General features: G+C 35.0%; 9 protein-coding genes, 1 long non-coding RNA gene and 1 pseudogene across 19 annotated transcripts; 5 read left to right on the forward strand and 6 right to left on the reverse strand.

Moving 5' to 3' along the window:
- Positions 1-5,590: 5,590 nt before the first annotated feature.
- LOC116016108 lies at positions 5,591-9,877 on the reverse strand (annotated as a pseudogene).
- Positions 9,878-9,971: 94 nt separating this feature from the next.
- LOC116015486 lies at positions 9,972-11,791 on the reverse strand. The gene is made up of 4 exons (XR_004097628.1): positions 11,522-11,791; positions 10,603-10,818; positions 10,168-10,440; positions 9,972-10,078 (listed from the first exon to the last, which is right to left on the reverse strand). It is a non-coding gene; the product is annotated as an uncharacterized LOC116015486 (long non-coding RNA).
- Positions 11,792-17,584: 5,793 nt separating this feature from the next.
- Positions 17,585-19,881, forward strand: LOC116015407 (chaperone protein DnaJ). Its single transcript, XM_031255461.1, has 6 exons — positions 17,585-17,738; positions 18,079-18,171; positions 18,292-18,322; positions 19,236-19,262; positions 19,358-19,490; positions 19,586-19,881. The coding sequence occupies exons 1-6, from the start codon at positions 17,673-17,675 to the stop codon at positions 19,638-19,640; spliced, it is 405 nt and encodes a 134-aa protein (XP_031111321.1). The 5' UTR covers positions 17,585-17,672; the 3' UTR covers positions 19,641-19,881.
- A 363-nt stretch (positions 19,882-20,244) lies between these two features.
- On the reverse strand, positions 20,245-25,173 carry LOC116016947 (probable sugar phosphate/phosphate translocator At3g17430). Of its 8 annotated transcripts, none has more exons than XM_031257422.1 (11): positions 25,014-25,172; positions 24,826-24,874; positions 24,183-24,315; positions 23,801-23,908; positions 22,973-23,004; positions 22,838-22,888; positions 21,913-21,974; positions 21,550-21,811; positions 20,937-21,202; positions 20,730-20,824; positions 20,350-20,523 (listed from the first exon to the last, which is right to left on the reverse strand). In XM_031257422.1, the coding sequence occupies exons 3-11, from the start codon at positions 24,267-24,269 to the stop codon at positions 20,350-20,352; spliced, it is 1,137 nt and encodes a 378-aa protein (XP_031113282.1). In that variant the 5' UTR covers positions 24,270-24,315; positions 24,826-24,874; positions 25,014-25,172. The 8 variants fall into 8 exon arrangements, with proteins under 8 accessions (XP_031113278.1, XP_031113282.1, XP_031113281.1 ...); XM_031257421.1 differs by having other exon boundaries at positions 24,183-24,318; XM_031257419.1 differs by having other exon boundaries at positions 24,183-24,361.
- Positions 25,174-26,236: 1,063 nt separating this feature from the next.
- Positions 26,237-30,909, reverse strand: LOC116014984 (pto-interacting protein 1-like). The gene is made up of 8 exons (XM_031254960.1): positions 30,799-30,909; positions 29,359-29,464; positions 28,770-29,020; positions 28,573-28,699; positions 27,841-28,114; positions 27,512-27,644; positions 27,350-27,436; positions 26,237-26,910 (listed from the first exon to the last, which is right to left on the reverse strand). The coding sequence occupies exons 2-8, from the start codon at positions 29,441-29,443 to the stop codon at positions 26,773-26,775; spliced, it is 1,095 nt and encodes a 364-aa protein (XP_031110820.1). The 5' UTR covers positions 29,444-29,464; positions 30,799-30,909; the 3' UTR covers positions 26,237-26,772.
- Positions 30,910-36,048: 5,139 nt separating this feature from the next.
- LOC116015092 (squamosa promoter-binding-like protein 12) lies at positions 36,049-41,431 on the forward strand. Of its 3 annotated transcripts, none has more exons than XM_031255093.1 (11): positions 36,049-36,228; positions 36,328-37,254; positions 37,536-37,717; positions 37,879-38,480; positions 38,761-38,835; positions 38,972-39,079; positions 39,177-39,297; positions 39,443-39,584; positions 39,778-39,928; positions 40,068-40,712; positions 40,808-41,431. In XM_031255093.1, exons 2-11 carry the CDS (start codon positions 36,644-36,646, stop codon positions 41,243-41,245), a joined length of 3,075 nt encoding a protein of 1,024 aa, XP_031110953.1. In that variant the 5' UTR covers positions 36,049-36,228; positions 36,328-36,643; the 3' UTR covers positions 41,246-41,431. The 3 variants fall into 3 exon arrangements, with proteins under 3 accessions (XP_031110953.1, XP_031110956.1, XP_031110954.1); XM_031255096.1 differs by having other exon boundaries at positions 36,336-37,254; XM_031255094.1 differs by having other exon boundaries at positions 36,340-37,254.
- A 2,200-nt stretch (positions 41,432-43,631) lies between these two features.
- Positions 43,632-45,604, forward strand: LOC116014700 (tetraketide alpha-pyrone reductase 2-like). The gene is made up of 5 exons (XM_031254642.1): positions 43,632-43,737; positions 44,150-44,508; positions 44,830-44,995; positions 45,101-45,290; positions 45,463-45,604. The coding sequence occupies exons 1-5, from the start codon at positions 43,632-43,634 to the stop codon at positions 45,602-45,604; spliced, it is 963 nt and encodes a 320-aa protein (XP_031110502.1).
- A 961-nt stretch (positions 45,605-46,565) lies between these two features.
- Positions 46,566-48,061, forward strand: LOC116015593 (autophagy-related protein 8i). The gene is made up of 5 exons (XM_031255702.1): positions 46,566-46,702; positions 46,801-46,856; positions 47,380-47,432; positions 47,635-47,753; positions 47,865-48,061. Exons 1-5 carry the CDS (start codon positions 46,657-46,659, stop codon positions 47,966-47,968), a joined length of 378 nt encoding a protein of 125 aa, XP_031111562.1. The 5' UTR covers positions 46,566-46,656; the 3' UTR covers positions 47,969-48,061.
- Positions 48,062-48,358: 297 nt separating this feature from the next.
- LOC116015594 (E3 ubiquitin-protein ligase ZNF598) lies at positions 48,359-52,756 on the reverse strand. Its single transcript, XM_031255703.1, has 7 exons — positions 52,513-52,756; positions 51,939-52,241; positions 51,219-51,427; positions 51,071-51,119; positions 50,890-50,979; positions 50,691-50,753; positions 48,359-50,404 (listed from the first exon to the last, which is right to left on the reverse strand). The coding sequence occupies exons 1-7, from the start codon at positions 52,678-52,680 to the stop codon at positions 48,701-48,703; spliced, it is 2,586 nt and encodes an 861-aa protein (XP_031111563.1). The 5' UTR covers positions 52,681-52,756; the 3' UTR covers positions 48,359-48,700.
- A 2,914-nt stretch (positions 52,757-55,670) lies between these two features.
- On the forward strand, positions 55,671-57,929 carry LOC116016632 (probable protein phosphatase 2C 49). The gene is made up of 4 exons (XM_031256988.1): positions 55,671-55,991; positions 56,362-56,535; positions 56,617-56,852; positions 57,100-57,929. The coding sequence occupies exons 1-4, from the start codon at positions 55,923-55,925 to the stop codon at positions 57,668-57,670; spliced, it is 1,050 nt and encodes a 349-aa protein (XP_031112848.1). The 5' UTR covers positions 55,671-55,922; the 3' UTR covers positions 57,671-57,929.
- Positions 57,930-57,962: 33 nt separating this feature from the next.
- Positions 57,963-60,261, reverse strand: LOC116016633. Its single transcript, XM_031256989.1, has 7 exons — positions 59,922-60,261; positions 59,698-59,797; positions 59,285-59,380; positions 59,128-59,180; positions 58,685-58,733; positions 58,293-58,340; positions 57,963-58,201 (listed from the first exon to the last, which is right to left on the reverse strand). Exons 1-7 carry the CDS (start codon positions 60,176-60,178, stop codon positions 58,112-58,114), a joined length of 693 nt encoding a protein of 230 aa, XP_031112849.1. The 5' UTR covers positions 60,179-60,261; the 3' UTR covers positions 57,963-58,111.
- Positions 60,262-67,023: the final 6,762 nt, after the last annotated feature.

The following is a 67,023-nucleotide window of genomic DNA, read 5'->3' on the forward strand; positions in this document are numbered from 1 at the left end:
TACCCAATTCAAACAAAAAATATACCGAAAGAACACTAACAAAAACAATGAACGTAAAAAGAGAAAACTAATATATGGGAAACAGTTTCAAAGAATACACACAAATATAATGAAACAAAAAGAACTCCAAGACATTCAGGAATACGTTCAAAATAAAACAGAATGAAAAAGAAATCAAAAGCAAAAATAAACCATAAATGCAGGGAAAACATAAATATAGCAATCGGAAAATGCTATAAATTAAAACAAACAAGCTAACTAAATATTTCATAAATACTCGTTAGAAATTAAAAACACATTGGGGGGAAAACACAAAAATATAACGAAACGAAAAGATCTCCTAGACATTGAGGAACACTAAAAAAATACACAAATATAACAAAACAAAAAGAACTCCACAAAATTCAAGAACACATTGAATAAAAATATACAACGGACAAAAACTACACAATATCTAAAAATTCTATAAATTAAGACAAACAAATTAAATGTTTCGAAAATACTCTTCAGAAAATAAAAACACATTGTTAAAAAACACACAAATATAATGAAATGAAAAGAACTCCAAGACATTCATTCCGGAACACATTCAAAGAAAACACACAAATATAACGAAAAAAAACTTCAAGAAATTCAAGAACACATTGAATGAAAAACATAACAGACAAAAAGGACAAGACACCGAATTAATAAATTATAAAATGATCTATGAAAATACGCAATTCAAACACATGGAAACAAAAAACGCATTAGGGGGAAAAACACACAAATATAACGAAACGAAAAGAACTTCAAGACATTCATTCCGAAACACATTCAAAGAATACACACAAATATAACGAAAAAAAACTTCAAGAATTTCAAGAACACATTGAATGGAAAACACAAAAGACAAAAAGGACAAGGGATCGAATTACTAAATTATAAAATGATCTCTGAAAATACGCAATTCAAACACATGAAAACAAAAAACGTATTAGGGGGAAATACACAAATATAACGAAACGGAAAGAAACACATTCAGGAACACATTCAAAGAATTTCAAAACGAAGTGAAAATTAACCAAACCTACACAAGAATACTTGAAAAATGCAATAATTATACGAAAACAGACTAACAATGTCGAAAATAATACTTAGAAAATAAAACAACTCACTATTCCTAATAGAAATAGAAATACCTTTAATAGTTATTTACTGAATTTCAAAACGAACTTAAGAACTACCAAATTCAAACAAAAAAAATATATCGAAAGAACGCTAACAAAAACAATGAACAATAAAAAAGAAAATTAATATATGGGAAAAACACAAACAAATATAACGAAACGAAAACAACTCCAAGGCATTCAGGAACACACACAAATATAACGAAACAAAATAAAACTCCAAGACATTCAGGAATACATTCAAAGAAAACAAAATGAACAAAATCAAAAGCAAAAATATAACGAAGCGAAAACAACACATAAATGCAAGGAAAACATAAAGTGTAAAAACCAAAAACTACATGATACACTCAAAAAATGCTATAAATTAAAAAAAAATTTATAATACTCCTTAGAAAATAAAAACACACAAATATAACGAAACGAAAAAAAAAAAACTCCAAGACATACAAGAACACATTAAAACAACACACAAATATAACGAAGCAAAAAGAATTCCAAAAACACAATGGACAAGAAAAGGCACAAATATATCAAAACAAAAATAACCCAAAAAATTCACGAAAAACATAAAGAGAAAGAACCAAAAACTACACAAGAACACTTGAATAATGCTATAAAATTATAGCAAACAGACTAAATACTTCAAAAATATAATAACTTAGAAAATTAAAGAATTAACTATTCCTAATAAAAATACCTTTAAAATTATAAAATGATAATTGGGAAAACACACCATTCAAACTAAAAATATGCAAAACGAAAGCTAACCAAAAAAAAAATAATAATAATAATAACCAGTAAAAAAGGGGTAATTAATGCACAAAAAAAATAAAAAATACACAAATATAACGTAACAAAAAAAACACCAAGATATTAAGGAACACATTCAAACAAAAACACAACGGACAAATATAATGAAACGAAAATAATCGAAAACAACACAAGAACAATTGAAAAATGCAATAAATTAAGGAAAACAGACTAACAATGTCGAAAATAATACTTAGAAAATAAAATAATTCATTATTCCTAATTTAAATACCTTTATGAATTTCAAAACGAACTTTAAAACTACCCAACTCAAACAAAAAATATACTGAAAGAATGCTAACAAAAACAATGTGCGGTAAAAAGAGAAAAACAAAAACATGAGAAAAACACACAAATATACCGAAACGAAAAGAACTCAGAGACAGTCAGGAAAGCATTTAAAGAATACACACAAATATAACAAAACAAAAAGAACTCCAAGAACATTCATGAATACATTCAAAGAAAAACAAAGAGAACAAAATCAAAAGCAAAATTATAATGACGCGATAATAACCCATAAATGCAGAGAAAACATAAAGAGAAAAAACCTAAAACTACACATAGCACTCAATAAATGCTACAAATTAAAACAAACTAACAGAATATTTCAAAAAAAAACACCTCTTTAAGTAGCCTATTCCACTGCCCCTTCTTCCCAGCACAAAACAAAACAAACACATAAAAAATAATAACTTATAAAGGGAGATTTACCTGCTTACTCTATTCCTTCTCGACCTTTCCTTATTCTAGATAATGCTTGATGTGAATCCTCGAGATAGGAATTCTCTGTTCTAGCCAATACAATTAGATAAATGAAATTGAAATCCCTAATAAGCTAATGGAGTATTCTCTTTATATTGGAAGTGTGGAGAGCAACATGTTGAAAAGTATTTACAAAGCTGATGTGATACCTATTGGTTGAGTGCTCAAGATAGCGCTGTTACGTGGTGGTTGTAAATGTGATGGTTGTTTTGAATGATGGTAGATCTAACTGTTTACACTAACAGTGTTCAACCTCCTTGCCTAGATGTTAAATCTATGTGGAAAGAGTGATCGAGAAAAAGTCTATAATACTTGAATTTTCATGCTAGTAAAACTGAAAGCATGCACTATAACCCCATCGCGAAGTATTATAACAAAATAAACAAATTTATAAGAGAAAACAAATATAGAAGTTACTGTGTATAGGCAAGCAATCTCTTGGGTAATTAATCAATTATTTTACCCGTCGGAAGGTTGCTAATTTTTTTCTTATAGGCAAGCAATCTCTTATGGCTTCATCTTTCAATGAGTCCACTTTACCTTTCACTTAACAACCACACAAGAGAGAGCAACTCACAATAGAACAACCCACACAAAACTATTAAGAAAAATTAAGGAATAAATACTAAATTATAAAATTTTCTTTGGAAATACACAATTCAAACTAAAAATATGCAAAAAGAAAGCAAACAAAGAAATGACCAGTAAAAAATGGGTAATTAATGCATGCAAAAAAAAATACATAAATATAACGAAACAAAAAGAACTCCAAGATATTCAGGAACACATTCAAACAAAAACGCAACGAACAAATATAACCAAATGAAAATAAAGCAAAACTACACAAAAACACTTTAAAATGCAATAAATTAAGGAAAACAGACTAACAACGAAGAAAATAATCCTTAGAAAATAAAGGAATTCACTATGCCTAATAGAAATACCTTTAAAAGTTATTTACTGAATTTCAAAACAATCTTTAGAGAACCACCCAATTCAAACAAAAAATATACCAAAAAATCGCTAACAAAAACAATGAAAAGGGAAAATAATTAATACATTAATACATAGAAAAAAAAAACACAAATATAACGAAACGAAAAAAACTCAGGACATTCAAGAACACATTCAAAGAATACACATAAATATAACGAAACAAAAAGAACTCCAAGGCATTCAGGACACATTCAAAGAAAAACAAAACGAACAAAATCAAAAGCACAAATATATTGAAGCAAAAATAACCCAGAAAAAAACATAAAGAAAAAATACCAAAAACTACACAATAGCACTAAAAATACTATGAATTAAAACAAAGAAACTAAATATTTCATAAATACTCCTTAGAAAATAAAAACACATTGGGAAAAAACACACAAATATAACGAAACGAAAAGAACTCCAAGACATTCAGAAATACATTCAAAGAATACACACAAATATAACGAAACAAAAAGAACACCAAAAAATTCAGGAGCACATTCAAAGAAAAATAGAATGAACAAAATCCAAAGCACAAATATAACGAAGCGAAAATAACTCATAAATGCAGGGAAAACATAAAGAGAAAAAAAAAACCAAAAACTACACAATAACACTCGAAAATTCTAATATAAATTAAGACAAGCAAACTAAATGTTTTGAAAATACTCTTTAGAAAATAAAAACACTAACTCCAAGACATTCATTCAGGAACACATTCAAAGAATATGCACAAATATAACGAAACAAATAGAACACAAAGAAATTCATGAACACATTGAATGGAAAACACAACGGACAAAAAGAAAAGGCACAAAAGTACTAAATTATAAAATGATCTTTGAAAATACGCAATTCAAACTAAAAATATGCCAAAAGAATGCTAATAAGAAAATATGATCGGTAAAAAGAGAAATTATTGCATGGAAAACACAAAAATACAAAAATATAACGAAGTGAAAGAACTCCAAGACATTCAGGAACACATTCAAAGCAAAACAAAAGAACTCCAAGACATTCAGGAACACATTCAAAGCAAAACACCATTGCTCCAAGACATTCAGGAACACATTCAAAGCAAAACACCATTGACAAATATAAAGAAACAAAATTACCCAAAACAACACAAGACAAAGTACTGAATTATATAACGATCTTCGAAACTACACAATTCAAACAAAAAAATGCCGAAATAACACTAACAAAAACACAATGAACGGTAAAAAGAGAAAATTAATGCATCGAAAAAAAAAAACAAAAAACACACAAATATAACAAAATAAAAAGAACTCTGAGACATTCAGGAACACATTCAAAGAAAACGCAACAGACAAAATCAAAAGGTACAAAAATAACGAAGCGAAAATAATCGAAAAATGCAAGAAAACATTAGGAAATACACAATTCAAACTAAAAATATGCCAAAAGAACTCTAGCAAACAAAACGAACGGTAAAATGGGAAAATTAATGCATGGAAAAAAATAACAAAAAACACATGAATATAATGAAACGAAAAGTACTCAAAGACACTCAGAAACACATTAAAAGAAAAACGTAATGGACAAAAACAAAAGGCACAAATATGACGAAGTGAAAATAACACCAAATGCAGGGAAAACAGAGAGAAAGAACCAAAAACTACACAACACTTGAAAAAAAAAAACTAAATACGTCTAAAATATTTCTTTAAAAAAATCACAATTCCTAATAAAAATACCTTTAAAAGGTATTTAAAAAATATAAGTGTCTGAAATGTTCATGTTGTGATTATTATTTTCAATAACAACCAATGGTAATTAATAGAGCAACGAAACATAGAATCTGGCCCTATACAATAAACATATAAGATTATTGCCATGATCTTACCGAAGAGAAGTTCCAATTCATTATCAAAAAGAATTAATGAGAGAAGGACATTTACCTGGTATATTCTTATCAGTTTAACTGTTTAATTCTTCAAGCTCTCTATTTTCTACCTCCCACTTAGCTTTCACTTCAACCTGATCAATTATGTAAACATCATATACAAATATACAATCAATAAGTTCCAATTCATTATCAAAGAGAATTAATGAGAGAAGGACATTTACCTGGTATATTCTTATCAGTTTAACTGTTTAATTCTTCAAGCTCTCTATTTTCTACCTCCCACTTAGCTTTCACTTCAACCTGATCAATTATGTAAACATCATATACAAATATACAATAAATTGGATTAAAGAAAACACCTCTTTAAGTGACCTATTCCACTACCCCTTCTTCCCAGCCCAAAACAAAACAAACACAGAAAAAATCAGAGCATGGTAGTATATTTTTTCAAGTATTTCTTTGTTTAGATCCTGGGCCTGCACATCAGATGATGTATCAGAACAAAAGAAATAATGCATCAAGAAGGAATTACTGTTGCATCAAGGTAATAGAGCAATCAAACATAAAATCTAACCCTATACAGTAAACACCATTAATGACAGAAGGTGATTTACCTCAACTTTCTTGTGAACTTATAAATGTCTTCTGCATACTCCACAACTGCCAACTCATTGTACACATCTCCAGCATCAATATCTTCAATCTTTTCCTTTGGTATTTAATGTTCAGTCCACAAACAGCCTATGCAAAACCAATAAAAGTCCAAAGAAAACTCTAATTTTCAATCAACAGGAACAAAAGAAGGGTAAAGAAATAATATTCGAATCAAGTTTAACACGCCACTAAAAGTTAAGCCTAAATCTGAACTAGGAGGATTGTTGGCCTTGATCTGCATTAAAGCATTGATGAAAGGCTTTGACAAAAGCTTGGACATGACAGGTTCAATGCAAAGATTAATGATCAAAACTCAAACCACTGCAGCAAAGCTTTGCATCAATGGAAGCCAAGCATATGAAGAAGGCGTTATGAATAATTCTGTTGATGGCATAATTGTGCTGTTATATCAGTGTTCAACTTGTGCTACTACTCATGAGAATATGGTCAATGAGCAATTCAGAATTGAAAACAAATCATTTTCTTGATTTTAAATAAAAGACCAAACTATGGTGCATCACTTTTAGGATGGTGAAGACATTTCTGGTAAGTTAAACAGTTTGAACCTGGCCATGAGGGCGACGCTGCTTCCTTGCCCAAGTATGATGGGGCTGATAGCCTCCCATAGCTATCTCGGTGTCTTTTGAGCCGGCCATAGATCCTCCCATAGCTATCTCGGTGTCTTTTGAGCCGGCCATAGATCGTTGGTTGATGTTAGCAGATCCCACTATGACATACTCGTCGTCCACTATCATTCCTTTGGCACCCACTATGACATACTCGTCGTCCACTATCATTCCTTTGGCATGCACATATATCATGACGTCGTCCACTATCATTCCTTTGGCATGCACATATATCATGAAGCGCTGAAACTTGAGTGATTCCGAAACCTGATTGTATGCCAACACTGGAACTTGACAGAACAAAAACGAATTGCAATTGAAACAAGGCTCTTATTAGAACATCATGAGGTGTACTAGGAAAACTATATGCAACACAAGGTAAGAAATTTATGTTGAAATTACATTATCTTTACCGCTAATGGACTGGCTTACTGAACTTGGAACATCTTCCCGATTGCCAAGGCAATAGAAATTTAGATAGTCCGAAGGATGTTCATCTAGCTGCATGGACTTAATCTCTTGTGCAATGACCTGATACATCATATGCATTGTTTGGCTCTGCCAAAATGCAAACAAAATCAAGTAATGGTCCACGTTTCTGAGCAGAAAGCAAGTCACCAGCCATCATAAAAAAGGGGAATCATATTACCTGCCAAAAGAGAATTTCTTGCATGGTAGCTGTCTTGGGGTCTCCCTCTGGCCACATTGGCATAACAACATATATGGCAAACCTTTCGTTGGCTGGCTCTAATTTTACTCACAACTTTCATTGCCAACTCCATCGGGATCAGATGATCAGCTCCTAGAGTATTATGTACAAAGAAAATAAAGAGTCAAGTGCACTGCATACATATCTCTGGGCAAAAATTTTCAACATTATTGAGAATGAGAGATAAAACTAAGCAAATACTGTGTACGTGCTAAAAAGGTTGCATAGAAAGAAATGCAATTTCACCTGAATCTTCGTATGATGGCCAAGCATATGATGACCCAAGAAAATACTGGTTTTCAATATATATGAAATTCTGAGCTGATCTTATTGCCTGGATATATGCTGTCTCAATGCTTTTGTCAACCGCCAGATTTTTTCCACAAATAAGGTTCTGCAGTAATTAGGAGCCAAATATACTTAAATACAAGATAATATTTTGTCCACCCTACTGGTTATAGGTTGCCATGTTTGAAAACTCAAAATGGATTTAGATCAGATATAAAATATGGAGTTTTTATACATCACCTGTTTCTCAGCAATGTCAATTCTTTTCGGAAAACCCTTCACAGAACCTGAATCGATGGAACAAAAAATCTGCAAGAAAAAAGATGTATGGCTAAAAAGATTAGAAGGATCTCAAAGGTTCCACCAACCAAATTCACACAATCACCGGAAATAATCAACCTGAACATGCCAATGTTTTGATTGGTCATTCTCATTCACGTAGAGTTTAGGATCATCCTCCGGAATGGACGTGAATTCCTTTCCAATAGAAAAGGCTGGGCTGAGTATCCATGATATTCGTTCAACTTTGATCATTGCATCATCATTCCATTTAGACCTAGCCTTTTTCAGAAAAGCAAATTCTCTCCACCTGGTTGCTCTCCTCCAGCGTTGAGCAAAGTTTATAAGCACGTCATATGCAGCAGGCCCGTCAATTCTACAGTGTAAGTCATGCCATGGCTGCCTTGGAACTTTGGTCCCTGCCTAATATCAGCAACATAGAGAAAGGAAAACTTTGGTCCCTGCCTAATATCAGCAACATAGAGAAAGGAAAAAATTGGTCCCTGCCTAATATCAGCAACATAGAGAAAGGAAAAAATAAAAGATTGACAAAGGAGGACAAGAAAAAAATTAAAAGAAAGAAGGAAGAAACATATGCAGAAAGACTCATTTATCATTTAAATAAGTAGCTAATACAGTGTTGTAGTAAATGGAAAATAAAGAAAACCTGTTTAACTTAAAACTGATTAACTTCTACAACCTGTATGACTTAGTTCACCTTTCGGTGTGAGAGTCTATTTCCTTTCACAAGATAACAAGGTAATAACTGGAGGTAAGGTTCAATTGAGTCTAAAGGCGGACTTCAATTGCTCTGCATATGTTCATTGACTAATTTGAAGATAAAATGACAATAGATATCAAANGAGTAGAGAGTGCCTCTAAATCAAATAAAGATTTACATTTAAGACACAAGCTGAGACTTCAATTTTGCTAGAAAATGCTAATGACTAAAGATGTTTATCAAAGCAAGAAACTAGTACACACTAGAGTGCTCAAAAATGGCCTTACATAGGTGTAGAGTGAGTAGAGAGTGCCTCTAAATCAAATAAAGATTTACATTTAAGACACAAGCTGAGACTTCAATTTTGCTAGAAAATGCTAATGACTAAAGATGTTTATCAAAGCAAGAAACTAGTACACACTAGAGTGCTCAAAAATGGCCTTACATAGGTGTAGAGTGAGTAGAGAGTGCCTCTAAATCAAATAAAGATTTACATTTAAGACACAAGCTGAGACTTCAATTTTGCTAGAAAATGCTAATGACTAAAGATGTTTATCAAAGCAAGAAACTAGTACACACTAGAGTGCTCAAAAATGGCCTTACATAGGTGTAGAGTGAGTAGAGAGTGCCTCTAAATCAAATAAAGATTTACATTTAAGACACAAGCTGAGACTTCAATTTTGCTAGAAAATGCTAATGACTAAAGATGTTTATCAAAGCAAGAAACTAGTACACACTAGAGTGCTCAAAAATGGCCTTACATAGGTGTAGAGTGAGTAGAGAGTGCCTCTAAATCAAATAAAGATTTACATTTAAGACACAAGCTGAGACTTCAATTTTGCTAGAAAATGCTAATGACTAAAGATGTTTATCAAAGCAAGAAACTAGTACACACTAGAGTGCTCAAAAATGGCCTTACATAGGTGTAGAGTGAGTAGAGAGTGCCTCCATTGAACCCATCTGAGGTGTAGAGTGAGTAGAGAGTGCCTCCATTGAACCCATCTGGGACTAGTACACACTAGAGGAGTGCTCAAAAATGGCCTTACATAGGTGTTACACACTAGAGGAGTGCTCAAAAATGGCCTTACATAGGTGTAGAGTGAGTAGAGAGTGCCTCCATTGAACCCATCTGGGGATGTTTCCTTCACAATTACACAGGTACACCTTCCTATATCAACAAGCAAAGGCCTACACAGCAATGACCTGAGGAAACAAAAAACACCCAATTTGTACATTTCCCACACATACAGAAAACTTGTCAATCTAGCTACAAAAAGAAAGAATCTCCTGACCTATTAGGTAGAGTAGGCCAAGAAGAAGCCGGGGCAGTCTCTGAAACAGAGAATGAGCCTCAATCAACCTTGCTTCGAGCAGTGAGAGTTGCAGTTTAAGTCTTTCTGCGGAGGCTGTTATTTTCCTTCACCTATTCTTTAGTGTCAGGGCTGATTACAATCACAGCTTCAGGCTTGATTGGCTTCACAGTAGCTCTTCTCTGAGCAGGCGGCTTTCTAGGCACCTCCTTTTGCAGCAGCAAATCCATCAACATTCACAGCACCAATACATTTCTGCAGCAAATCAAGAGATTAAGGCAGGGGACAAGTTCTTTAGAACTTCAGATTTACAGCAACAAAGCATGATGATGGGGTGGGGGCATGGCATACAAATAATTAATAATGGGTCCTAAGCATCATTTAACACTACAGAATAGGGAAATTATAGCTACCAACCTTGTTCTTGTCAGCTGCTGCAGCTTGTGCATTAGCCAGTAGTTGTGCACAAAAACCCCTTGTGAGGTGGCAAGACACCTGAGGAAGCTGCTGCTTGCCTTCAGCCCCTCGAAGGGTAACCATATTGCCAATATCCCCAGTACCCGGCAGTTCCTTCCCTCTGCCGCAATGTTCTTTTGCTTTATTCCCCCAGCAACAACTCCCTCAACTGCAAATCTGCAATTCATTTACGTTAGGAGGCAAGAAAACACCCAAAAATTAATATTTCTGATCTACAAAGACAAATGTCTCTTATAAAATTTCATCTTAATTACTCCATCAAATAAATTGAAAGACTCTTTTTCATACATCAAATCAGAAACACTTAGTAAATCATGAAGACAAAAATCAAAAGAAATGCATTCCATTACGAATAACAAAAACCCAAAAAATCTGACTTTTTAACAAAGACTATTTATGTTCTGATCTATAAATTACTCCAAATCAAATAATTTTACAGACTAATTGGCTTTTAACACTCCTTGTTTTCATACATCAAACCAAAAATTGAAAGAATCGCATTCGATTAGGTAACAGACACCCAAAAAAAGGCTTTTAAACAGAATGTTTCTAATCTATAAGGGCAAGGGTCTCTTGTGCTTAATTACTCCAAATCAAATAAATTTACAAAAAATTAGACTTCTAACCATCGTAGTTTTCATACATCAACTCAGAAACACATTAGTAACTCATGAAAAGAAAGATTGAAAGAAACCCAATCAAGACACCAGTATGAAATAAATCAAACAGTTCAAGAACAGTCACGAACACAACTCCCGAGCCCTGGATTAGGTGAAACGAGTCCAACAATCGGAAAGTCAAGAAAATCAAGATGCCGAAATAACTTTAATCAATCCATCAATCGAGCGAGATTAATTACCTCCTCTATTTTGCTGTTGAACCACGGGTCTTGAAGCCATTCTTTCAGATATGCCCCTCGGAAAATCAAATCTTCTTCTTTCTGGGTATCTGGCAATCCTTCCTCCTCCTCCTCCTCTTCCAACTCTCTCTGAGGTCTTTCTCAATATCTAGAAACCAATGAACAAGCCCGATTAAATTGAGATGGCGCCCCCTTTTAAAGCTTTGGAATAGGGGGCTTCAACGGTCTTATGTTTTTGAAATAATGAAATCACAGCCGTTTAAGGTAGCCTGAGTTGTTATACCATCGACCCAAGGTCCACCTCGTCAACATCAATATTAAATTGTGTATTCTTAGTATTTAAATTGTGAATTTTTAGAATATAAATTGTATTTTTAAATAAAAACATATAGTCAAAAATTTGTATGCGACCATCTCACCATGAAAAGAGTCGGGTCAATATGATAATGTAATACTTAAATGCACAAATGTCATACTTATATGTTCAAATGTAATACTAATCAGGAATAAAATTTTGGTTACTGAGCAAATGTAATACTTTTAATGGAAAAATACAAATACTTATACATTTTGATTTTAAAGTATTACATTTTCCTTCAAAAGTATTATATTTTCCCTTATAAGTAAGGGGCACTTGTTCACCTTACTTATTATGGAAAATATAATACTTTTTTCTCTTATAAGTAACAAAATTTTTATTTTCAAAAAAAGTAACAAAATTTGTATTCATGATTAGTGTTATATTTGAGCATATAAGTATCACATTTGCATGATACTTCGACCCTACCCGACCTCCGTGAGACAGTCTCACACCAGTGTAGATAAAAACTTGTATAAGACCGTCCGTGATCAAAGTCGGGTCAAGATTAAAATGTAGTATTTATACTGGAAAGCATAATATTAATAAGAAATAAAATGTTTATTGCTTATATAAGAAAGTGTAATACTTTTGAAGAAAATGTAATATTTTTACATTTTGATTTAAAAGTATTACATTTTCCCTTATAAGTAACAAATATTTATCAATATTACTTATAAGGAAAAATGTACTCTGTAATATTTTTAATGAAAAATATAATACGTTTACATCAAAATATAAAAATATTACATTTTCACTTATAAGTAACAAATACTTTATTCATGACCAGTATTACATATTTCTTTATAAATACTAGTATACTACATTTTAATTTTAATGTGACCCAACTCGATTTATCTCACGATTAAAAATTCATGAGACAGTCTCACACAAGTATAACTCATTTTTAAATTCGTTTATAGAGTTTAATTTTTTATTTAAAAAAAAAAAAAGAAATCTCTGATCTATAGCCTTCTTTTTTCTTTTTTTCTTTTTCTTTTTTTTTTGTTTAAAGCTAATTTATAATTTTAAAAAAAATAAAAATCTTTCTGATAGTTATAGTTAATTAAACCAGTCAAACTTTAGTTTGTAATATATTTTTCAAACACCCCACTATCATCAATTCTTTTTTCTTCATGGAAAACAAAAATGATAAATTTTGGATGAAAGAATAAATGTGGTAAGTAATTTAATTTAATTTAAAAGCAATGTGCAACTATCAAATCATAATTTAGTGGTATTTTATCGAACACTTGGTCCACCACTCTTCCCGGACCTCATCTTTCCGGATCAAGGGCGGGGATGCAGTTGATTAGGACTCATGTAGATCTGTTATCGCGCAATCGACACTTCCCCTCACTTGGCTACCTATTGTGCCCACAATGGCACCAATCAATCCACATCTCAACCACACTTGACATAAGAACCCTAAATCAACATTTCTAGAATCAAATGGAAGAATTATATCAAATCAAGCACAATAACTAGATTGGAACATCCAATCCCCAATCTAAACTAGCAAATCATTGTAAGAATCATAAAAACAAAGCAAAACGTAACAACAATGAAATCAAATTGAAATTGTAAAATGGAATTAAAGAAATGAAAGTAGAGTAGAGATTACCAAGCTATGTGAGTCTTCTATTACATTTTTTATCTTCAATCCATCCAATCAATCTAGATCTATTCCCTACCTAAAGAAATCTAGGTTTAAGAAAAAGGGGAAATTCCCCAAGGGGAAATTCCCCTAAGGGAAAAGGGAAAGGAAATCAGATCTAAAAGTGGTGGATCCCCTTTCTAAAATGTTAGGGATTGATTTAAATAGTCACCACAAAGCTAAATTTCATTTTTGCCCTTAATGATACGCTCCACGTGGGCTCCACGCGTGGACCCCTACTAGAATTATTCCATGTGTGTTCCACGCGTGGAAGAGAAAAGCCAGCGAAAATTTCGCTGCGTACGAGGGGGCATGGCCTCGTACATAGCCTAGGATCCACAAGCGCGGTCCACCTCGTTTCTTCGTTGCTTCTTTCCTTGGCTTCCGGTTTTCTCTAATCCTACAAGAATTGCTTTGAAACACAACAAAAGGTAAAGTTTTGCAAGAATGAACACATCAAAGCTTATTACGCACTAATTTGATCACAAATGGGCATAAACGTTACATTTAAAGTCCTCAAACGACCATTTTCCTAACTAATTTTGGCGCTTATCATATGGCTTCTTAGATCTAAATTGGATTCAACCAAATTTGATGACTAGAGAAAAACGGACAAGGTATATAAATCTCACCATGTAATATGGACAGAAACAATGTTATTTAGCCCCATATATTTTAAAGTAAGTTTTAATTGCTTCAAATAAAATAACTTAAATATTATGTACTTCACCAAAGGCCTTGTGGTCGAGCGACATAGATGGGACTTCTCAAATGAGAGGTCTCCGGTCCTAACCTTAATGTGGGGGCATTGACAATTTGTCCAACAAAACCAACTCGTCGACCAAAATGAATTAAATGCTTGGTAAGTATTTTATACTTTGTAAAATTATATATATATATATATATATATATATATATATATATATATATATTTTATCATATAAATTTTTAATTGTAATTAATTCAAATATAGTGTGCCGAACAAGTTGGAAGTACCGAATGCGGATATTATGTGATGAAATACATGTTTGAAATTATTTCCAAAGAAACATACTGATAGGGATTATTCCCCGATCTATACAATTAAACCGGTCATCTTTCCATGCCCAGCCTATTCGGACCTTTTGCCCGGTCTACGGCTGTAGGGAGGCCAATCGTGGTCCCGAGTCTATGGTCAGTCTAACCGGGCTGAGCACTGCACCTTAGGGAGTTCTTCCTTTAGTCTAGCCTGTTGGCCTTGCGACATCTGGCTTTCGAGTATGGGACCCGCCTTTAGGCTGGTGCATGTCCGCCATGTCCCAGGGCTGGTACCTGTCCCCTAACAACCTATAAATACCGCATTTAATAGTCTTAAACCCAATTTTACTGCTTCACTCGCTAGAGGGCAACTAGATCTGCCCTCACCGGGGGGCTGCTTCACGAACGAGAAAACGACATCGTTATTGCATCCTTCGTCGGATTATTCCTCAGATATTCAAACACGCTTATCTCAATCCTAAAAGCCCAATTCCCGAGCTTAGGACTAAACCCCTCGGATTGCACCGAGATGAGTTGGATCCAATCTGTTATCCTTTGGGCGAGCTTCGACAACACCACAAAACCCGAAACATTACTGAACAGAACCACCGGAAAAATCCAGTTTTTTTTCAGCGAAAATCCGATTACCTTCAAAACCCCATCCCAAAGGACTCACTAAACACTCTATGCGAAAAAACTTCTAGAACTGGGTAACACAAGCCTAACATTCAACCCATACGGCGAAAAAATGACGGAAATCCCGTCGACCAAAAACGGCGTTCCCTCACCGCGCCGGAATCCTGTTCAAGATCCAGTATGCCGCGAACTGGAATGAAGAAGGGGCGGCGGCAGACTAGAAGTACAGCTCGCAGATAAGAGATCTCCATAGTTTCATGACGCCTTTTGTTTCGAGTAATCCGAGGTAGGCGTTCCTCAATTACAGAGACATCGACGTCGGAATTAACCACCATGGCGTTCCTCAAACGACACCGTTATTGCACGCGGTAATTTCACAAGGTCTGCTATATGTTTCTGTTGCTTCACTCACCGGAGGGCTGCTTCAAGAACGGGAAAACATCGGAGGAGGTCTCAAAGCTGCCTTCGAAATCCTCCATTGCCGCCGCGAAGAACAGGGGAGACTTTCACGGTTCTGACTCACCCGCCAGAGACGACCGCTCGAGCTGCCGCCGCGCTACACCGGAGAAATAGGGAAAACCAGATACGAGAATAGGAAAACGTCAGAGACGGAAAGGAGGAGCTCGCCCATGTCGCCACTGCCAACTTTGCTCGCCAGAGGAAGGAACCAGAGGTCAACCTTGCTCGCTGCGTCACACTCTCGCCGCTGGAATAGGGAAGGCCGAAAACCAGAGTTTCGCCGTTGCTCTGCCTGCCGACGCCGTCCGTTGAAACTCGCCGCTGCTCTGCCTGCCGACGAGAGGCACGAAGCCATCCGAATCCACCCATGCCTAATTTTCCACGGAACTGTCCGACTGAACAAAAGAAATTAGGGTAAAATTGGCTGGGGTTGTGAAATTACCCAAAATTTGACCAGGGACGATATTCACTAAGGTTTAAAACTATTAAGGACCCAATTAACTAAAATTGACTTAGGGGGACCACATTACAGATCGGATAACATTTGAGGGACCAAAAATGCGATTTTCCGTACTCCTATTTAAGTGAAGACTTTTTGTCACCTCAAGACTTTACAAATGTTCCAAAGATACATGAATTAGTGGTGCAGAAACAATATCTTTGTTGAGCATATATATAATATAAAAACATAAATGAGCAATTCAACTATAAATTTAGATTTTTAGTTGAGATGAAATACATGCTTCAATTTGGTATCAGAACAAACCTTACATCGAAGGTCATGAGTTCGAATCTCCGCACACATACGAGACCGTGTTGAGCATACAATATCTACTATCTATCTACTATACTAATAAGAGCCAATAACTTCTACAATACTAATAAGAGCCAATAAAGTTATGAAATGTAAACTAAAAAAATGTACTTACCCATTAATTTCTATAAGAAATGTGAGGTTCAAACCTCATCATAATTAGAGTTCATAATTATGAGTCTAAGGTTGGAATGGCATAATTATGGGTCTAAAGTTCGAACCACATCCTAATTAAAGTTGACATAATTATTGAACCTATACTATGAATATGTTAGAGTATATTATTGCAAAGTAAGTACTACATCATATTACTCTTATTAAATTAAATAAATTATTAGTTACAAAAAAAAAATACATATGCATTTATTTAATTTCGAATAATTTCATTAGTTATATTGTCTTTATTTTGTACAATGCAAAGATCTTTACCTTCAAATTCATTAATTAAGTATATTCAATACATTATTCATTGTCTTCTTTTTACATTATCTTGTAATTAAATATCAAAGTTATTATACAAAATAATGTTATATATTTATTTATCTAAGTATTTTATTAATAACAACAACAAAAATTAAAAAAAATAATAATAATTTGAAGTCAATCATATTAACGACTTGGAAGATTTGTTAACAAATAAGACATTCAAATAACCCAATAAATTGAATTCGGAAACTAATCGAAATATTTTTGGAATACATCAAAGTTGTTCATTTACAGGTAAATCGTATTTCTTTATTAATATGATTTAAAATGTATAACTTTGTATTACCAAACGTCCAAACATAGTATTTATACTATCATTTGTAGACTAAGTATTCAGACTAGCGATTTTACAAAATTACAAAAATTTATTTTAGTGATAATTATAATAAACCTCTCATACATTATCTTGCGTTCATATACTTTGAATTACCGATGTAAATAAACAAATTTAACATTAAATTACATATGCATAAACATCTCTTATATAATCTTGCATTTATATACTTTAAAATATTTATTTAAAAATAAATATTGATCATTATTCTATTCGCATAATATGCATAAAAAAATATTACATACATAATTGTGCAATTAGACTATGAGTTTAGATTCTTAGTTGACTGAGATTATCTTGTGATTCTTGTCTAGTTCCTTTCTGTACCACTGGTAATATTTTAAGAGACTTCTTAGACGGGCAAACCAAATTTAATTCATCGGGAGGGAGATGCTGGCCGACGAGGCAAAAACCTTGCTAGGTTTTCCCCCAAATTGTCGTCCCTCCCCATCTCAGGTAAGTTCCTGTTGCTCTATCCATTTATTGAATTTCAGTCGCCTGCCATTTCTATGATTCTATTATATCTACTATATGGAGTTGCTGCGATTTAGGAAATTATTGAATTAGTTCTACCTTAGAGCGTTAGTATATATATATATATATATATATATATATATATATATATATATATATATATATATATATATATATATATATATATATATGTATATGTATATGCCATCTTCTACTCTTGCTCTGTCCACCGGTGTTGCCGAAAGCTGACGAAATTCAATCACGCTACTTTGCTAAGAACAAAAATCGGTTTCTATTTAATAACTTGAGAATTTGTGGTTAGGTTAAAGCTGCCTATAGAAGGAAGGTATGGGAAACTCACCCTGATCGCTTTCCTGCTCACGAAAAATCAAATGCAGAATGTAAATTCAAGATGGTAAGCATTTTTTCCTTGATGTACATGCCCAAGTATGGTTGTGTTTGTGCTTCCTTTTTTGTTATTTGGAGTTTATTGGTCATCGTTGCCTTATTCTGAAAAATGAGTCTATTGCTGCAGATTTGTGAAGCATACAGTTGCCTGTGCTCTGGTATTTCTCTCTTCTACACTTTGATTAGTGAGCCTTACTGAGCTTAGGAAGTTGAATAGAATTCCCAATCAATGGAATAGCTACTTTGCACAGATTTTATGCCTAGGAGGCTTCTTGTGATTTACTTTTAATTATTCTGCCTTGAACAAAACCATATTAGTTTTTGAATTCTACTTTTACCATTTTTTCTTTGGTACTTTGGTTCAGAAGCAAACTGACGAGCAAAAGCTAGAAAAAACAATTGCCCTCAAGGCTAAAGTTACATTCGAATCTACTAATCACACTCTCAAAATCTTGAATGCAGCAGTGGTGTGCTGAAAAATATTAACTACTCTTGCTTAAGCATCACGCTGCTTGATGAAATATTTGGCAGTTTTTCCCTTCACTCTCCTTGTGTAGACAGTTATCTTATTGTGAAGATCCATATATGATGTGAATATATTTTACATACTCCAAATTGCTTACATTTTTTAAAGCAGGCATTCCATATTATTTACGCAATTTGTAGCTTAGGTTTTATGTGATTTTTGCTGCATTTCTTGGGTGTCTAAGATTGGTTTCTGTTGTGAATCTAATACTCCCCGTACTTTTTTTTAATGTTATGAATGAATTGCAACTGTTTACCATGCAGAATAACGGGGTTTAGAAGTATTTATTGTCATGACTTGTCATTTCTTTTCCATGGAAAACATTGTCTGGAAGAATGTTCCTCTCCATTTCCTTGATTTTCAATAAAATATTATGGATTATTTCACCATGACATCTTATTTTATCTTTACATGATCAATGGGGTTCCTGGAATTTGTATGATTGTTGAGATGTGAACCACTGAAGTCTATAGATTGCCATTACAATGAAAAAGTTACTCGAATGACTTAAGCTCATATCATTAACATCTTAATGATGATTACAGGAGCAAGAGTGCAAAGTTCTCACACAGGCAAGTTACTGATGTGGACACCTATTTGACTTGATCTTCTATGGAGTGTAAAATCTAACCTGTTATCTGGTTAATATATGATAAATCTTAAACAGACTCATACTCGTATGTTGTGCGAACTGGAGTTCCAAGAACATATGGAGGAAGAAGGAACCAGCGACTGGTTGGATTTCCTTTCCTTTTTATAATTGTAGGTACAGTTGCGCTGGCAGGATCAAATGTGGCCAGGTGATATATTATGAAGTTAACATTACACATATCCTTATATTGCTTGGAGTACTTGTCATGAACTAAGTGTGATTTGAATGTGTGTGTGACATCAGGGCCTACAGAAAGGAAAAGCAGGCTTATCCTTCTCATAATCCTTTTCTCCCCTGATTGATGCAGGAGGCATTTCAATTATGGTTTCAATATATTGTAATATTGTATGTAGTATAGCAATAAATAGCAGAGTGGAGTTCAATTGAACCTACTATATTAACGGCACTGTGGTCAAATGGCTGGCTGTATTTGAGTTTTCTATAATTCTACATTCTACATATATAGCAGAAGTGGGATGCCAAATGTAGTTAATTGGGCTTGAAAAACACCCCAATAAAGATTGATTCCAAATTCTAAATGAGGTGGCATCCTAAAAATATAGTCACTTCTTATCTCCTTGGTTATCCCATATCCAGAAAGACCTTTTATTTGTTGTATGGAATAAAGACGAAGTAGTTAGTGTAAGTGTAATATAAACAATTAAGAAAAGACGAGAGACCAGTTGCCGTCGTTTTCACTTCGCTTGAAACGTGGGGACAAGTAAAACATTTTTAAAGAACACACACTACAATTACTATTTCTGACAACCATCTTTAAAATATACTACATGTATATAACTAAATTAAGTAAACTTTTACAATAAATCACAATATCAAAGCTGAAAGTTAAGAGGCTTTGCAACAAAAAGCAATTTCATTTTTCCACAAAAAAAAAAAGGGGGGAGGGGGGTGGGGTGTACAGACTACAGAGAGTCGGCTGTCCTCAATCTGCTTCAACTATTTCTACCAAACAAAATAAACCTGCCCCACTAAAGGAACAGCAGTGGTCATGCAGAGTGGCTGCCAAGTTGGCTTCGCCCAAGATGAGATATTCTATTTGAAGGAATCAGTGGTGCTTCTTCATCAGTGATGGAATCTTGAGAACCGTTCCTTGTTCCACTGCTGTTTACGACATCATCTGGTACATACAGATCAGATGACTTCTTCTCCATCTTAAGGTCCTGTATAGTCGGAAAAAAAACTCAAATTTTCACATTCTAAAGAAAAGGAAATAATAAACTTCAATTTATAGTACTCCGTATCTATTAAGGCAGAATAAAATTTTAAAAATAATAATAATTAAAACAAAAGAGATGGCTGCAGTACTTCAGTATGTAAAAGCAAGATGAGAATAACTATCAATCCAGATGGAATTCATAGCCTTTACCTTAGCAGTTCGGTCCATAATACTTGCCATAGGAAGTTGGGATGCTCGAGACTCCTTTACCTTTAGATAGTTATACATTACAACACCACACAATGCTGGAGCAATACAAAATTGGTGTTAATTCAGCTGCTTAATAAATGACTCCTTGTACCAAAGCAAGAAAAGAAATATTACTTCCCCAACATTAACACGGAATAAGAGGCATACCTATGCCATAACCTATAATATTAAGCTTGGTAATCATTGACTCGGGGAAAACAATAGTTGATAGGGCAATAAGAATCCAGTCTTTTAAGACACCAGCAACTCGGATCGTCACAGCACCAGTTCTACCAATCACCAAGAATATTGAGAAATTCAAAGCTAAAGCACAGAGCGCATTTGAGAAGAAAATCCAAAAGTTGAACTGGATCTGTGAGACTTCCATTCCGGGCTTCTCCAGAAGATACCATGGAACAAAAAGGAACACAAAGCTGCACATAATGACAGGTTAGCATCTCCTTATAGCTGAAGAATTTTCCAGCAGAGTATAATTGGAAACAACATTTCCCCTCTGAGAGAAAAATGCCTTTTCCACATCCTACATCCATAGAATGCTACTCTGCTTTTCAGTATATTAAGTGCCATATATATGTCCAAATGTCCAATAGCCAAGTTAGTATATTAAGAAAAATTTTTCAAATTTGCAAAGGGACATGCATAGATGCAGTGATGCAAATGCACAAGTCTTGAAGATACAAACTGTGCACACTTGCATACAGCGTCTTCAGACTAGGCAAACAGCAAAAATAGATGCATCAGCTAACAAAAAGTAGTATACCTGCATGGTGCAATGTAATATAAGCTAGTGATAGGATTCAGAGTTAAGCCCTTCTTCTGGAGAAGAACTTGAGTTAAGACCAGCCTAAGAGCTTCAGCAAATATCCCAGTGACCTGGTAAACTGTGCCCACAACGTTGAAGTGAATTTCCCCATAGGACGATATGACAACGCCAATGCTGACTAATACCATGTTCACCAATACATCACATCTTAGCTTGTCAGTTCCACAAATTACCGCCATGAAAAATGTGGCAACTGGCACTGTATTTTTTAGAATAACACATGGTACAATCAATTAATATGTGCCCCAATGTGGTAGTACTGAGAATTAAAAAGGTAAATGTATGTCTAAAGAAACATACTTAGAGCCTTGAGCATCTGGATGAACGCTACAGATATGAACAAGTAAGCAGTGTTGCCAAACCTGTAAGAAGACAAAATATGATGATTTTATAAATACTCCGTAGCTATTAATGAAATGCCACACTGCATCTCTGTCATATTTTGGAAGCTAAAAGTTTAAAATATAATCTCTATTTCAGCAATTCCAGCAAAAACAGGGGATCTTCTTTTACTTAATTTGTGTTAAAAATATCAACTGCTAGAACATGGCTTCCTCCATCACTAGTGAAGGTGAAGCATCCTCTTATCTTTTTCAGTAATATTGATACGCACCCAAAGGAATGGGTAGTTTACTCATGCAATAAAAGGAATGAATGCAAGAATGGAAATTAGGTAAAAAAAAAAAAGGAATGAATGCAAGAATGGAAATCAGGAAAATCAGAATGCACAGATCAGGGAAAGAGCTTAACTCAAGGGCTTAGACAAGAATAAATCAGAGACACAATTATCTCCTTTTCTATACTTATTTATTTCTTTGCACTATAAATTGGAATCTAGAGATGAGAGGAAGGCATCCAATCTTTTATCCTTAGTCTTCAAGCTTTAGTAGCTAGGCAAGATCCTCAAACTCTTGTTGGGGAAAGTCATAGTGACAATCCTTTTTCTTTTTCTTTTTTTTTTCAGTTTACAGTGAATAAAAGTACTTCCTTGTTCTTTTCTCTAACAAACATCCAGATGAAGTGTTGAGATATTAAGATCATGTTCAAGTAAGTGCCTTGATGGTTGGTAAAGATGGCATTTCCACTCCTAAGGCCAACTCACAGAAAATAAAATAGTGATTATCAAGATAAATGGTATCTATGCTGAAAGAAACAACTTATGAAAATATGTAAGGCCTTGGTAGAAGTGAAACAATGACTTTAGTTCCAATTATGAATCACTTACCAAAGACTAGCTGCAAAGAAAGCACTAATAGGGATCACACATGTTGCATATCTGTAGATGCAAGAATACATCGTAAGGATCAGAAATGACAAAAATATTCAACATAGATGTGGATGTAAGTTGCAGCTATCTTACATTTCAAATGTCATCTTGACAGGAGACACAACCTACACAGAACAAAAATTCACAAGTACATAAGTTGATCACCAGGTACTGTTATTGAGGGTATGCAAAAGAAGTTGCATTATGAACCACATAGCCAAAATAGCAAAAAAGGGGAAGGCTATGCATGCACAAATACACAGAAAATGGTGGTTCCAGCTATAGCAGCAAATGGTGGATCCTTCTTTTTATATAAAATGTCTTACAAATATGAAATACTGAGAACACGGCTTCTTCCATCATCTGTAAAAGTAATGCATTCTGTTCCATTTTTCAGTATTATCCAGTATAGGTCATCTACAATTATCCATGAAGACTTATATATCCTTGCTGAATGCTGACCAATGATTTCGAAAACTAATTCATAACCAAACTATCCCTAAAAAGGATTAAGAAGAAGAGCAAAGAAAACACAGGAAACTAAGTTTAGAATCTGCCATAAAATCTCTACCTTAGCTATAAAATTCCTAGTTTAGAGACCTGCCGGTGAATTTGCCACTTTATACAGATAAATATCTGAACTTATGAAAATAAAATGAGATTCAAAAATCAAACATATGTGAACAAGGAAGCTTTAAACGTACTGGCCAACTCTTGAAAATTGGATGTCCTCAAGTATCATATGGATTGCATTCTATTTTCAATAATTAAAAAATTATATCAATCTTGCAAGGAAAATAATAATTCCAACTTTATTTAATATTTCTTCAATCCCATCAATGAGTACCAAAGAAGTAATGAATCTGTTGCTCAAATAAACTGGTACAAGAAAGAACATAAAGCAATAGCACTGTACTGTACCTTGAGAACACGGATAAGAAAGAATGCTACTAAGCCTGAAAAGCCCATGTGAATCATGGTGAGCGTAATAGGAAATGGGAAATTGAAATATTTTGGTGAGAGCACCCACTGCAAACAAACAAGAAGGCAAACAAAGATCATCAGTAATTTCAATTTAAATCCAGTTTATGTTTCATTTCAATTGTTTTTCTGACATTAAGTAACAAGAGCAAAAGTTTTTTTCTTAACTTGTAGGGAAACATCTTATGATTTCCTTGAATAAAAAAAAATCCCCCACAAGGCTAATATCAACTATACTATACCATAAAATGATGGGCTATATTTAGATAAGAATGAAAAGGCATTAATAAAATAGAGTATGAGACAGGTGCAGGCAGCATACCTTGTTGTACAAAATAACCCCAGACGAAAGCAGAATATAAATAAGGAGATATAGATAAGTCAAAAGAAGTTGTTTGTTGATCATCATGTCTGGGTAGCAATGGTCTCCTGCTCCCCAAAGATGAAGGAAAAATCTGCTGAAGAATGAAGGCAGATTGGAGGTGCAATATTCAGTTTCAACTGCAGTTAGTCATCCAAATAATGAGCAGTTCGTTGTTACTATAAAACATTGTCAAAACGCTGATCCAATTGCAGACAGGGGTGACAATAGCAGGCTAGAAAATGCAACAGTAAGTAAATGAATATATCTAGAAAAGCATTTTAAAAAAATGAAATGAAGGTAAGCATGAGTGAGACAAGAGAAAGCATAAAAGAAGAGCAAATCGATGAAGAAAGAAAGCAAAAGGAGGCGGATCTGAGAAACGAATAAACCAGGGAACAAAATGGAGAAAATCTATGCAGTAACTAATGCGCCAAAGCAATGAGAGATAATCATGAATCAAGGTACCTTGGGAGACTTTTAATAATTTCAACAACAACAACAATAACAGTAACAATAATAATGTAGTAAAAAAACAAAAAAAAAAACAAAAACAAAAACAAAAAAGAAAAAGGTAGGAATGAGAATGCGATTGAATTCATACCTCAAGTAAGGAAGATCTGCTATGGGTGAAGAGTGGAGGACGATAAACCCTAGTGGTGAGAGAGCAGCAATTAATAAGGAGTGTGAGATCCAAGTGGATTACTGGATTTTAGTGCAGTGATGATGTGAGAGGGTGAGAAGCAAGTTTTGTCTCAGACTTAGAAGAGAGAGAGGGAGGGAGAGAGAGACCATGTGCGTGACTCCTTCCTTCCTCTAAACACAAATATATCGCATTCCTACCGCTGCAGCCGCCTGTCTTTGCTGCTGCTACCGCCACTGTTCTTCGTCTCCTCCTCCCAAATATAGACGGAGCATTAAATATAAATAAATTACTCGCAGATTATAGTTGGAATTTGCAACACGGAAATAAACTTAAAATTTCTTACCAGATTTGATTGTAATTTCACACGTGATCTCTTTTTACCCGGCCGTGTGGAGAAGACGATACCCGACCCGCTAGACCCAATATTATTCTATCTCATCTCATCTCAAATTCTCAGTTAGGTGGGTACGAAAAATGATATCTTTATTTTTAGTATTTGGTTGTATTCGAAAAAATTGTATTGATGTGTTTGGTTTATGTTTTTAGAAAATTAGTATAATTGTATAATTAAATATTTTAATTATTTTATTTAAAATAATATTATTTATTAGAAAAAAAACAATGATTTTCGGCAGAGACCAATACACATTGGTCTTTGGCGGAAACCAGTCCACCGAAAACGAATACGTGAAGGCTTTTGTACTAGAAGTCACCATTCGTTGTTCGTCGATGTAGCTTGGTCTGTAAAATGTTTTCCGTTGACTGAATTTTTCAAATGCATCCAAACACTGGAAACCCGAAAAATAATTTCCAAAGAATCATTTTTCATATTTTCAACACACCCTTAATTTCTTACCAAACAATCATTTCTTACATGTTTCTCACTTAAAAATTTTGTACATTACTCATATTTAACTTTTATATTTAATTTATAACTTTAATTGTTAAATTAGGAATAACTTTACTACTTGTAAAGGCATCACTTAATAAGAGATGATCATGTGTAGAGTTGAAAATTGAAGAGTGGTAAAATATAAAATGATACAATGGGCATAGATCTAAAATTATTAAGCAACTAGTCAAAAATAAAATAAAATTTTTATTACAAGGTACTCTTCTAGCATACATAAAAAGTAAGTAAATAAATAAATAAATACATAGATGTCATAAAATAAATACATAGATACTTATTTAGCAACTAAAAGTTTAAATGATCTAATTTCACTTTAGCAATATTAGTTAAGTAGGAGTAGAAGTGTCAAATTTAGTATATTAGTAATACTGAAATAAGCAAATCAATCCTCTAAGATAAGGTTAACACAATCAAGAAATGAAACAAAAACAAAAGAGAACATTCGAAATCGCTAACTAACTTTAATTGAAATCCTTTTTACTAACTAAAATATACGAGGACTAATAGCAATAATTATTAATGATTTGGTATTACAACTAATATGTAAAAGAAATTCATATATAATAACATTTGAAAATGTGATGCCTTAGACTTGCGTCTAGATCTAATAAATCTAAAGCGAGCGAGCCTTATGTGTATTGTATTGTATTTCTCAAGGTACAGAAATTGTGTGGCAGTAGGTCCTCTTCATGACGCCTTGCCATAATTTAATTTTGTGCATAACAAAAACGTGACGATCAAAACTGAGGTCTAAAGAAGTCCGCAACGAACACAACGGACGCGCTTTCACGGGCACGGGCTTGCATTATGCAGACCAACCGCCATGGCGCCATCCAAACACAGACATATTCATTATACTGCATCTACAATATTAAAGTCAACCGATTCAGATTTCAGACTAATTCCGCCAATGCAATGCGTCTAGACCTCAGTGGCATCAGTACAGAATATTTAGAATTCACCAGGCTGAGTTCCCTTGGCTGCTGCAATTATCATGTGTGTCCCGCACCCACTTCACCACCAATTCCAGGCCGCGTATTCAGAAGAGGCTGGAGTGCCTTCACCACAATGCCCATGTTTGGCCTAAAATCAGCTTCGTATTGTACGCACAAGGCAGCAACAGCAGCAAACTGCATCAACACACATACAAATCACCACTCAATTCATCAACTCTACCCTACATTTTCATCTGATCCTCTCCCCATTGTCTTTTTGTGCTGAAACTATAATCCACTGGAAATTCATACAATCAAAATCCAATTATCCACCTGCCTAGTGCCAGAATCACTGGGAGTGAACCAATAACAAGTTCCCCATTGGCTCAATATTAAGATGGCAACTTTTTTTTTTTCTAATATACATTCTCAATCTGGATAGGGCAGTGATATCTAAGGAAAACAAAGCCCTTGTTTTACACATTTCCAGGTAAAATGCAACTTATTTTGCCAAAATATTCACAATTCTAAGCAACTATAAGCAGATAGATATCTGAAGATGGCCTAGTAGCATCTCTTTTTTTGTTTCCATCATGAAAAATACATAAATGGGATGATGAATTCCATCATTTACCTTTGCAACTGCCTTTGGGGGATATTCTCCTCCCAGTCTTGCATCAACACATTGTCGAACCTTGTCTTCACTGAGTTTTGGGGTAGCCTAAAGAATGTCGCAAAGAATTAGAAAAACCAAATTAACAGAAAAGCTTAGATATTTTGGAGTTGAGCACAATACCCATGTAACAAGACTTTGTTGGCCTCGTGGTAGGGTATGATCAACAGGTTTACGTCCTGTGAGCAGCTCAAGAAGGACAACACCAAAACTATATACATCACTTTTTGAATTTAGCTGCCCAGTCATTGCATATCTACCAATTCACAAAAATAAGAATTAAAGATGCTTCAACATATACCAATGATGTAATCAGTTCAAAACAGGAGAGGACACAAAGGTTAATAGTTTGACATTTCCTACATAATGTAACATTGGCGTACGTGGGGGAGAGAAGAATACAAGCAATATGCATAAAGTAGGTATGACTTATGAGAACCATATTAACTTACTCAGGAGCATGATAACCAAATGTCCCAAGGACACGAGTTGAGTGAAGACGAGCTGCCATATCAGGAGACTGATTGGATAAATCAAAGTCAGCAATTTTAGCTACATAATCATCAAAAATTAGTACATTGCTGGATTTGATATCTCGATGCACAAGTTCAAGTTCAGCTTTTTCATGTAGATATTCAAGGCCCTTAGCTGCTCCTACAGCAATTTTAACTCGCTGGGCCCAGGAAAGCAGAGGGCCAGGCTGAGCTCCTTTTACTCCCTTCCTCCCTAAAACAAACAAGTAAAAACATTAAAATCTACTCCTTCACATATTCAGACAGTGTGAATATGCTGGAAAATGATAAAGGGCAAATTATACATACTCTTTTCCTAATAGTTTCTTTTACAATTAAACTACCCAAAAAAAATAATACTCCGTAATAATAAAAACCAAAATGAATGGCATAATTTCACTGTTGAAAATATCATTCTAGTAGATATTCAGCAAAACCAATCTAGAAAAGTATGCTCAAGCTTTAAAAAATAAGAAAATAAAAACCCAAAAGTTGGAAATGTAATAAACTAAACTGGACATGCATCATATGAACAACTTTAATGTTGGGAATTTCCTCTATAGCAATTCAACAATAGTGTTGCATGAAAGTCCATAAGGCAAAAAATAGCACAAGGAGAAGAATGGCAAGAATAACTATGCTGAAAAACAATTCAGAAATGCTATGTCATACCATGAAGAATATCGTGAAGTGATCCATTTGATGCAAATTCATAAGCAAGTACACGCTGATTTCCATCAACACAATAACCAAGTAGTTCAACAAAATTTTCATGTTTTAACCTTGAAACCATAGACACCTGTAAACATCAAGTGCTTAGCAGTACTATCCGGTGAGGTAAAAAAATTGGTCCAGATATTCAGTAGCACCTGTGCCAAGAATTCATCTTCTGGTTGTATGCTAGCATCCAACTTCTTAATTGCAGCAGCCCTCCCATTTTTGAGGTCCCCATAATATACTCTTCCATATGAACCCTCCCCTATTAAAGAAGTAGTCTCAAAATTATCTGTGACCTCCCTAAGGTCATCAATTGGTATTGCAGGGACTGCAATAGGTTGAACTTTCACAGCTTGAACACCACCGGTTGAGGCATCTTTGCTGTGTTGAGTTCCGCTTTTACCTGCAAGGAAATATCAACCTTCCCATCACTTCTAATTCAGCTGCCGATACCAGAAATAAATACATAATTAAATATATCAAAGACCAGAAATAAATATAAAGGAAGAGCAGAAAGGACGGCAAAACTTTGGTAATAAAAAGTAACTAGACATGTTCACCAAGGTACTGAAACTGAAATTGGAGCATATTTTGTCAATGAAATCATTTCCTAAGGCCAAATTGATGTGAGGGAGACCAACAGAAAAATGCAAGTAGATTCCTTTCTTTTCCTTCCATAAAAAGTGATAACATTTTAATTCATGCCCTATATTACTGACAAAATAAATTGGGCTAATTTACCTGCTGAACTTTTCACAGTATGCAGGCCTCCCCCATCAGCAGTCTTATTGAAATCATCTTCCTCAAAACAGTTAAAGCAGCTCATGGGTTGTTGTCCTAATATTCTCTGCAAAAAATTTAAAAAATTGTCATTTAGAATGTAGTTTCCATTGGTATTAAAATAAGTAACAATGCATGTGGATATTCAAGAGGGGAAAAAAAAAGGCATAGTTTCTTCTAAGGAAAGGAATTGATCTAAGCATAGAATAGATACATCAGAAATGATCTGTCCCATAAGAAAGATGCTTTTATTGTAGCATTGAACAATGTGCAGTGTGCACAGTGCAAAGAAGTTGACAATGGGATAAAAGATTCAAATGATTGAAGCTGTCTCTAAAGTTGAATAGCCATAGGACAAAAAATTAGCACTTGGACTTGAGTTATTTTCTCCAGTGCAATTAATAAGTGTTTTCATGTGCAAATGATCATTTATTTTTCTTCAACATATAGACAATCAAGATGCAATAATCAATGCAATCCAGAAATAGTTCAGTGAGACAGTGCCTTCTTATTTATTAAAGAGTACTCCATACTTTGTATAATACAAATTTCCCTTCGATCTCTAGAGTACTGTTTTAATTGAAAGTCCAAAATAGTATTTGAGAATATATAGTTTTTAGTAAATTTGATTAAACTTGAATGTTTTGGAATCTGATACTTATCTAGTGTTACACCAAAATTCTTTCTTAGGTAAATAGACCTATAAAAAAAATTCACAGATGGATCTAATAATTGATTAACTAAACATATAAACTTGCAAAATGTCAAACAAGGAATTGAAAGCATTAGATTAAGAATGATTGAACAATTAGTGTCAGCAAGGCCAAAGTTCAGTCGTGATAAGTTTCTGTTCTCTTGAATGTCTTATGTCATAGGACTTCATAGCCCCTGTCTCAGGGTATGAGTGAGTGGTTATGGATGGAAAAAGAATATTGTGTCCAACTCTAATATGGGATGATCAATTGTTACCACAAGTGATTGGTAAATACGGAGTAGACGGCAACGCCTGGGAGCACTGGTTGTGGAAAAGTTCAGATTTAGTGCTAATGGGATGATTCCCAACCACTACATACAGACAAAGGGGGCCTGCCATAAGGGATTTGGCAAGTTGCTTTCTGCAAATGAATGGGACATGTATTTCCACTACTGATGGATGTATGGAATTCAGATTCCTGACTACTTTTAGGGACAAAGAGCATAATAACATGAGAACAAACATTAGTACAGAAGAAATTAAACTCAGAAAAAGAAGCTCATGAAATGGCAAAGCTTACAAATGGGAAAGAGTATACAGCAAAAAGATAAACTAAAATTCGAGCTTGACATATGATGGCTAAGAAGATATAGAATACATACAGTCACTTGGGTATGTAAATGGGAACACAGAGATCAAGCCGGTACCTGAATGGAATAAGCAGCCTGCCTTCTTCAACGCACTGAGGATGCCACCGCGTGAGTGAGAGATTGAGGGTTTTGATTTTTGAAGGTCCGAAATTCCAAGCCGGAGATTAATGCGCAAATTAAGCAAATATGAACAGGAATCTAGCGGGGAAACTTCGTTACATGAATTAACCCATACTCAGTAATAGATACTGTAGTTGCTCGTATGTTAATACTGATTTACTACATAGTCAATTTTAAATTGTCGTTTTTATTAAAATTATATTATGTTTTTTTGTTAGGAATAAGGGTCAAATAGGCAACTGAACTACACACCAAAATGCAATTAAGTCATCAAACTCAAAAATAATACAATTGGGTCCCTAAACAACACAAATTTATGCAATTTCATCCAAAATAACATGTTTTACATGATGTACCGGTTACTATTAAAAATAATATTTTAAAATAATTTTAAATAAAATAATTAATTTAAATTTAAATTTAAAAAAAAAAAACACAAACAACTAACTTCCGGCTGGACTTTGTCTCCATAGCCAGGAGACGAAGTCGGAGACCAAGGTCTTCGTCTCCTGGCTATGGAGATGAAGGTCCTCGTCTCCGGGCGGAAGTTAGTTGTTTTTTTTTTTAATTTTAATTTTAATTAATTATTTTATTTAAAATTATTTTTAAATATTATTTTTAAAATTAGTAATCGGTACATCAAGTAAAACATGTCATTTTGGATGAAATTGCATGAATTTGTGTGGTTCAGGGATCCAATCGCATTGTTTTTTAGTTCGATGGCCTAATTACATTTTAGTGTGTAGTTCAATGGCCTATTTTACCCTTATTCCTTTTTCTTATGAACAGCAAATGACACAATGGTTTTCCCAATAGCTCTCATTGCCTCTGTGTATCCTAGTTAAGATTGTTAGAGTATTTGTATTCATTAAGATTTTTGAAAATTATGTCCGTATTTGATTGTTAAGGGCATCCTCAATAGTTTCGTTAGGAAACCAAGTATGAGAAAGAGAAATGGAATAGAAAAAAGAAAATAAAAAAATCCTGACAATTTTAAGTGTAAAAAAAAAAAAAAAAAAAAAAAAAAAACCTGACAATTTTTAATGGAAAAAAAAAAAAAAACCTGACAATTTTTAATGGAAAAAAAAAAAAAAACCTGACAATTTTTAATGGAAAAAAAAAAAAAAACCTGACAATTTTTAATGGAAAAAAAAAAAAAAACCTGACAATTTTTAATGGAAAAAAAAAAAAAAACCTGACAATTTTTAATGGAAAAAAAAAAAAAAACCTGACAATTTTTAATGGAAAAAAAAAAAAAAACCTGACAATTTTTAATGGAAAAAAAAAAAAAAACCTGACAATTTTTAATGGAAAAAAAAAAAAAAACCTGACAATTTTTAATGGAAAAAAAAAAAAAAACCTGACAATTTTTAATGGAAAAAAAAAAAAAAACCTGACAATTTTTAATGGAAAAAAAAAAAAAAACCTGACAATTTTTAATGGAAAAAAAAAAAAAAACCTGACAATTTTTAATGGAAAAAAAAAAAAAAACCTGACAATTTTTAATGGAAAAAAAAAAAAAAACCTGACAATTTTTAATGGAAAAAAAAAAAAAAACCTGACAATTTTTAATGGAAAAAAAAAAAAAAACCTGACAATTTTTAATGGAAAAAAAAAAAAAAACCTGACAATTTTTAATGGAAAAAAAAAAAAAAACCTGACAATTTTTAATGGAAAAAAAAAAAAAAACCTGACAATTTTTAATGGAAAAAAAAAAAAAAACCTGACAATTTTTAATGGAAAAAAAAAAAAAAACCTGACAATTTTTAATGGAAAAAAAAAAAAAAACCTGACAATTTTTAATGGAAAAAAAAAAAAAAACCTGACAATTTTTAATGGAAAAAAAAAAAAAAACCTGACAATTTTTAATGGAAAAAAAAAAAAAAACCTGACAATTTTTAATGGAAAAAAAAAAAAAAACCTGACAATTTTTAATGGAAAAAAAAAAAAAAACCTGACAATTTTTAATGGAAAAAAAAAAAAAAACCTGACAATTTTTAATGGAAAAAAAAAAAAAAACCTGACAATTTTTAATGGAAAAAAAAAAAAAAACACAACGATAAAGTCATAGTGGTCGACAACTGGGGCGCAAAGTGCGCTTGTAGCGCCTATGCATTTTTTTTTTCTCTGCAAAAATCTTGGTCTTTGCATGAGAACTGAAAGCATTATCTCTCCTCTACATCAGCCATTTTTCCTCAAAAAATATCTCAAAGAACCATTAATGTGGATGCTCTAAGTGTTCGTTCGTTAAACAGGTCTGCTGCAACGGGGGCCTTGCCACCGGGCATGTAGTCACGCTGTAGGACTTCGAGGAGGCGCTCTGCAGCCTTCTAGCACGACAAGACAGGGTCTGACCAGTTGGCTATGAGTAGACCGGGCAATTCGTGTATACGGGTCTATTGACAGGTCCATTCAGAGGGATGAAGAGGCTATTTATATATATTATGGGCTAGAAGCCTTACAATAAATAGAAGTTCTCGTCTGCTTCATATCGAGAGTCCTAATTATATTGAAAGTAGTGTGCCAAATACAAGACATACTCAAACCTTTGATATGTTATGAATAGTAGATCTAACCTATCGAAACATCACTGTCTCATATTGAGCCTCACTCTTGGACTTCTTTGATCCAATTATTTTATTGAACTTATCCATTTATTAGTCGGCATGGTACACTATCCATCACATTTAAAATTAAGTTATTTGTAATTACTTGTTTGTAAGTACTATTACAAGTATTTTTGAATAATTAATTTCCCATAGTATTTTTGGTAGTTACAAAATGTTCTTACTTTTTATGTTGCTGAGTCAAATCATCAACACCTGGCCTTGTTGTCTATTAGTCAACAAAGGGTGAGCTAAAATAATTTGTTACTCCGTATAATTTTGGTTATTTGAATATTTTTTAACTTTCGATCTTTATTTTTTGTGGATTATTCTTTTCCCATTGTTATTTTAAAATATATAAAATATTATGGGTTTATAATCGTTTTATTTATATTTTTGAATTAATAAATTTTTGTATCAGACACCACAAATGAAAATAATCTTATTTCATCATAAATTACTTATGCAAAATCGATCTGACTTTTACTAAAAAAAATGTCTAACTTATTTATAGGTTAATTGCACGTGTTATGTCAATCGTGAATAAAAATGAAAGTAAACATAATATCACTTGTTTAATAAAAGGTTGCGAACACATTATGATGACCGTGAATACAAAATGACTATAAATGTAGTATTATTCATTAAATAAAAGATGGTCAATGCTCAAACTCATTTTATAAATAGTGTTTAATTAATTGCAATTTCAACCGTGATGTAACGTGGGAGTGAAACTGGGTAAAAATTCCGCTGGCCTGCATTATCATTATGCAGTATGCGACCACGCACCATTTTTGGTTCAATAGTTGGGGTCTGCATCATTACGCCATATGCCAACCTGCACCATTTTTAGTACAATAGTTGGGAAACACAAATAAGTATCGTCTGAATTCGTACATCAAAACATCACAACTTTAAGGCATGTTGAGTAACTAGATAAGAATTTATTTAATTTGTTGGCAAAAAGCTAAGAGAAACAAATTAAATGAAAATCAAGCATGATATTCTTTTTAAATATAATATTGATTTTGTAACAATACTAACTCGGCTAGCTAGCTAAATGTACATTTGATGTATATACATTATTATAGAGTTAATGATTGATTTGGTTCATTGATTATAGTGAAATTATCAATTTGGTCATCGACTATAATCATTATCAAATTAAGTTCCCAATTTGAAAAGTTTACCCAATTTCGTCCTACCGTCAATTTGAGCCTTAGGATGATTGTCAATTTGAACCGTATGATGATAACGGGGGATGGAATTTGGTAAGTTTTTCAAAGTTGATGACTTAATTTGATAAGGATGATAGTCGATGATCAAATCAGTAATTTCACTATAGTCAATCAGTCATTAACTCCAATAATATATAATGAATTGATGTATGTAGGGAAAATTGCATTTTTTGTCCATAAGTCATAGTGTAATTATAGAATTCGTTTCTAAGTGCTGGTCATACTTACTTTTCGTCCGTAAGTTATCATTGACGTTGCATTTTTCGTCCCTTTGCTAATAAAATATTATGGACGAAATATGCAATTTTAGTATAACTCGGGGGCGAAAAATGAACACGAAAGGACGAAAAGTGCAATGCAAATGTTAATTTATGGATGAGAAGTGAGCATGACCAACATGCATAGACGGATTCTATAATTATCTTATAACTTAGTGACGAAAAATGAAAATTCCCCAAGTATAAATATAAATGATGGATAGTGGGATTTTGGTAGGCAGAACATAGCATGTTCCCTTCAAGAAAAGCCATGCACACACATACACATGTATTGTAATCACAATTAATGAGACAAAACGGCCAACAAAAACCGGTCTTTGATTTCTACTTACATTTACCTACAAAATTGATGCTCCACTAACTCTTGTACCCCTACTACGTACCTAGCTTAGCCGCTTCAATGCACTACCTCTGCAAACTCTCCCTCCTCTCATCCGCATGAATGTAAAGATTGTTAATTTGGCAAGCTGAGCAGAGGTTTACGTACCTAATTAATTAAGATCAAGTTAGTTTGTACTTCTGGATTGCTAGAAATGATCGAAAAGCTTTGGAATGACACCAGTGCAACACCCCAACTAGATCAGAGCTATTATTGTTGAAAGAACTAAAACTCACCTGAATGAATGGAAAGCTGCTACTACCGAGGAAATTAAATTTCTTATGAGACAGCTCGATCGCCTAATATAATGTTCTTTGATTACTAAAAGATCATCGAATTGTGTAACTTGTTAGCTCAGAAATCTCTTTTTATGGTTGATTGTTGAGAATGGAATACTGTCCCACCTGTGTTTATTGCATCTGTTCTGCTTGAAGAAGTTAAAGAATGATCTGTTTCTGATTTTCAAAACAAAAAAAAAAAGATAGTCAAAAGTGATAAAATCATAAAAAATAGTGCAAAACGTCTCTTGCCTGCCGTCCTGGTTGTTGTATTCCGCCAAAAAAAAAAAAACAAAAAACAGAACTACTGCTGCCGGTGAGGTAACTGTCAATGAGACGACGGTGAAAAAAAAAGGAGAAAAAAATACAGTATATGGGAAGAAAATAACGCGCACAGACATAACAGGAGCATACTCGCCACTCTCTCTCTCTCTTTCCTACCCCACCACGGCATTCACATTCGCCATCGTAATATCTTATCATCCCCATCCCACCCAACCTTTCGGCTTTAGGCTTTAGCTACAACCATCCTCTCCCCAACTCACCGCCGTTTGCCGCTTTCCGTTCATCCTTACCTCGGTCGTTCCTGTAAGATTTATTTGTTATCTAATTTTTTCTTCCCAACTCTGAGTTTTAACTGATTTCATTTCGTTAATGAACTTACGGTGCTCAATTTGCTTAATTGAGGTATGGAGGCAGTTCGTTATCAAGACTGAGCGGATTTGAGCTTTTTTCCAAATTGAATTAGGAGACGGGCATGTGGGTAGCTCTTAATTGGAACCATGGATCTATTTCTGTAGTGTTTCTTGACTTCTGGGGCCGAACCGCGGCCGATTAGCTTCATTTAAGGTCTTTCTCCTTTTGGCTGAGATTTGGGAATTTTCGACTCTGATCTGTTGTGACTGCGAAAAGATTTCTTTCGACTTTTTTTAATTTCGTTCTTTATAGTGTTTTGGGGGGTTTTTATCAATATTAGAGTGTTGGAAATCTGGTAATCCGATAAATGGAGGCCAGAATTGGAGGTCAAGCTCAACTCTTTTATGATTTGGGTGCAGCGGATTTGAGGGCGGTGGGGAAAAGGAGTCTGGAGTGGGATCCCAGTGATTGGAAATGGGATGGTCATCTTTTCCTTGCCAGACCTCTCAATCCCAACCCATCATCAAATTACCAGAGCAGGCAGTTTTTCCCACTTGAAACTGGAATCTCCACAGCCGTGGTGTCATCCACCTCCAACAGTTCCTCCTCTTGCTCTGATGAAGTAAATATTGGGTCTGAGAAAGAGACAAGAGAATTGGAAAAGCGGCAGAGGGTTATTGTGGTTGAGGAAGATAACCTTGAAGGTGGGGAGACTGGTACTCTTACCTTGAAGCTTGGAGAAAGAGGGTTTCCTAGTAATGAGAGGGAACTGCAAACCTTGGATGGAAACATTGGGAAAAAGATCAAGTTGTCTGGACCAACTTCAAACCGTGCCGTTTGTCAAGTTGAGGATTGTGGGGCAGATCTCAGTAAGGCGAAAGATTATCACAGGAGGCATAAGGTTTGCGAGATGCATTCCAAGGCAACCAAGGCACTTGTAGGCAACATTATGCAGCGTTTCTGCCAACAGTGCAGTAGGTCAGTATGAATTTCTCATTGCTCTCGCCCATACTTATGATTGATCCTTTTAGGAGAGACTGGCACGCCATTCCACTACTCTCATATTCTAACTTTGTGAGGTTGTACTCCAATAACTAATTAAATTCTTAAGCTAGAAATTTATAGTTGAACTTCTTTGGAATTGTAAGACTCAAAATACTTCTAAAGTTCCAGTGCCACTGTTCCCTGCACTAAGTTGTAAATTTAGATCTTCCCAAACACCATGATTTAGTGTCATTGGATTTACCTTGTATCTCTAGGTTTCATGCACTTCAAGAGTTTGATGATGGGAAACGAAGTTGCCGTAGACGTTTAGCTGGTCATAATAAAAGGAGAAGGAAAACACAACCAGATACTATTAGTAATAGCAACACCATGAATGATAGCCAGGCTAGTGGTTATCTACTGATGAGCCTACTGAAGATACTCGCCAACATGCACTGTAAGTAATCCAATACTTTCTTCTCTCTCTCTGTCTATATATATATAATTTGCATATTTTCAAATAAGTTCATTCTGACTTTTATTTATTTCAATTCTTTTATTTATTGTTATTATTGTTATTTAGCTGTGATATTTATCTTATTGTTTCACTAACTGCAGCAAACAAAGGGAACTCTACAGAAGATCAGGACTTGCTATCTCACCTTCTAAAGAGCCTTGCTAGCCAAGGTGCCTTGTCTGGGGACAAAAGTATATCTGGGATTCTACATGAGTCTTCAAACTTGCTGAACAATGGGCCTGCTTTTAGAGATTCAGATATGATATCGGCCTTGATCTCAAATGGGTCTCAAGCCCCTTCAAGACCCAAAGAACAACCTTGTACTGCTTCTGCTTCCAAGATGCCAACGAAAGGATTGGATGTGCATGATGTTGGAGTTGAAGATATGCGAGCTTCATCTTCCCAAAGACCAGTTAATATGTTTTCTGTTGAAAGCAGTTCTTTGGTTACTGCACCAGGTCAGGAAAGTTCGGCTGGCAGGAACAAATTGATTACTTTTGATTTGAATGACATGTATGTTGATTCGGATGATGGAATGGAAGATGTAGAGAGATTGCCTGTCCCTGCAGATGTGGTTACTGGTTCTCTTGAATGCCCATCATGGGTGCAAAAGGATTCTCATCAGTCAAGTCCACCTCAAGCAAGTGGGCATTCAGATTCAGGTTCTGCCCAATCACCATCAAGTTCCAATGGGGATCCTCAGGTACACTATATGTATTCCTATCTCTGCACCATCGCATTTGTCTTTTTTTCTTTGTTGAAGTTTACAATGTCTTAGGGTGTTATCAATGAAATATGCAGATGAGTTATTGTGGGTTATGCAATAGATTCTAGTTAGTCTGTGCTGTACAATATTAAAGTTCTGTGTTTGTCTGTATGTGAAATGTATCTTCCGAGATTGATTGTTCAATTCATATAATTTTTTCTTAGACTGTGTTTGAAACTCAACCTTTAGTAATCTTGCAAGAGCATTGTTATTGCAGAGCCGTACAGATCGTATTGTTTTCAAACTCTTTGGGAAAGATCCAAGTGAATTTCCATTCTTGTTACGTGCACAGGTACTTCATTAAATTTATTTTCCATGCATCTCTTTGGCTATTTCATATTTTTGGAAGTTGGGTAAGTGCTTCCCCCTTCATTTCTCAACCTGTTTAAAAGCTTAACTATGTGTCTATGTTAACATCTAAATGACAGATTCTGGATTGGTTATCTCATAGTCCTACTGACATTGAGAGCTATATTCGGCCCGGTTGTGTCATATTAACTATATATCTTCGTCTACCTGAATCTGCTTGGGAGGAGGTATGCCTGCTTCCCAGAAGCATGACTTCTAAACAGTTTCTATGTCTGTGCCTACTCTAAAATGTGTTGATATTTGGGGTTTCTATTGCTTTTGTAGCTTTGCTGCAGTTTGAATTCCAGTTTGAGTAGACTTCTGGATGCCCCTGATAATGACAGTTTCTGGAGAAATGGATGGATTTACGTTAGGGTGCAGAACCAAATAGCATTATTGTGCAGTGGTTTGTTCACATTAAATGTTCTTTGGATAGTTCACCCCATTCCCTGCAAAGGAGTAGAAAAAAAAAGTTTTTCCTTTGATTTATTTATTAATTTCTAATCTGAGATGGATTTATTTTTCTATTTTCTATTTTATTGTTGCTACAGGTAAGGTTCTTGTGGAAACGTCCTTGCCTTTCAACAGTTATGAGTACAGTACGATTGTAAGTGTGAAGCCCATTGCCGTACCTGTGTCAGAGAGATCTCAATTTACAGTTAAAGGCTTTAACTTATCTACGCCCTTGGCAAGGTATGCTTTATGTTACTGTTGTGCCCTTGGCATTCTTTGTGTGTGTGCGTCTGTGTGATAATCTTAAATTTGCTGTTTGTGGATGGTCACCCTACTGTTTCTCCATTAGGAAGCAATTTTTGCATTACCGTGTCACTGTAAACTGCTATTGCATAATTAAGTGAGCTATTTTTTCTTGAATTCCTTTTGGCAGGCTACACTGTGCATTAGAAGGGAACTATCTTGTTCCAGAAGCCAGTATAGAGGAATCAGAACATAGTACTGAGCTTGAGGAGCATCATGAAATCCAATCTGTAAATTTTACATGTTCTTTTCCTGAAGCAGCTGGTAGAGGCTTCATAGAGGTGAATAACTTTTTTAATCTTCTTATTTTGGGATCAGCTATTCATCCTGTGCCCTAGAAAATGGCATTAGAGGATCTTCTTCAGAGAGGTGATTGGCAAGGCAGTTTCCATGCTCACTCTGTCACTTTTATTTATACAGGTCGAAGATCATGATGGTCTTAGTAGCAGTTTCTTTCCTTTTATAGTTGCTGAAAAGGATGTTTGCTCCGAAATTCGAACACTTGAGAATGAGATAGAGTTGAGTCAGAAAGATTACATCAATGGACAGATTGATAAAATGGAAACAAGAAATCAAGCAATGGATTTCCTACATGAAATGGGTTGGCTTCTTCAGAGAAACAATTTGAAATCTAGAATGTCGAAATTGGATGCTAGTGCAAGTTGTTGCTTTCCTTTAAAACGGTTTGCAGGGCTTATGGAGTTTTCTATAGACCATAATTGGTGTGCTGTTGTGAAGAAATTGTTGGACATTTTTTTTAATGGGAGTGTGGGCACTGGAGAGCAGTCCTCTTCTTTGAAACTTTTATTCTCTGAGATGGGTCTCCTTCACAAAGCTGTTAGGAGAAATTCAAGGCCTTTGGTGGAGCTACTGTTGAGATATAGTCCAGATAGAGTAGCTGATGAGCTGAGGTTGGAATATGAGGAGGCTCTGGGTGGATGCGATGGTGGATTTTTGTTTAGACCTAATATACTAGGTCCTTCAGGTTTGACACCTCTGCATGTTGCAGCCGGTATAGATGGATCCGAAGACGTGATTGATGCATTGACTGATGATCCTGGAAAGGTACTGCTTTCTTTCTGTACTTTTTACTCGTGGGTGGCTTTATAACACATTTGAGTTGATGGACATGCATCATTATATTTGTGAGTATTGTGCAGGTGGCAATTGAAGCATGGAAGAATGCTCGAGATAGCACAGGGTTTACTCCAGAAGACTATGCTCGTCTGCGAGGGCATTACTCTTACATCCACCTGGTCCAGCGGAAACTAAACAGGAAAGTTTCAACAGAGCACGTGGTGGTTGATATTCTTAGCGCTGTTGGGGATGGAACATACAAGTTGAAGCAAAACGATGGTGGTAGCATGAGCTTCGAGGTTTCAAGATCCAGATCCCGAGAGGTGGGTTGCAGGGTGTGCGATCAGAAGATGGGTTATGTAATGAGGGGGCGATCGCTACTTTACAAGCCGGCTATGCTGTCAATGGTGGCAATAGCTGCTGTTTGTGTTTGTGTTGCTCTTCTATTCAAGAGCTCACCGGAAGTGCTTTACGTGTTCCAACCGTTTAGGTGGGAAATGTTGGACTACGGTTCTAGCTAAGCTAAGCTAATTAAGGTTGCCGGCCGGGGCTAATGTAGTACGCTTCGTCGGTCCTTAATTTGTATCTATCTGTAATTCTGTATGCATGCGTGAATAAAACACTGTATACATATATTTATGTTGTACTATATATATACGACGCCATTTTTGGGGACTCCAAGTAATTAAGCATATTTTCTTCTCTTAGCTTCTTTGTACCTGTAAGTGTGTAGGCCTATCTGTGTCATCGGAGTATTTAATTTGGTTATACATGTATGTCATCAGAGTGAGTTATATTTGTAAATAATTAAGATCATTTTATTTGTGAAAACAATATACGGAGTACTATTTATTAATAATATAGTAAACACATTTATGATTCACCTATCTAGCTACTTTTTTTTTTGTTCTTTATGTTTGTTACGCTATGTTGATTTGGTGCATTGTACCTGCCCTTCAGATCAGGTGGACGGGGGAAATGGGGAATGAATGGAATCATTACATTATTTTTCAAGGAAAAGAAAATATAATTAGGTATTTAGGTGCAATATAATATAATGCCACCCCCAAGACTAGTTCAAAGTCGGTGATCACGTGTATTTATTAAATAATTTGTATATTAACTTGTCTATACATACACTAATGAAGTCATGTTCTCATGTGTCTAATCCATTAAAATGTGAAATATCAATGATTTAAAATAAAATATTTTTAAATATCTCATTCCCTAATTGATTGCACTATTTTGGCTTAGTAAAAGGGTTAGGAGTAAATTTGGAATGCTAATCTCACATCATCTCAACTTTTTGTTGGATTTTAATTAATTTGCTACCAATTAGAACTCGTACATTCTCATAAATTTGGAGCGGGCATTCTCAACAATTGTACATCAAAAATATGGTACACACGTGTATAGATTTTGTACAACAGAGCAACTACACATAAAATTCATGGTGTGCACTTGTACAAATTTACGTGTGCAACTAAGCATATATATATATGGGTTCTTGTGCAGTTGGCATTTTTCGGTGCAGTTGCTTAGCTAGATACATGGTTTTTCTTCTTAAGGTGCATAGTTTGTGTGCTTAAGGTGCGCCAATGTTGAAACTTAAGGTGCGTCAACCTAAAACTTTAAGTGCGTGGGTTTCCTTCTTAAGGTGCGTGATTTGTATGCTTAAGGTGCGTCAGTGTTCAAACTTAAGGTGTTTGGTTTCTATTTTTAAAGTTCTTTGTTTGTGTGGTTAAGGTGTGTAGTTTGTATACTAAAGGTGCACCATTTAAAAATTTTAGGTGTGTGGCTTGTGTTCTTAACTTAAGGTGCGTGATTTGTGTACTTAAAATGTTTTGTTTGTGTGCTTAAGGTGCGTACTTTGTGTATTGAAGGTGCACCATTTAAAAATTTTAGATGTATAGTTTGTGTTCTTAGCTCAAGGTGTGTGATTTGTGTATTTAAGATACGTTATTTTAATGCTTAAAGTGCGTAACCGCACGGGAAGCTATACACACCCCTAAACCCTTCCCTATATATATATATATATTGATATATAACTAGAGCATATGTTAAATAGTTCACTATGAATATAATAATACTCCGTAATAGGAAGATTCTTTTGTTTGATAAAATATTACATGGTCAATTTTTTTATCAATAAAATAAGCATATGAAACAACAATAAACTATGTTACTAATTAATTAATGTACATACACCTCCGGTTACATATTTAATAATAAATAATAAACAAATTATTTGCTCTAAATTAATAATGAAGACTAAATTGATTGTTTTTTTTTTTTTGAATACTAAATTGATTGTTACTAAATTGATTTGCTCTAAAAAAAAATAAAAATTGATTGTTTTTAAATAATAGACGAAATCATCCTAGCTCTCACGCACCTAGCTAGCTACCACATATAATATATATCAACTAATGGGCTAAACCCATATATCAATATCCGATCCTTAGCTTGGCAAATATATATATAATGCTAGCTAGCTTCTTGTGATGAGGCATTTATTTGAATTGTAGGTAGTATATGAATTGAAGGTTGGAAGCCTGGAAGGTATATAGATCAGTGCTAACTCATCATGTTTAGTAATATAATATAATTCAAATGCATGCATTAGGCATGGACTAGCTACCAACTAAACTTGATCATCTATCTGCAGGTGAGGTAAGTAGGTAGCAAGCCCAATATGCATGCCATCTATATATCATATCAAATAAACTTATATATATATATATATGCACGCACTTCACATTGCATGCATATATAGTAGTAACCTAGTGTATATATGTGGCATGCATATCATAGATTATCGATCAAATGAACTTGTATATATATGAAGAGAGCTGAAGCACTTATACACAAATAGATGAATATATGGATGAACAAGAAGAACCGAAAATGCGTGAGTACTGCGTGACTGGAGGCACAGGTTTGATAGGGTCATACCTTGTGAAGTCCCTTTTGGACAAGGGATACAATGTAAGAACCACAGTTCGAAATCCCGGTACGTATTATATATATATATATATATATATTATGCATAATGTATAGGACGTTAAACGAATGAATGCATGCATCCGTAATAGTATAGACTTAGAGCATTCATAGGAGTTAGTTGGAACAGTAATTTCTTAGATGGATGAAAGAGAAATCAAGAGAGAAGGTTTGTTTGCAAGGGAGAAGTTTTGGAACAGTAAGTGGGACCCACGGACTCCAAAGCTCATCACGCCAAGCACGCGTGACTGCAACAAGTGCGCCCAACGAGAGCGTGTCGCTTCTGACAATTATTATTATTATTTTTTTAATTTCATATTTGTATTTTTTTCTTTATTCTCATTTTCTCTTTCTTTAATCATACTTACAAAAACTCTTATTATTGATTGATGAAGTACGTGATGATATGTATGTATATATAGAAAAGTTGGAGAAGGTGGGGTTTCTATGGGAGCTAAAGGGAGCGAAAGAGAGGCTGAAGATTTTGAAAGGTGATGTTATGGAGGAAGGAAGCATGGAGGAAGGTTTTGATGGAGTGGATGGGGTGTTCCACACGGCTTCCCCTGTGTTAGTCCCCTATGATCACAACATCCAAAAAACCCTCATTGATCCATCCGTAAAGGGCACCTTAAATGTGCTCAACTCTGCAAAAAAAATGATGGTCAAAAGGGTTGTTCTAACCTCCTCATGCTCTTGCATAAGATATCGCCATGATGCCACCCAGCTCTCCCCTCTCAACGAGTCGCGTTGGACCGACCTCGACTACTGCAAACGCTACAATGTACGTAATATTAATATTACGCGCTATAAGTACTGTAGGGCCGGATTTTAGAACGTGCAAGTGTGACCGCACAGGGCCTCAAAATTTTGACCTAATAATTAGTATATGTATTTGTGATTATATTGGTCCAAAATTAGATTTTTTTGCATTTTTTTCTTTGTAATTTTTCTTCAATTGGTAGTTTATTTATAGTTTGATAGTGCCTCATTTATTTACCAGCACAGGGTCACGCAAATAAAAAAAACCTGATTAAGTAGTTATGCATATATGTATGTACATATATATTGAGGGCATGCATGATCTGATCTGATGTATATGTAGCTTTGGTATGCTTATGCAAAGACAATGGCAGAGCAAGAAGCATGGAAATGGGGTGAGCAAAATGGTGGGATTGAGTTAGTTGTGGTCAATCTCTCCTTTGTGGTTGGCCCTCTGCTTACACCCCAACCAACCAGTACATTACAACTCATACTTGCCATTGTTAAAGGTACGTATATATAGTAGTCTAGTGTGCATATATAATGCATGTGTTGTGTAGATAAACCGTACCTACAGTACAGTTCCATATATACCTGGATTGGTTAATTTGTAGGTTTGATTGGAGAATATCCGAATAAAAGAGTGGGGTTTGTGCATATTGAAGACGCGGTGAGAGCACATATATTAGCAATGGAGGAACAAAATGCATCGGGTAGACTCATATGTTCAACCACGGTTGCACACTTCTCTCAGATCATTCACATGTTAAGAGCTAAATATCCATCCTATCCATATCTAACCAAGTCAGTATTCTAAGCTAATTAAGCTAGCTAGCTTGCTTGCTTATTAATTCAATCCAATCTACATACCACCTCGATCTATCTGTGAATGAATTCAAGCTATATATAATTATATATATATATATATGCGCGCAATTGATCGCTCTGATCTGAGTATATATATTTATATATGCAGGTGCAGCAATGAAGAAGGAGATGAGAGTGAACATAGTTTAGACTGCACCAAAATTATGGAATTGGGGCTTCCTCCTTTCGCCACTCTCTCCCAAATGTTTGATGATTGCATCCATAGCTTCCAGCAAAAGGGCTTCCTCTGAACTCTCATCTCATCATCTAATTCAATTCATTCTCCTTACCTCTCAGCTCATATGATCTTAATTTTATTGTTTGATCGAATTGCATGTGTTAGTTCACCAAGAAATTAAAAAAAAAAAAAAAAATTAATATATTATACTATACGCGGGATCTAGTCTTCATCTTTCATATCATTAATTCATATCTCTATCTAATAAAGTGAAATTTTTTCTACTTTTGTTTGATCATAGTTGTATGTCGATCTCATAATTACGCTACCATTGGAGTTTTCATGCCAAGCCAAATATTAAAATTTACGCACACGAATTGAACTTGGACTTCCTTAGTTTGCAGCAAATTAAAATAATTTGTTATTTTCATTTTAATTTTTAACTTTAAAAATGTTTTATTGTTAATCTAATAGGCTTAAAATGTTGTTAATTTATAAAATATTTACAAAACTTTGTAGTTTGATAACATTTTGGATTTAAACCCAAAAAAGGAGAAGTTTTTTGTTAGAGTTGAAATAAAGCAAAAGCTAAATATCAAAAGTTGAAATTAATGTTGCTAAAATTGAAGGGGTGGAAATGAACAATTGCCCCATAAATTAATTGGTAATTTATATTATGGATCAGGGCCCACATAGCATTATGGACCCTGGATCAAAACAACGAGATGCATAATTAATACTTGTAAAGTACAACATTTTATAACGCAAGACACAAAAAATCACAACGCACAATATATACACATATTATATATTTATATATCTTTCAAGATTTAGTTACATAATTTGTGTTGATAGGCACATAAATTCATAACACAATTACTAATTTATTTAAATAATAAAATTAAGATACAAAATTTCTAAAACACAAAAAAACTCACAATATAAGATACATATACATGCACAAGAGCCCATGGTGCACTGTAAATTCTGATCGATAAGAATTGTACATTAATTGAACTGAACACGTTACGTTAAATTGGTATCTACTTCTTATCGGTCAACCAGATCCAACCCATATATACCTCTTCCGGATTTCGTCCTTCAGTTGGACAGCTGAAGAAGAAGATGGGGAAAGACAAAACTTCATCCTTTAAGCAACAATTCTCTCTGGGTTCTTTGCCCTCTCTCTTCTTTTTTCCTTCCCTTATTATTTAATATTTCCTTGTTAATTTTTTTTTTGTTTACATCCTTGCTTTCCATCAATTGCAGAGGAAAGACTCCAGGAATCCCAAGATATGATTGCTAAATATCCCGATCGTTTGCCTGTGCGTTCTCCTTCTCCTTCTCCTTCTCATCCCATCCATATTGTTTTTGCTCCGTGTATTGGGTTGTGAATAATAAACAGTCAAATCTGTGGATTTTAGGTTTAGAAGAGCTCAGTTTTGTTTGCATAGATATTAAAGATGAAGTTAATGGATTATTGTATCTATAATCTCAGCAATTGAACTTCAGCAAACGACAACTATACAATAACTATGGCAATTATACTAATTATTATCTGTGGTGTTATCGCTCTGTTAAAGACTGCAACTTTATTATGCTCCTTTCTTGTAATGATTGAATTTTTGAATAATTTCTAATCTTGAGTAAATACAGCATTGTACTGTTTTCGTTAGTGGGGAGATGCAATCTTGAATCCTCACAGCCAAAATTTGTGTCAGGATGTGACTTATTGAAGTGGTTCCCAAATTGCTGGTGTTTTGTGTCAGAAGCAATAGGTTTTCTTTTGAAGAGCTCAATGACATCTCATGTTATGATTTTATTTTATTTTTTTTCATCTTGTTGCAGGTTGTGGTTGAAAGATATTCAAAAACCGATCTCCCCGAGATGGAGAAGAAGAAGTAAACTAGCAGTCTTTTGAATTTCTAATGCTGGTTCCTGAATTCAAATCTTATAGCATAATAAATAATTGGTTTAGTTTCTAATAATACTGGTTCTTGAATTTGGGAAACCTGACATTTAGGCTTATCATTATGCCATTTTCCAACAAGAGATGATTGAACCTCGTCAATTAGTTATTGATGCTTCTCTCTGTGGTGGCAGATACCTTGTACCCCGAGACATGTCTATCGGACAGTTTATCCACATCTTGAGTGTTCGCCTTCATCTGGCTCCCGGGAAGGCTCTGTTTGTATTTGTGGAGAACACCTTGCCTCAAACATGTACAGTAGTAGTTTAATATTTGATTCATGGACTATATCTTAGCCTGCCCTCAACTGATTTTATTATACACGTACTCATCTCATTTAGTATTATTATGCATGTTTTTGCAGCGGCGGTGATGGATTCTGTGTACGAATCATTTAAGGATGAAGATGGGTTCTTGTACATGTGCTACAGCAGCGAGAAAACCTTTGGTGCTATAGCTCCCAATTAAGTTGCGTCACTCACGTTTTACATATAACTTTATTGACATGTTTATGCTAAGTGAACTGTGGTGACCTCATTGGAATTATGTACATTCTTTAAAGTCGTGTGCAATATATATATATATATATATATATATATATATATATATATATATATATATATATATATTTGTTATAATAATAATGAATTTGTGTCAAGGAACTTGGTGTGATTGTATGGTTCTAACAAACAAATGCCTATCCTCTTATGAATGGAAAGCATAGCACCTTTCTTTAACTCATCCCAATTGCCAAGCATAGCGCATAAATGCAACGAATGATCTGAGGCATCTCTCTCGTACCAATCCTATAAAAAAACTAAAAGCCAAGGGTTAAACGAAAAAAGAAAAGAACAGAGCAACTACTTTATCTAGGTTGTTCTCATATCAAAAACCAATATCACCAGTTCCCTTATTTGTATATTTGGTACGTTCTTGGGTTCCCATATACAATTCAGCAAAATCAACATGTATTGCGCCACCAAAAGATGGGATTTGAAAAGAAATTGCAAAGCACAATCATGGTTGAGTTGAAACCAACTAATCTAAGCACAATAATAGAAACACAGGCAAAAGACAACCCCCCCCCCCCAACCCCTCTCCATGAACAAGTTGTTTTCCCATCACAATTAAAATCAAGTGAACATTTCTGAAAACCCACAACCAATTAACTGCTTCCACTTCCATGCATCGTACCAATTATTAGGCCCCCTTGAACAGTCTCTGCACTCCACCACTTCGCCAAACACCCTGCACAGGTAAACTTCCACTACTACTATGTCCATCTGATGATGGATCTTTAAAATCAGTATCTCCAGGATTTGGAGTCCTTAGATTCAGTAGTGCTTCAGCAGATCCATCACCTAGGCGTACTCTAATGAATTTTGATGTTTTCTTTTTTTGCTTTCTTCTATCACCATCACCTAGATTTTGACAAACCCCACCGTCTGATAATGAGTCATTCTGAGTCTTCACCGATAAAGGTTTAGAACATGCATTCGATACTCCTGATGCATCATCTATCACTTTTGATTTTCCTTTAGTACCGCGATAACCATCCTTTGATAATACTTCTACCTCTTCTTCTGAAAGCTTGATGCTTGACTGTAGTTTCTTTGCAGTGTTTATGATATCATCCGCTAACTTTTCCTTTGATCTCTTCTCTCCGGCATCAATGGACATCTCTTTACCTTTACCTTTACCTTTACCTTTATTAAAGCCATTACTGCCTTTCAATGGGCTCTCACTTCTCCGACCATTCTGTTCCGGAACAAAGCTCCCCAAGTTAGTATTATAGGTCTCAATCAGCTCTTTCTGTTTCTTTGAATCAGGACAAAGTCTAGCCAACTCAGGAACCAGATTTGACAAACCAAACTCGTCAACATATGCTAGATATGACACTGCATCAATTACACCATTACGATATTCTGCTGATATGTTCTTAAATGCAGCATACTTATCTTGATCAAAATCCAGGGCAGCTTGTATCCTTCCAACCAAAGATTTGTTTGCAGTATGGACATCTTTTACATCCTCTGTAGCCTGTGCATGTCCAGGCAACTTGTGCACTGAAACAGGAGGAAAGACAGATGAAGACGAATCAAAAGATCCATTCTCAACACGATTTGGGACTGATGTGGAGTGGTTTATTCCATTGCTACTAGTCTGATTTCTCATTGAACTGAAAGAATCAGTAGCAGTTATTTCTTGAACAGAAACAGATCTACTTTGGCTGGAACTTTGATTGCCAGACGATGTAGGGCCCTTAACAATTGACTGTTTACTTCGGACAGAAGTTGATTGAGCACTATTTACTGAAGGCCAAGCATGTTGATGGCTGATTGCAGGTGCAGAAACATTCTCAGTTGCTTGCTTACTACCAAAACTAGATGCTGACCCTGAAGCACTACTTAACACAGGCCAAGAATTACGTTGGGTAGTTGCATGTTGTGTAGATGTCCGGTTTGCTGCAGGCTTGCCAAGAGCAGATTTTTTGTTTTCTTGACGGAGATGAGCAGCCATAGTGTTCATAGGTAAACCAGACTTTTCAAGACTACCTCCAGGAGCCATAGGAAGAGGAGGAAATGAGGAATCTTCCAGTGGGGCGTTTCTTGAACTCTGTGATAAGGCTTGGCGGTATCTTGATGGCAATACAGAATCTGTATTAGTTGACAATTCAAATGGCGGAACAAGTGGGTCAAAATCACTTGTTTCTGCTTGATCGGGTACAACTCTAGCACTAGAAGATGATGCATCTTGTAATCTCCTATCTGAATTAGCCATCTCCAAACTGGCTTGAATGGCCATGGATAATTCAGCATCAGAGGAATCACGCCTGAATGTGCGTCCCCTTCCTCGTCGACCATCTTGATCATTACTCCGCCGATACCGAAAACTTGTAGGTAACTGTGCAGATATAAAAATGATAACTGACAAACTATTAAAACATTAATAATAATATAGATCATGTAACAGCTAAAAGACACTTGAAAAATATACATTTTCTTTTTTATAATTTTATTTTAGTTTTGTTTATTTTGTCCCTTAGTGGGTGTGGGCAGATTAGCAGCAGCAGCAGCAACAACAACAACACCCCCCCCCCCCCCCCCAGCAGCCACAAAATGTGATTCAGAGCGAGCATGCACCTGAATTTCTTTATTTAGGACCAGCCAAGGATTGATATTAATAATACCTGAAGTGCAGCATTACGTTTGGAACGAGACATACGACCTCCATGCTCTAAAGCATTGTGCCTCTGAAATTTAATTGGAAAAACTATGTCATTAATTGCAACCTATAAAATTACACATATCCTCTCTATCCAAGCAAAAAATAGGAAGTATCAGGAAAAGAGCATGACACAGCCCAGTTATGAACACAATAATGCTAACCTTCAATTCAGCTTCAGATTGAAAGACAATAAACTTTTTTGATAGGCAAGACTCATCCTCACATAAAAAGTGACTACCACGGAAATGCATCTGCAAAGGAAGATATACTCATATTAGATAGCTTCACCTTCAAATTGCTCACAGAGAATACAATATCATATGTGAAACAGAAAATTCTGACCTCCAAATCATCGTAATTTTTGTAGTACTCGTATTGTCCAGGGTTCTGCCTACAAGAATTAGCAAAATAAGGAACATTGATAAGTTATATTTGGTATACTTGCATTACCTGTGATGGTAATGACTGAATTATCATATTTATACATTACCTTTGGCAGATATGACAAGTATAGTGTTCAGTGGACATGTGTGAATACAGCTCATTATCCCCATAAAAAGGTGTTCTGCAGAATTCACACATAGGATGCCCCATGAAGCCACCTCTCTCACTCTCAGTTCCATCAACCTCAGAGTCTCCACTATTTATATGTTGATTTAGCTGTGCTCTAGTATAGAGTTTTTGCTCACAAATAAATACCTATCACAACAGATAATGAACTTGTCAGTCCATATGATAAAACAAATAAGCTCAACTTACAATGACAGCACAAATGTCTTAACTAAATCTTCTACTTAAGTTACAATGCAAAATATGAAGTTCATTTGCAATAAAGTGAACAATATCACTTTGCTAGCATTTAAACAATAAAGCTAATTAAAGTTCTTGGAAATTAAAGCTTCATTAAAGAAAACACGAGATAAGTGGTCTGACTCTAAAAAAGTTGCAAACACCTTAGTTGGTCCAAATTGATTTGACCAAATATTATTCCTCCTTAATATTCAGTGAGAGTAAGCATTCCAACAATGACTCCTCAAACAAATCCTTGATGTTCAAATTTCATGTTTTAAGTTCACAAGTTTCTCAGATAGTCCTAAAAGAGAGCAAGTACATGTGTGTTTCTTTCCACCCTTATGTATGAATTATGATGCTCTTTCCAGTATGCAAAATCAAAAAGGAAAAAGAAATAGACACGTGATGCAAATATCACCTTACGTCCTTCCAAGCACAAACTGCACATTAACAGTCTATGTTGGTGAAACAGATGACCCTTCAACTGCTCAATGTTCCTGAACTTCCCCCTTCTTTTAGGGCCTTCTCCAGATTGCTCCTCCATCCTATCACACACACTACATGATAGCCTGCACATGGCTCTGATCATCTTATAGTGATCAGAATCATCGAAGAAAGCTTGAATGCCTTCATGATACCAATATGACCCTGCTCGACCCTCTTTTGGTTCAGGTGGAAAAACTGCAAAGTCGCTTATGATACGGGTATAGTCTCCCATAGCCTGCAGGAGAAAAGAGGGCCATTAGAACAACATTCACCACAGCTAATGTTAGGTAAAATACAACTAGTTTTAGTTTATCAGAATAAATGATACGCAGCTATTCAGTCAGAATGTCAGGATTCAACCTTTTGGGAGAAGAATTTCACAAATCCAGTGCATCCGTAACGGCATCAATTTTTATTTTTTATTTTTGAAACAAGAACGGCATCAAATTTTTAAATTCAAAATTTACGATGAAAAAAAAAAAAACAGGATGATTAAGGGTAGGAACCTTGGTAACGAAGACAATACTGTTTTCGGTCTTACAAATACAACATCGTCGATCGTCGCAGATGAATCGTAAACGAGCAACACAAGTAGAGCACACATCCTTGTGACCACAGGCACCATATGCAACCCATTCTAGGGTTTCCGCGCACACTGCACAAGTATCGTCCATAGCCTTCGACGATCTGAGCTCAATTACAAACTTTTCCCCAAGATTGGCGTTTTGATGACTTTTTACACTAGGGTTTCTAATCTCCGATACTTTTCCCCTATCATACTTATATAGTTATATAGATTTGGGAGTTAACCAAATACCAATTGCCCCTGAAAAATGGCACTCCTATCTAGCCGTTGATCTCTAATCATGTGGCTGCAATTTTTTTATCTAACTTTTGAACTTTTTTTTTTGTTTTAAATTACCCTCAAATTTTAAAGAAATTACATATTTACCATTATTTTTGTTTTCTCCCTCTTTCCCTTTACTCTTTCTTCTTTTTTTTCCAACCACTCCATCATTGATGCCTGTATGCACTACTATTAAGCTGAACAAAAAATGGTTGTTTGCATCCTGCATTTTTTATCCTATGAATGAATGATGCACAGCTTTCGAATGAATGGTAGCATATCTGGATTACAACATTTATTCAAGCCACTCTTTTTTATCATTGTCCGTCTTCTTGATCAGTTTTAGATTTTTGTAATCTAACCAAAGTACCATAATAATTAAATCGCATTTCTTTTCTAACTTGTCTCCCCCTCCCCTCCCTTCCTCCCCCATATAATTCTAAATCCTAGTGGGAGAGTGTGCTCTATAACTGGAAAGCAATCTCTGTTGCATCCACTGTGAAGCTAGGTCGCCTAGGTTACTTCAATTAGTTAGGCATCCATTGTTGTTGCGAGCAATAGTTGGATCACCTCCGACCTGCCTTACAGCTCCACAAATTAAAAGTCGGATAGATGTCAACACTTTGTGAGATTTTATCCGGGAGAATAAGAGATAGGTCTCAACCCCTCCCATTACAAGGGGTGTATCATATGCTTGCCACGTTAGAAATAATCGCTCTAGAACTGGTAGGCAATCTCTGTTGCATCCACTGTGAAGCTAGCTCGCCTAGGTTACTTCAATTAGTTAAGCATCCAATGCTGTTGCGGGCAAAAGTTGGATCACCCCGACTTGCCTTATAGCTCCACCAATGTTGCAAGAATCGCGTCTAGGCGCTAGGCGGCGCCTGGGCTGCCTAGGACACCAGCTGGTTTATTTTTTTTATTTTTTTAAATCTTTAACATTTAAACTATTAATGTTATAATGTATTAATTAGTCTAATAACTAATAACTTAATAAAATAATTAAATAATAAGTAATAACTAAATTAGACTAATACGTAATGCACTAATAATTAATAAATAATAAATAATAACTTAATAAGTATTAACTATTTAAATATTAAAGTGTAAAGACTTACAATATTAAACACTTTACAATTATTAACACTTAAAATATTTTTAAATTTTTTTTTTCAAAAAAAAAAAAAAAAAAAAAACTAGGCGCCTAGCGATTTTTGCAACCTTGAGCTCCACGAATTAAAAGTCGAATAGATGTCAACAATTTGTGAGATTTTACCTGGGAGATTAAGAGATAGGTCTCAACCCCTCCCATTACAAGGGGTGTACCATATGCTTGCCACGTTAGAAATAATCACTCTAGAACTGATAGGCAATCTCTGTTGCATCCAATGTGAAGCTAGCTCGCCTAGGTTACTTCAATTAGTTAGGCATCCAGCGCTGTTGCGGGCAAAAGTTGGATCACCCCAACCTGCCTTATAGCTCTACCAGTGTTGCAAAACAACATCGCGCCTAGGCGCTAGGCGACACCCGGCTGCGTCGAGGAAGGCCAAAATCGGCCTCCTCTGCGGCCGGGCGCCTAGGCACCGCCTAGCCCGCCGACCGACTAGGCGGCGCCTAGGTCGCCTAGCCCACCGGCCGGGCACCTGGGCCGCCTAGGCCACCAGCCGGCTTCTTCTTTTATTTATATATATATATATATATATATATATATATATATATATATAATTTTAAAGCTTAAACATTTAAACTATTAATGTTATAATGTATTAACTAATACTCTAATAGTTTAATAAGTAATAACTTAATAAAATAATAAGTAATAACTAAATTAAACTAATACGTAATGCACTAATAAATAATAAATAATAAATTAATAAGTATTAACTATTTAAATATTAAAGTGTAAAGACTTACAATATTAAACACTTTACAATTATTAACACTTAAAATATATATATTTTTAATTTAAAAAAAAAAAAAAAAACTAGGCGACTAGAGGGCGCCTAGCGATTTTTGCAACCTTGAGTTCCACAAATTAAAAGTCAAATAGATGTCAACAATTTGTGAGATTTTACCCGGGAGATTAAGAGATAGGTCTCAACCCCTCCCATTACAAGGGGTGTACCATATGCTTGCATGTTAGAAATAGTCGCTCAACCCAACAGACCGCAGTAATCTACAATCGGTGCAGTATGAACGAAAAGAATTTCAAACACTGTAGTTTGGGAATTCACTGAATTGCAATTCAATGAATTGCTTCCCAAACTACGTCCAACCAAACAAGCCTTTTAGATACTAGATTTTAAAAAAAAAAAAAAAAAATTGGTTTGTTTTCATGGAACAATTTATAACGTGGAGCTTTTTCATACTCCGTATTTACAATATTGCCATGATTTAGGTGATCAATATTTGATGACATTTAGCAAAAGTCAACCACCCCAGGGAGGAGTAAAAGTGAAAGAGAAGACAGGGTCAAAGGCCAAAGCAGAGTGCAGAATTGGACCAACATCTCTTGGAATTGGAAGCTTCTTTGAATTAACAATTGTGTGATGGCGAATCAAATAGCACTGCATCATCATCATTCATTACGTATAACAATTACAATAATAATCAAATCCGAGTACAACTTTGGTCTATAGGGATATATTTATTTTTAAAATTGTCTGGACGGACTAAATCCAACTCGACCGTACACGGGGAGGGGAGAGGTTGCGTTGCGTTGCGTGTCCATATTTTCAACGCAGTAGCTTAGCGTGTGAACCCACGACCAGATACGTCGGCCTGTATACTGTATATATGCAACTCCAACTCCAACCCAACCACTCTTTTATTCAGTTTGGTTCGCTTTTGAAAACAAAGAAAGTTCCAGAAATCGTCATCGTCGTCGTCTTCCTCCTTTTCTTTCGTCTATTAAGAAGAAGATTCCGTTTGCGTCAAGGAAAAGTTTGGTTGCCTTCATCGGAGCCAAGAGAAAATTAATAAAGCAGCAGCTGCAGTTGATTCAATTCTTTCCAGGAACAAAAAGACTCAACTCAGAAAACACAAATAAGTAAATCAAAGAAGAAGAAGATGGGAGCTGAAGCCGAGATTATAGTCCAAAAGAGCCTCCCTCCCTTGGATGTCCCCTCTTCTGGCCTGGTATGTCTTTTTATTTGCTGAATTTTCCTCGTTGCTGGAGAAATAAAGTATGCGGGTAAAAGTAGCAACTCTGAAATACTTGTTTATTTGCATCCCATTCTCTACAACCTGCTTGGATCTTGAAATCTACTGTGTACCGACCCTTAAATACTTGCAACGATTTGGTTAAAGATGCTTTTATGGTTATACTACACACAAGAAGGAAGGAGAAAAAGGCACCGGCTATAACAAGAGTATCACGAGCTTAGAGCCTTTTTCTTTCATTTTTCTTATCATTATCATTATGCGCTCCCGATCTATGAAATGCTCTTACCATGGCACCTCTGAATTACTGCGAAATTGACACAAGCTCATGTCTTTAATTTGTCAGGATGCTAAACCCCAGGGCTCTGCTGTTTTGCAATTTGTTCCCAGCATCCGGTCTGGTAGTTTTGCTGATATTGGGCCACGCAGATACATGGAAGATGAGCATATAAAGATAGATGATTTATCTACACATCTGGGGTCACTTTTCACATTTCCAAAACCTAGCGCTTTCTATGGGGTAATTGTTATTTCTTCCCTAGCTATCCCCCCATTCTTGATCATTTAGTAGTGATTTAATACGGTGGGCTTATCACTGCAGATATTTGATGGTCATGGAGGACCTGAAGCAGCTGCTTACGTCCGGAAAAATGTCATTAGATTTTTTTTTAAAGATGCTAACTTCCCCCAGACTTCTGAAGTTAATGATGCTTTCTTAGGAGAGGTTGAGAATAGTCTGCGCAAAGGATTTCTGCTTGCAGATCTTGCTCTGGCTGATGAGTGTAATGTTAGCAGTTCTTCAGGAACAACTGCACTGGCAGCTGTTGTATTAGGAAGGTAAGGTGCAATGCCTTTTGCAAGCATCTAAAATGAATTGTGGAGAAAATAATTATTTCCTTATCTTGGTTTAATTTCATTTTCATGTAAAGGATTTTTGCTTTCAACTTAATAGTCAGATCCATATTTTGATTTTTTGAAAATCACTTTAGGAAGTCTGGTCATAAAATTTGGTAGTAGAACTAGACATGTTGTGGTTGGCAAATTATGTTTTGTTCCCTGTGCCTGAATATTTGATCCTTTCCAGGCTTTTAATGGTAGCCAATGCGGGAGATTGTAGAGCAGTTCTTTGCCGGAAAGGAGAGGCATTTGATATGTCTCAAGACCACAGACCGAATTATGCATTAGAGAGAAGGCGGGTTGAAGAGTTGGGTGCATTTATTGATGATGGTTATCTCAACGGTGTTCTATCAGTGACTCGGGCGTTAGGGGACTGGGACATGAAACTGCCTCGTGGATCTCCATCTCCTCTAATTGCAGAGCCTGAATTGAGACAAATTGTTCTGACTGAGGATGACGAATTCCTCATAATTGGTTGTGATGGGATCTGGGATGTTATGTCAAGTCAACAAGCAGTTAGTCTCGTGCGCCGAGGGCTGAGAAGGCATGATGACCCTGAACAGTGTGCAAAGGACCTTGTCATGGAGGCCCTCCGCTTAAACACATTTGATAATCTAACAGTGATAATTGTCTGTTTTACGTCCTTTGATCATCCCGAGCCATCCCCAACCCGCAACCGAAGATTAAGGTGCTGCAACTTATCTGCGGAAGCCATAGGCAGCCTACGAAGCTTGCTAAATGGGAATGGCAGCAGCTGAGTGTAGACAAATTTCAAATATTGCCCTTATTATTCCTCCATTGGGGAGGGCAAAGCTGTTTGCAAGTAGCAATTTTGTTAGGTGATGTGCCTCTACTTGGACTTGGAGGAGGAGTAGGAGTGTATACATCTGAATTGGTTGTGTAATAATTCAATTCCTGTAGTATTTTTGGCTATGGGGGTAGGGCTTAGATACCCATTTCTTTTGATGTACAGTACATAATAAGATACATACAATTAACATTCTGGTCCTTTAGGTATCTCTTGTGTTGGTTGAGCTGTTCTCGTATTTATTTACACATGTAATGTGACATAATTATTCGTAAAAAATGAACAGTGGAGCAACCTCAGCAACTGCTGAAGCTGAATTCGCATCACAGTGTGTGTATATTACATTAAATGTGTGCATATTTAATGTTCCAGCCAACAAAAGTTACACATCTTATTGCTGCGCAGCTGCGTGACCTTTGGCAAATTTTGCAAACCGTTCCAACCCGCGGACCAGTAAGCTTTCAAGGAAAGGTTGCAATGCCTGGACAAACGAATACAAAAACCTTTCATCTCCATCCTCTCTCTTTCAAATGGAACATAGTTCATGTTAAATAAAAGTTTGGAATCCTTACTGATGCCACTGGAGTCAGCAATGGAGGAACTTCATATGAAACTGTTAGCTGAAATAACAAAAAACAGAATGAGAATATAACTCGTCTGGTTTGTAGTCGGCACATCTTTTCAATAATGACCAAAATTTGCACTAATTTAGGACACAAGATCATCCCTAATATGGTATTATTATTATTGGCTATAATAAATCACTGTCTAAAAAACCTTTCTTTATATATTTGCTCCTTGCAAACATATATTCCCCTTGACCACTACTTGAATACTCCGTATATGTTTCCAGTGAGAGAAAATTTGCAGTCATAATTTTCCTTTTAGAGTAAAAAACAGAAGCCAATGAAACTCTGAACATAATCTTTTGTTTAAAAAAAAAAAAAAAAAAAAAACAACTTACTTCAACAGTACATGATGAAGCACCTTTAGGGTAAAATCGAACAGCTCCTCTGTCATATACAAAAGAATATGGTATCAACTGAAAGTAGACAGTTCATAGCAAAATCATGAACTATCTAATCACATTTGTTAAATCAATGAAGCATGTGTACTAAATTATGGATCACTTCCTATCTCTTTGTCTCTACTTGAGCTGGAGAATAGTCCAGAAAATCATTATTCCATACTAAGAAAGTGTGTAAACTGTAAAGTTAAGTTAACTTGCAGAGGCAACGGCCTGATACAATCTTCTTAACTTCCCTCATTTTTGTTTTGCAAAAAGCAAAAGTCTATCAAATAAAGATTATAAAAACGCCAGCTCTAAAAGCTCCTTCAAGAGCACCAAACGCTTAAAAGAGACAAAATATTTAACATCAGAAAAGTTGACCACATAACATTCAGTACCTATTAGGAAGCCCTTCGAGAGATCTCCAGTGAATCTTCTGGTTTGGAATAGGCTGCTCAAGAACAGAATCAACATGAATGGCAGCATAACAATGTGCATATAGATAATAAAAAGTTAATGGGAGAACAAGAAGGAGCTAATTGAAGGCAGCCTTACTTGCATATTACGGGCAAGCCATGAGAATTCAATATCCTGTCCAAATGCTTTATACTTGAGAGACCATCGAGATAGGTCAGGCTTGTCCTCCAAAATCTGACAGTAGAATCTAAATCAAGTTCCCTTAGTGGAAAATTCCAAAGGATGATGGGTGATGTGGTGTTCTAACTAATATATATATATATATATATATATAACTGCACTTCAATTTAATTTGATCAATAAGATCTATAAAAATCAAAGCTTTAAGATAGAGAGTAGGAATTCTTACAAACAGAAAAACCTAAGTCTCAAGAAGTTGTATAATCAAACTTTGTTATAACTAATACCGAGCAATTAATTAGTCGAGTGGCATCTTGATATCACTAAAGCAGCTAAAGAATCGAATGAATACATGATATTCTAGCGCGCACCTTAACAGATGAAATAAAAGGCATCCACTGAGGAATGGCTTCGCGATCAGCATAGCATTTATAAGCAATTGAAGTGGGCACATCTATGTCCATCTTCACCCTGCAATTATCAGATCAATTAGCGTTAAAAAATCAGACTCCGTGAACGCAGATTTTATAATCCCAAGGACAATTCAGGGAAAAAGAAATATACTCCAAGGTAGATAACAAAGGGAGAAATTTACGTGCAATCTTGCCATTCCATGACAGGAGATAAGAGGGGTTTAATTCTGAGGCCTGAGAGCGAGGTGTGAGAAACCTTCCGGGAGAGGAAGCCATGGTTGCTGTATCTGCTGATAAATGAAGACGAAATTGCAGCTGACTTTCGTGGGCAAGGGCAATGAGTGAATAACGGAACGGGAGTTTGATGGAGATTAACAAGGCGGTTTAGCGAGACAGCGGCGGGAGCCGGAACAGGTACGACAGCTGACGTTGCAGACATTCCGGCGCGGTGGAGAAGTTATCAGTTGGGTTAACGGCCGACAGCTGACGATAGGCGAGCTTAAGCCACGTCAAAGCTCTGGTCTATTGCTCCTTTTCTGATTTTGAGTTTGGACGGCTAGGATGAAAACAGAGATGACACGTCATATGATCCAACCAATCAGGATTTTTAATTGTTAGATATTGCAAAAAAAAATAAAAATTGAAAGAAGATATTGCATTAATAAACTTGAACACTTTGATTTATTCATTTTTAGCATCTTTACCTTTTTAATTTTTTATTTATGTACAAATTTTGGTAACGAGAAAATTCGTTAAATTATTATTATTATTATTATTTACTTACTAATAATAACATAATATTTTCTAACATTTTAATTTTAACAACAATGACAACAACAACATCAACGGTGGACATTTTGTTTTCAGTAAATTGTCATTTTGTTCCTGCGACATATGGTGACAACACTTATGACCTGTTTGGTTGAATGTAGTTTGGGATGAATTGCAATTCAGTGAATTCCCAAACTACATTGTTTGGTTTGTGGAATTGCAATTCCCTCCACATGATGAATTGCAATTCATGGGGTGCAATTCGGTGGAAAGGAGGGACAATTTGTTGGTGTAAAGACAATTTTGCCCCTCCTCACATAACATTTGTCTTTGTTTAAAAAAAATTGAAAGAATTATTATTATTATTATTGTTTTTTGAAAACATTATTATTATTGTTGTTATTATTATTTTGAAAGAATTATTATTATTATTTTTTGAAATAATAATAATTATTATTAATCCGGTATTATTATTATTATTATTACTACTACTACATAAGGGTATTTTAGTCATTTTGTCGATTATTACCTTTCAATTCCCTATACTCCTATTCCTACCTACCAAACACTGTAATTTCAATTCCTACTCTATTCATTGAATTGCAATTCCACCGAATTACAACTCTTTTTCCCTCTAATTCCCTCCTCCCAACCAAACGCCATGTTAAAGAGAATTTGAGGATAGCACAATAGAGAATGAAACATTATGCTGACAGGAATAGAAACGAGAGATCATTTGCAATTGGGGATATGGTTTACTTAAAATTGCAGCCTTACAGATATGTCATCATGGTTGTAAGAAGGAATATCAAACTCAACTCCAAGTTCTATGGACCCTATGAGGTATTGGAAAGAGTAGGGCAAGTGGCTTATAGGTTGAAGCTGCCAGCAAGAGCATTGATCCACCCAGTCTTTCATGTGTCACAATTTAAGAAAAGGGTTAGCATGGGAAGACAAGCTCAGTTGGAACCTACCAAGGTTGGTCCTGATGGGCATACCTAATAGAACCTGTAGTCATTCTAGGAAGAAGAATCTTGAAGAAGAATAATGCTCCACTAGAGAGGTGTTGGTACAGCGGGTTAATTTGTCTCTGGAAGAAGCCACATGGGAGGAATATCACCACCTCATGTATCAGTTTCACAACTTTAAACCTTGAGAACAAGGTTGTGCTGAAGGGGAGAGTATTTTAACAACCCAAGCCAAAACGCAACGTCTGATGAAGTAGTTGGCAGTTAGAGTAGTTAGGAAAGTCAAATGACTACTGCACCCTGTTAGTTGGATTATGTTTGTGAGACCTGATATCTGCTATTTTGTACAATTATTCACCCCTTATTCTAGTTGTTTTGAAGGTTATTTTCTGTATCCTAGTGAAATTGGGAATTGGTTGTGTGTTATATTGTCCAAGTGCTGAATTATCTACAAGGAACAACAAAGGAAGAATATTGGAACATTTTGGACAAGTTCTGGAAGAAAAGGGAATTACAAGGAAGAATACAATTGGGAAAAGAATTGGAAGTTGCCTAATGGGCCAAGGCCCATCTACCTCTTATATATTTGACCTATTCTCTACAATTAAAGGAGGTTCCCTTACAGAGTTCTGAACCCTAGTTTTTAGTTTATATTTCCCAGCATAGTTTAAATTAGTTTCATATTAGATTATTTAATTTCAAGATTGGAATCAAAGATTGAAGTTGGATTTGTTATTTATCAGTTAAGTTTCTCTTCCCTTTTAATTCTTGCAATGTTTATGGTTATTAATTATTGCTTTGTTTTGTTTACTCCCATCATGCGGGAGTAGTTCGTTTATGAGTTTGGATTAGGGATCCATTGTTAATCTTGATGTTCTTTTGGTAATTAATTGCATAAAGGGATCGAATCTTTTACCTAGGGTTTATGTTGATTTGGGGATTTCTTTCTACTTGTTATTGATTGATGGCCACAATTAATTGCTAGTCTAGGAGAGGGATTCATTACAACGACAGTTGAATGGAGACCTCGAGTCTTACCAATTTCAACCTAATTTTCCTGCTATGAAAGTAGAGGTAATTTTGGGGGCTTACAATGCTTAGGTGCTGAAGGTTATGATTGATGCATCACGACAGTGGGGCAATCTTAGCCTAATTCTCTTATTGATTACGAAAGTAGCTGAGTAGAATTCTTTTGTGCATTGCCCATATATCCCTTGGTTAATTATTCTTTCCCTAATCCTAAGTTGGTTGGAACATCAAGATTACAATCCCCCTAAACTGGCCCATACCTTTATCATATAGTTTTCACCTTAATTAATTGCTTTCTTTTATTCCACATCATTCAGTCTTTGTTACTTGGATTCTATAAATTCATATACTCTAGTGCCTGGTAATTCACACAGTTTCGTGCCATAACACCAATCCTCAGCGGAACGACATTACACCCTTTTTACACTCATCATTTGTGCTCATCAAGACCCAAACATTTTTTCGCAAAAATCTTGTTTATTTATAACCAAATAGAGTCTATTATAAAATTTTCACTCCTACGAAGAGTTTAACTTCGTAATTATATATATATGCATACATATTCGTCAAATGTTTTCTATGCCGATTTCAAAATAATTTAATATCAACACTTATATGAATATTCATGATTCCAAAAGCCCTATTTGAATAAAATACTTATGAGTCAAAACCTTTGACCAAAAGTCTATATGATACGAACATGTAAACCTGATAGCCAAGTTTTATTCCAAATATGAACCTATTTTGATCCTGCTCTCATCACATTACTTCATATTTATCATTTGACACATCTTAGACTATAAAATACCAACCAAGGAGCAAAACCCAAAATCTCCAAATATACCTCTCAGCTTATACGTTTCAGACCTAGGGCTTTATGCCCTAGGTATAAATAGTTACTGTTTCATTCATTTGCCTCAACCCCTCCCCACTCCAAACATTCTTAAGCATTTCTCTCATCTCCAGGATGAAGCCAAGTAAGCCAAGAGCTAAGCAGTTCTTCATCCCTGCATTATTCTTCACCACTATTTCATTTCCTCTCTATTCTCTGAGTATATATTTTTATTTGTGTATGATGTTATTGTTGCTATTTCTTGGGTTGTAAAGTTATAGGGTTGAGGGAGCGGAGAATGAAGCCAACCATGAGGCTTAAATGAGGGATTCAAGCTCTTAATACATCAAGGTTGAGGTATAAACCATGGAAACCCAAAACTTATGTATTTTCTCAAATGTTATATGTACGTGTGTTGTATGCTCTGCATTCTCTATTTAAATGCGTAGGATGGTGTAATATGTGGTGACAAGTGGTATATTGTTGAGTATTAGACACTACTACAAAATTGATCATATAAGCATTACTTTACACTACACCTGTTTAATCAGGTGTAGTGTATTCCCAAAAATAAATTAAAAATAAACTTTACGCGACACCCACAGGGAGAAGGTGCCGCGTAATGTAAATTAATATTTTATTAATTTACCTTACGCGACACCCGTTCCTAGAGGTGCTGCGTAAAGCGGACCAAAAAACGGTCCAAATTGCATATCTGCGCAAAACAGATCTGTGCAACGCCAAAACCATTTTCGACCATTTTTGCTCTTCTGCTCCCTCACACCACCAGCCACCGCCTTCGCCACACCGTAACGCCACCACGCCGTCCACCTGGAGTCGGAGTCGCCACCAGCCGTCGACTCCAGATCTGCTGCCGACGACATTGTCGCCTCCGCCGCGTTTGAGGAGCGCTGCTGCAGCCGCCGCTGCTCTTCCTCTCACCGTCCATTGCCGACTCTCCTCGCCCAGTAGACGCCGACGACACTCTCGCAACGTAGACGCCGAGGACGACGCCATTGTGGTAAGTTTTCATTTTTTATTTTAATTTTTATTTCGTAATTCATTTATTTGTTATTTATTTATTTATTTCGAATTTTTGTTTATTTATTTGATTTATTTTCTTTTATTTTTGATTTTTTTATTTGTGATTTATTTGAACGTTGTGAATATTAATGTTTGATTTTTATAGAATTTTTTGAATTTTATTATTATTTTGAATATATATATGGTGGATTTTTGAATTTTATTATTATTGTGAATGACAAAAATAATTAATAGTTAATAATCTTGAATTATGTTGACAAAAATAATTAATAGTTAATAATCTTGACAAAAATAATTTATCAATTTATTTTGAATTTGTTGTTATTGTGCTATATTTATTTTAAATTTTAAAAAAATTTGTTTATTGTCAAACAATTTAAAATAGGCAAAAACTTGTGTGAGACCGTCTCACCATGAGACGGGTCGGGTCGGATTGGATCAAAATGTAAATGTAATACTTATACGCACAAATGTCATACTTATATGCTCAAATATAATACTAATCAGGAATAACATTTTTATTACTTATAAGGTTAAATGTAATACTTTTAATGGAAAATGTAATACTTTTACATTTCGATTTAAAAGTATTATATTTTTCATCAAAAGTATTATATTTGCCCTTATAAGTAAGGGGCACTTGTCAACATTACTTATTATGATAAATGTAATACTTTTTCTCTTATAAGTAACAAAAATTGTATTCGTGATTAGTATTATATTTGAGCATATAAGTATGACATTTGCACATATAAGTATGAGATTTGCATGATGCATGTTTCGACCCGACCCGATCCGTCTCACGAATAAGGATCCGTGAGATGGTCTCACACAAGTGTGACCCTTTAAAATAATATTATTTCTAAGTATATTACATAAATTAGTATTAATTAACCAAATGACTATTAATAATACTAATTTTGAGAAAGATAGAACTACTTGAATGTAAAATTTTACATTTATATATGATTGTACAATATATTTTGTGAAATTAGTAGTTAGGTATGTACTTGATTAAATAGGTATTTAGAGACATTAATTATTTGATTATTAGTTAGGTATATATTTTGATAAATTAGAGACTTGATTATTAGTTAGGTATATATTTTTATGAATTAGGTACTTGATTAAATATGTATTTAGAGATATTAATAATTTGATGAATTAGCTAGATTGAATTTGATGAGTTAAGTATTTTGATGAATTAGATTGATTTGAATTAGTTAGTTTAGGGTTTTGATGAATTAGATTGATTTGGATTAGTTAGTTATAAACTAGGTATATGTTGTTTCTAAATGCATCCATAATCAAGTATCCATATCTGATCTTCATAGTATTGTCAATTGACATATATGGATCGGAGTTGGATGCATGAGAAACGCAATACAGTCAAATATATACAAGGGGTTCAAGAGTTCATACAATATGCTGAAGAAAATAAAAGTAAAAATGCGGAGGATTTTATATCGCGCCCGTGCTGTGATTGTAAAAATTTAAGAAGTTATCGTAATTCTGACGTAGTGAAGGACCATTTGATACGCCGTGATGGATATGGCATGGTGAAAGCTTACCTCCTAGTACAAGTGTTAGTAAGAGTGAAGCTCATGTAGATAGTGAAACTCATGTAGAGAGTGAGAATCAAGCAAATAGTCAAACTCAGGCAAATAACAAAGAGAATAATGAAACTCGTGTTAGCAATGATGAGGATGATGAAATTAATGACCGAATAGATGAAATGATGCGTGATGTGCAGGGAGATTTTAGTGAAATGCCTCTTGAATTTAGATGTTTGTTTGATAATGTTGAAAAACCTTTGTTTTCTGGGTGTACCAAATATACTAAGTTATCTGTTGTGCTTAAGTTATATAATTTAAAAGCAAAGAATGGATTGAGTGATAAGAGTTTCACGGGATTTGGTCGTAGCCTTTTTAGGTACAAGCAAATACCCGGAGTATTCCGGGGTTATCGATCCACAGGGAAGCGGGGTATCAAGCACTAGTTACTAATTAATTCACGAGAAGCTATTCCAACGCTAACAATGGGTATTTATCTAAAATTATGAAAACAAAATAAATGAAGCAAGGCAAACGGACTTTTATATACAAGAGCTTAAGAGCGGGATTTTTGGTTGTCAAAGTGTTAATCACCTAGTGCCAATCTAAAGTGAAATAACCATTCGAGTTCAACAAGTGTGGATGATTGCAATCTAAAAGGGAAAGATTACTCTCGTAATTCAAACCCAAAATAAGGTAATTGGAATACTCACTCTCGTGAGCTATTCACAACGTATAAGCAAGAACAAGCAATAAATGGAATACCCACTCTCGTGGGCTATTCACAATTGGAATACTCACTCTCGTGAGCTATTCACAATAAATCCCTTAATCAACATGTCCTCTCTCGAGGTACAAGAATCAAGTGCAATTGTGGGTGCTCTAATTCATAGACAAATTTAGCAATGAAACAAGTAATTAGGATCCTTAACTACAAGCATCAAGAAATTAAGCCACAATTACAACACAAGTAATAAACCCAAATAGATATTTCATTCAAGCAATTAAAGAACTAGGCACATAGGTTCATAAACACTTATCAATCCAAAAATCCCAAAGGAAAGCTTAGCCTATCATGGCTAAAATA

The sequence above is a fragment of the Ipomoea triloba genome, chromosome 4, assembly GCF_003576645.1.
Source record: "Ipomoea triloba cultivar NCNSP0323 chromosome 4, ASM357664v1".
In the NCBI taxonomy this organism is placed as follows: Eukaryota; Viridiplantae; Streptophyta; class Magnoliopsida; order Solanales; family Convolvulaceae; genus Ipomoea; species Ipomoea triloba.

What these genes read in the sequence shown, in the direction of transcription:
- LOC116016632 (XM_031256988.1), top strand. Translation starts at nt 55,923, where the DNA reads ATGGGAGCTGAAGCCGAGATTATAGTCCAAAAGAGCCTCCCTCCCTTG. An exon ending in ATGTCCCCTCTTCTGGCCTG is followed by an intron (nt 55,992 to 56,361) that starts GTATGTCTTTTT and finishes TTAATTTGTCAG; the next exon opens with GATGCTAAACCCCAGGGCTC. An exon ending in AACCTAGCGCTTTCTATGGG is followed by an intron (nt 56,536 to 56,616) that starts GTAATTGTTATT and finishes TTATCACTGCAG; the next exon opens with ATATTTGATGGTCATGGAGG.
- LOC116014700 (XM_031254642.1), top strand. Translation starts at nt 43,632, where the DNA reads ATGCGTGAGTACTGCGTGACTGGAGGCACAGGTTTGATAGGGTCATAC. An exon ending in AACCACAGTTCGAAATCCCG is followed by an intron (nt 43,738 to 44,149) that starts GTACGTATTATA and finishes ATGTATATATAG; the next exon opens with AAAAGTTGGAGAAGGTGGGG. An exon ending in ACTACTGCAAACGCTACAAT is followed by an intron (nt 44,509 to 44,829) that starts GTACGTAATATT and finishes ATGTATATGTAG; the next exon opens with CTTTGGTATGCTTATGCAAA.
- LOC116015092 (XM_031255093.1), top strand. Translation starts at nt 36,644, where the DNA reads ATGGAGGCCAGAATTGGAGGTCAAGCTCAACTCTTTTATGATTTGGGT. An exon ending in GTTCCAATGGGGATCCTCAG is followed by an intron (nt 38,481 to 38,760) that starts GTACACTATATG and finishes TTGTTATTGCAG; the next exon opens with AGCCGTACAGATCGTATTGT. An exon ending in TTATCTACGCCCTTGGCAAG is followed by an intron (nt 39,585 to 39,777) that starts GTATGCTTTATG and finishes TCCTTTTGGCAG; the next exon opens with GCTACACTGTGCATTAGAAG.
- LOC116015594 (XM_031255703.1), bottom strand. Translation starts at nt 52,680, where the DNA reads ATGGACGATACTTGTGCAGTGTGCGCGGAAACCCTAGAATGGGTTGCA. An exon ending in AAAATTACGATGATTTGGAG is followed by an intron (nt 50,980 to 51,070) that starts GTCAGAATTTTC and finishes CTTCCTTTGCAG; the next exon opens with ATGCATTTCCGTGGTAGTCA. An exon ending in AACGTAATGCTGCACTTCAG is followed by an intron (nt 50,405 to 50,690) that starts GTATTATTAATA and finishes ATATCTGCACAG; the next exon opens with TTACCTACAAGTTTTCGGTA.
- LOC116014984 (XM_031254960.1), bottom strand. Translation starts at nt 29,443, where the DNA reads ATGAGCTGCTTTAACTGTTTTGAGGAAGATGATTTCAATAAGACTGCT. An exon ending in AAGATGAATTCTTGGCACAG is followed by an intron (nt 28,700 to 28,769) that starts GTGCTACTGAAT and finishes TGATGTTTACAG; the next exon opens with GTGTCTATGGTTTCAAGGTT. An exon ending in ACTTCACGATATTCTTCATG is followed by an intron (nt 28,115 to 28,572) that starts GTATGACATAGC and finishes TGTTTGTTTTAG; the next exon opens with GGAGGAAGGGAGTAAAAGGA.
- LOC116016633 (XM_031256989.1), bottom strand. Translation starts at nt 60,178, where the DNA reads ATGTCTGCAACGTCAGCTGTCGTACCTGTTCCGGCTCCCGCCGCTGTC. An exon ending in CTCGAAGGGCTTCCTAATAG is followed by an intron (nt 58,734 to 59,127) that starts GTACTGAATGTT and finishes TGTATATGACAG; the next exon opens with AGGAGCTGTTCGATTTTACC. An exon ending in TGCTGACTCCAGTGGCATCA is followed by an intron (nt 58,202 to 58,292) that starts GTAAGGATTCCA and finishes TCGTTTGTCCAG; the next exon opens with GCATTGCAACCTTTCCTTGA.
- LOC116016947 (XM_031257418.1), bottom strand. Translation starts at nt 24,269, where the DNA reads ATGATGATCAACAAACAACTTCTTTTGACTTATCTATATCTCCTTATT. An exon ending in TTCTTATCCGTGTTCTCAAG is followed by an intron (nt 23,005 to 23,800) that starts GTACAGTACAGT and finishes TGTTCTGTGTAG; the next exon opens with GTTGTGTCTCCTGTCAAGAT. An exon ending in TATTATAGGTTATGGCATAG is followed by an intron (nt 20,825 to 20,936) that starts GTATGCCTCTTA and finishes GTATTGCTCCAG; the next exon opens with CATTGTGTGGTGTTGTAATG.
- LOC116015593 (XM_031255702.1), top strand. Translation starts at nt 46,657, where the DNA reads ATGGGGAAAGACAAAACTTCATCCTTTAAGCAACAATTCTCTCTGG. An exon ending in AATATCCCGATCGTTTGCCT is followed by an intron (nt 46,857 to 47,379) that starts GTGCGTTCTCCT and finishes ATCTTGTTGCAG; the next exon opens with GTTGTGGTTGAAAGATATTC. An exon ending in GAACACCTTGCCTCAAACAT is followed by an intron (nt 47,754 to 47,864) that starts GTACAGTAGTAG and finishes ATGTTTTTGCAG; the next exon opens with CGGCGGTGATGGATTCTGTG.
- LOC116015407 (XM_031255461.1), top strand. Translation starts at nt 17,673, where the DNA reads ATGCTGGCCGACGAGGCAAAAACCTTGCTAGGTTTTCCCCCAAATTGT. An exon ending in CAGAATGTAAATTCAAGATG is followed by an intron (nt 18,172 to 18,291) that starts GTAAGCATTTTT and finishes CTATTGCTGCAG; the next exon opens with ATTTGTGAAGCATACAGTTG. An exon ending in GCAGGATCAAATGTGGCCAG is followed by an intron (nt 19,491 to 19,585) that starts GTGATATATTAT and finishes GTGTGACATCAG; the next exon opens with GGCCTACAGAAAGGAAAAGC.